This window comes from Diospyros lotus, chromosome 4 (assembly GCF_014633365.1).
Source record: "Diospyros lotus cultivar Yz01 chromosome 4, ASM1463336v1, whole genome shotgun sequence".
In the NCBI taxonomy this organism is placed as follows: Eukaryota; Viridiplantae; Streptophyta; class Magnoliopsida; order Ericales; family Ebenaceae; genus Diospyros; species Diospyros lotus.
The window spans coordinates 38,428,841-38,488,148 of NC_068341.1; the positions used below are offsets into that span (position 1 = coordinate 38,428,841).

At 34.2% G+C, this 59,308-nt stretch overlaps 3 protein-coding genes across 5 annotated transcripts; 1 reads left to right on the top strand and 2 right to left on the bottom strand.

The window, feature by feature from the left end:
- Positions 1 to 7,948: 7,948 nt before the first annotated feature.
- LOC127800173 (uncharacterized) lies at positions 7,949 to 30,139 on the top strand. 3 transcript variants are annotated; one of them, XM_052334630.1, is made up of 9 exons: positions 7,949 to 8,250; positions 11,543 to 11,875; positions 18,952 to 18,985; positions 19,078 to 19,302; positions 19,865 to 19,954; positions 28,016 to 28,081; positions 28,185 to 28,276; positions 28,358 to 28,405; positions 29,634 to 30,139. In XM_052334630.1, the coding sequence occupies exons 2-9, from the start codon at positions 11,544 to 11,546 to the stop codon at positions 29,749 to 29,751; spliced, it is 1,005 nt and encodes a 334-aa protein (XP_052190590.1). In that variant the 5' UTR covers positions 7,949 to 8,250; position 11,543; the 3' UTR covers positions 29,752 to 30,139. The 3 variants fall into 3 exon arrangements, with proteins under 3 accessions (XP_052190590.1, XP_052190589.1, XP_052190592.1); XM_052334629.1 differs by lacking the exon at positions 7,949 to 8,250 and adding an exon at positions 8,384 to 8,409; XM_052334632.1 differs by lacking the exon at positions 7,949 to 8,250 and adding an exon at positions 8,384 to 8,409 and having other exon boundaries at positions 11,543 to 11,776.
- Positions 30,140 to 30,960: 821 nt separating this feature from the next.
- Positions 30,961 to 33,396, bottom strand: LOC127800174 (glutaredoxin-like). The gene is made up of 4 exons (XM_052334633.1): positions 33,206 to 33,396; positions 33,031 to 33,119; positions 31,391 to 31,489; positions 30,961 to 31,293 (listed from the first exon to the last, which is right to left on the bottom strand). Exons 1-4 carry the CDS (start codon positions 33,259 to 33,261, stop codon positions 31,214 to 31,216), a joined length of 324 nt encoding a protein of 107 aa, XP_052190593.1. The 5' UTR covers positions 33,262 to 33,396; the 3' UTR covers positions 30,961 to 31,213.
- Positions 33,397 to 37,481: 4,085 nt separating this feature from the next.
- Positions 37,482 to 52,023, bottom strand: LOC127799261 (isocitrate dehydrogenase [NADP]). Its single transcript, XM_052333120.1, has 15 exons — positions 51,621 to 52,023; positions 51,482 to 51,525; positions 51,276 to 51,385; positions 49,340 to 49,377; positions 47,413 to 47,490; positions 43,330 to 43,383; positions 42,116 to 42,217; positions 41,903 to 41,991; positions 41,708 to 41,811; positions 41,500 to 41,568; positions 41,294 to 41,409; positions 40,122 to 40,156; positions 39,871 to 40,013; positions 38,706 to 38,828; positions 37,482 to 38,030 (listed from the first exon to the last, which is right to left on the bottom strand). The coding sequence occupies exons 1-15, from the start codon at positions 51,880 to 51,882 to the stop codon at positions 37,937 to 37,939; spliced, it is 1,461 nt and encodes a 486-aa protein (XP_052189080.1). The 5' UTR covers positions 51,883 to 52,023; the 3' UTR covers positions 37,482 to 37,936.
- Between the last annotated feature and the right edge of the window lie 7,285 nt (positions 52,024 to 59,308).

Genomic DNA, 59,308 nt, shown 5'->3' on the forward strand with positions numbered 1-59,308 from the left:
AAGAGTGTATGTGTTCGGATGATCTCTCTCTCTCTCTCTCTCTCACTGATTTCTTTCCTTCTCACCAGTACACAGTTACAGTTTGAATCTCTTTGCATTTGAATAATATCTTTTATGAGCTGCTAGCTTTTCTGGAAAAGTTAGCAAAGGAGTTTTGGTTTCTTCAGTTTCTTCATTTCTTGATCTTGACATCCCTTTCCCAATATGATTATTACTTAATTCTTAGTACGCAGTAGCAGACTACTACTGAAATTGTTATGAAATGGGTCTTCCTTTCCATGTAAACTATTTTAATTAGTCTCTTCGATCGATCTGGGAATTATTAATTCAAGCTCTTGGGGGTTGTAGTTTCTGGGTATTTTTGGTCTACATCTAGCACTTCTCCAGGTTCAAAGGAGTTTTTATTTTTGGTAAGTTATTTGACTGTTGTCTCATGTAAGCAGTAAAATCTCCATCTTCTATCAAAAGGTTTAGTTCTATCTCTTGAGTGTCATCGCAGGCCTTTCCAAGGGGTATGTTTTGGGCACTTTATCGTGCAAACAAAAAAAATATTTTTTCTTGTTTTTTTAGAGAGAGAGAGAGAGCGAGAGCAAATAGAGAGAACTGGGGGGAGTATCTCTGTCACCTTTTACATCTATTCTTCTGCCCCAATTTCACTCCACCATTCCAATTTGAACGGTCAGTGTAATTTGAATTTCTTTCCATTTTTGAGAATTGTCAAAAGAGTGAAATTGTGAGTTAAAAGTTAAAAAGTAAATCACTTTCATTATTCACTCACAAGTTATAAGTCGCGCAAGGGTTAGGCAAAAAAATTGAGAAATCGTGAATATCATACGTACCGAAGCATAATAATTCGTCATGGTTTGAGAAATTCTCAGATCATGTAGTTTATGGTTTACGAATTTTTTTATTCGATTCAAACCAAATCAGCCAAGTAATATATTAATAAAAAAATTAAAAAATAAATTAAAATATATAAAAGCCTAACATGTGGTTATGTGGTAGATTTTGAACTTTTAACTTTGTATTTTGGATTGTATTATAATTTATTTTACTTTAGAACTCCAAAATATTGTAAGAATCTAAAAATTGTGATTTTATGCATTGATTTTATTATGTTACTTAAAAATTTATAAGATAGTAGAGGAAGTACCAAATCACTAAAATCGCATCAGATCATACTATAAAATGCAGTGCGATTTCTACGCACCAAATCAGATCGCGTAGTCTGATTTAACACCAAATCGCATGTGCGATTTGACAAATTAAAGCCCCCTAAAGAGCCCAAATCGCATCTTGTCCATCCCTAGTCACACCTCATATACATTTATTGTGACAAAGGCTAAAAATTTTTTGAGGCCCCTTCTTTTTGACGACCCTAGGCGTAAGCTTTATTAACTTATACTTTAAGTTGACCCTGTGTGTAAAATCTCTCAAGAACGCATAATATAATGCCTTGTTCTGCTAATAGCCTCATCAAATTATTTATTTCTCTAAATCACTTCAAGGCCTTAACTTTTATCTTATCAGTTCAACTTGAAATATGTGAAATAATCAATTAAACTCTTCATTGCTCTTATTTAATTATCCTTGCCTCATCCTCATGCAAACATAACAAGGGTTAACTAACCCAACCAAGGTTGTCTGAACCACACTAAATGGCTAAACTAACCCACGTTAACCCCTTACTTAGGTTAGCACTCGAGGATATAGTTTTATTCGCCCTGGGCCAAATTTGATTCTATCCATTCACAAACAATTTAATTTGTGATTAAACTCGCTGAGCCCAAGCCCATTTGGAAACCCCAGCTAGCAGCCCAAGCGAAGTCCAAATTTTTCTACAATTTAATTATTCAAAACCCGTAATATAAGTTCACAATTTCTAATTCTAGCCCACAAATTTATAAAAGCTTAGAGCTCTATTTCAACCCTGTCTTTATCCACTTTCCTACCAAAAAAAAAAGCTCAAAAATCCAACACAATTTAATCAACACTATATTAAATTTGTATATATATATATATATATGTAGGCTTGATATGTTGCTCATATCAAACAACAGTATGTTGCCCAACGCGAACTTGCAGTAAGGATAGGTGTATGGGTCCCACTCCTCTATGGGTCCAAATCTCCCTTTTCAATTTGCTCATATCAAACAAATTTTATATTGTGCGATAAAACAATAGAAAATTTTTGTATATATATATATATTGTGAATCAATTTGCCCTAAAATTTCAAAAAATAGTGTCAATTTTACCCTAACATTTTTACCATTTTTTAGTAAGAACCTTTTAATTTGTAGTCAAAATTGAGCCAAAATCCACCAATCAAAAGACATGGTTGGCCTAGGGCCATGGTTATCCCATGTGCCAAGCCTTCCTAGGGTGTCACGATGGTTGGATGTGGTAATTTTGCAAAGGAGTCCTTACTCTACAATATCTTTATATCTAGACCTGTATAACTTTTATTTATTATATTTTGATCATCTCCAATTAATAAAATTACAATTTAACCCCCTCAAAAGTGAAAATTTATCTCCTTATATCCTCTATGAGCAACATGAAAGACATGCTAAGTAAGCTTCAAGTCAAAATGACAACTCTAAAACCAAAGGCACATTGAACACACGTCATTTGAACTAATGTAGCTCCATGAAAACCACAATCATGTGACGAAACATGGAATAAACCATAGGTAGAGTCACCAAACCGACAATGTGTACAAGTGACAAACTAGGACCAGAGAGATCAACCAAAAAGCGTCACCAACCCTAGAACACAAACTGGAACAACCACTTAGGGCCACGACCGTCAATTTGAGACCCATTCAGGAGTTACTTTTTTACTATGTAGACACACAGGGGTTCTGCCAACTCCAAGTTACTAAGTAAGCTAACATACCATTTAACTATGGAGACGTACAGGGGGTCTACCCACTCCAAGTTACTAAGTAGGCGACAACCTGAGCAAACAAGATCAAGAGACAACAAAGCCACTCGACAAAAATATTTTACTTGAATAACAAATGTTGTACTCGACTAACATATTATCTTAATCGAGTAAGACTTGAATCTATTGACAATGTACTTGTTTTACTTGAATATATGATAGAATAACATTATTCAAGTAATGAAAGAGTTAATTGACTAAATTGATATATTAGTCGAGTAATAAATTGGGTCAAAATGACAAGTCTCTATACTTGTATTATTAGTTAACAAAGAAAAAATATTAATCGAGTAATGACAAAATTTAGTCGAGTAACCATACCCATTAATCGAGTAAGAAATATAGCTAAAATTAGGGGTAAGCAAGAGTTTGGGTAAACCGAACCGACCAAACTTTCGGTTTGATTTTTCATCGGTAGCGGTTTGATTCAGTTATTAGCTTTGGTTCAATTTGATTTTTTTTTCAAGAATTTTGGTTATTCGGTTCGATTTTTTTTTGGTATTATTAACCGAAAAATCGAACCCAACCGATAACCCAACCCTCTTTTATTAGGTTTGATTCTATTTTTTTGGTAAGAATTTCAATTCAGTTTTCGATTCGGTTATAATGACTCAAAATTCGGTTATTTCGATTAGTTTAGATGACTCGGTCAATTCTGTTTGGTTAGTGATTTTCGGTCGATTTGATTTGGTTATAATCAATTGCACACTCCCAGCTAAAATAACAAGTCTTCATACTTGTATCATTAATCAACTAAAAGGAAATATTAATTGAGTAACACATTCTATTAACTGAGAAACCAAATATCTTACTCAAGTAATAATTTAGGAGAAAACTATCAAGTCTTTGTACTTGAAACAGTATTCAACTAAGAGGTTATGTTTATTTGAATAACTTCTATAATTGAGTAATAAATTGTTTTAGTTGAGTAATATTTACTTGACAAAGTGTGAGTTTCTGCAATCCAATTAATAATTGACTAAGTAGTTTTGGTACTCGAGTATTGTCATACTTCAATTGAGTAACAAAGTGTCTTAGTCAAGTAAGGATTATTAGATAGAGAATGAATTTTTGTATTTAAATTATTAATCGATAAAGTAAAAAATATAATCAAGTAATATCTAAGATTAATCGACTATCCTTTAAGCTTACTCTAGTAATACTAGTTTTCACTCAACTAATGATTTGAAAATCTAGTCGTTATAATGCATTAAATGTGCACAAAATTAATCTTTTTAGACATTTCAGGTCCATTTAATGTAATGCTTCTCTCATTCAAATGGAAGAAATTAAATTTCAAATCTTAATACTAAATATTACTTCGCATAATAGAAAATGTTTTATGCAATTGACAGGTTTATTAAGCTTTTATCCAATGGACAAAATCCAACAACATTAAAGAGAAAAAAGCTATAAAAAGGTAGAGAAGACTCAAGACAATAAAACCAAGCTGATTTGAATATCTTAAAAGTCATTCTCAAACCAAAGAGCTCTTAAAGCATACATCCTTTGTTCACAAATAATCAAAGAGATTGATCTTTGCGTTTTACATCCTTTTAATCTCTGTTTATTAGTGAGAAGCCACTTTCTGCTTGAGTGCTACATTGCATAAGCTTCTCTAAATGTTTCAACAGTCTTCTCCTAGCTTGTTTAAGCCGTTAAGGTTTGTGCTTGAGCCACTTATAAAGGTTCCAATTACTTCTTGTAAGAACTATGTAAAAAGGTTATAGTTTAGCCTTCTAAAAGTTAAATAGTAAGTTGTTTGAAAAATCTTTAATGAGGAGTTAATATAGTAGATATAAGTAGTGGGTTGAACCATTATACATACTATTAAGATTTTAAATCAATAGCAAATTACAATCAAACTGTCAAACACACAAATAAACAAAAAAAATTAACGTAAAAATTTCAAATCAGAAAAAATCACTGATAAAAAGAACAAAATATCACTATAATTATATTAGTACAATAATTTAAGAGTATTGAGCACCTATTTATATACCTAATGCTCATCCATAGATATACATAAGAAATTATATTCTAATCAAAAGATGAGCAAAGAAAATAAGTTTTCAATTTAAGGTAAATCCAACCAAAGTGAAATTTGGCATTCTAATCATAGTCAAATTTAAAATTTTAATTACAATCAAATTAGGAGTTTCAATCTCAGATTAATTTAAATTTTGAGTCACAATTATCACAATCTCTATCTTGACACAAAATTCAAATATAGAATTATCTATAATTATTTTTTCTAACAAAATCATAGAGAATTAATCTCCCTGATGAATACCAACTAAATTCATATTACTGGGAATACCAACCAAATCCACACAATGGGGAATACCAATCAAATCCACACAATGCTCACTGCAGTGGATATCTTCAACCACACTCAAAGTATAAATAACAAGATTAAGCTCAACATACTTTTGAGAGGGTTTGATATTTATTCTGGATCTGTCTTTGGTAATATAATACTGTGATGAATCAGTATTTTCTTTTGGTCTTGACTTGGGGTTTGACTTAATTTGAGACGTAGACTCAAATGTCTGGCTATTATCAATTTCAAGTTCCACCAGAATTTCAGAATTCTGTTGACCTGTAGGGTTAGATTATTTTGCATACAAACCATGAAATATAGCAATTTCATAAAAAATAACATTTCTGCTAATTAAAAGTTTAGATACTTCTAGATCCCATAACTTATAGCCCTTAACATCAGATTTATAACTAAGGAAGGCACACCGTTTAGACTTTGATTCTAATTTTTTATTATCAACGTGAGTAAAAATAGAACATCTAAAATTTTTTAAATTAGAATAATTTGTAGGAGTGACAAACCACACATTTTTTGGAGTTTTCTTATCAATGGCAAAAGAAAGAGACCGATTAACCATGAAACATATCATGTTTGCAGCCTCATCCCAAAATATTTTAGATAAACCAAAATTAGATAGCATACAACGTACATTTTTCATAAATATTTTGTTTATCTTCTCGGTTACACCATTTTGCTGTGGTATACTTGAAACTATTAAATGCCTTAAAAATTAAATTCATTTGAACAAAATTATAAACTATTATCAATGCATCTGTATTTCAATTTGTTTATCAATCATAGTCTTCCACTATTTAAATGTAGCAAAAATATTTTTTTTTTTTTGTGAATACCTTTATTAAATCTAACTCATTTTTTTCTTACCAAAGACATTGCTCATAAAACTCCAATTTTCTAGTATGCTACTCTTCTATAAGTCATCTTTTGCTTAATTTAGGTATACCTATTTCACTCATATGTTCAAGACGCATATGCCACAATTAAGTGATATTGGTATTTGACAAAGAAGAAGTAGAAACAACAGCATCATCTATAGTAGAACTCTGCAGAACATATACTCTACCATATTATATTTTTGTCTTTCGTCACAACAAAAGCACATTTATTAACCTTAATGACTCTACATTCACCAATGAACTTATACACATTTAAATCAAGAGTATTCAGTGAAATAATATTTCTCTTAAGATTGGGAACATGTCTAACATCAGTTAAACTTCTAACAATACTATCAAATATTTTAATTTTAATTATTTCAATGCTAACAATTTTACAAAAATAATTATTTTCCATCAACACATCATTAGCAGTCAAAGTTTTATATGTTGAAAACCAATCCTTATTAAGAGATATATGAAGCATGCATGTTGTGTCAAGAATCCAATCTTTATAAAATTTGGTAATTTAATTAGTTACCATCGTAAGTTTCTCATCACTACTATTATTTTCAACAATATTGATTTGACTTGAAGTCTTTGCTTGTTTTCCTTTTTGGTCAAATTCTTATCTTTTACATTTGTTCTATAATTTAAAACACTCTTTTTTTATGTGTAATTTCTTTTTACAATAATTACAAGTTTTGTCTTTATTTCTAGACTTGAATCTACTTTTTCCTTCACGACCAAAATTTTTATCATGTGTTCTTCCTCTAATTAGCAGGCCCTCTCCCTAATTTTCAGGATTTTCCAATAACACTACTTATCAATTTTATTTTTTGATAATAAAGCATCATAGACTTCATCTAAGGTAATAGTGTCATGACTATAAAATATTGTGTCTCTAAAAGTTGAATATGAGACTAGTAGAGAACATAACAAAATTAAACCTAAATCTTCATCATCATATTTAACCTCCATACTTTATAAATCAAAAATAATTTTTCTAAAAGTTGTTAAATGGTTTTCAATAAACGTATCTTCTGCAATTCGATAAGAATATAACTTCTACTTTAGATGTAACTCATTGGTCAAGTTTTTAGTCATATACAATTGTTATAGTTTTAACCATCTACATACTTGTTATATTTTCTAAAATTATACTAAATTTTAAAAATATTCTATATAAAAACACAATTTTCTAATTTAATCAGCATTTCTAATATTGTCAACAACAATTTTTTCTTGTTTGCTTCTCTTTTGTTTTTCTTTTTCCTAGTGTTAATTCACTCCCACTCACCACATCTTCCTCTCATTTTCCTTGCTCCCATTTACCATTGCAACAACAAACCCAACCAACTTTTTCTTTTGTCATTCTTTTCCTTACCATAGAGAGCACCATCAACTCTATTTTTCTCAGTGTTCTCTTCCTCTTCTCTTGTCATCCTTATCCCTCAACTAATATTACTGTGCGTCCCCCGATCACAGTAATGGTGACAATTTTTATTTTCATCAAGGTACCTTGACCATTCACTTCTCAACTTACAATTGATTTTTATATCTCTTTTTCTATGCAATTTTAAACATATTCTCTCATTTTTTTGAAGTCTAAAACTTATTTCATATTTAATAAAAATAAATATTTTTCCATTTTATCTGATTTTTTAAAGAAATGAAAACGGAAAAATAAAAAAAAAAATAAAGATAAAAAACCAAAAGCATTCTCCACAATATAAATAAGCCTTAAAATTTTAAATTGATGATGCCTGACATCGTACCATTAAATTATCATTGCCTACGAAAATTCACTCAAATCACCCAAAATTTTGAGCCAGCATCTCGGGCTTTTTATCATCGTTCAGAAAAAATACACATTTGGCTGTCGGATTCAGCGAACTCGCGCGTGGCGAGGCATTGCGTTGATTGTTCCTCTAATGTCTCACGCGATTGGATTCTCTCGTTAACATTGAAGCGCTTCTCAGTTTGACTTCTCTGAAGTAGGGAATTCGTGTTTGTCTCTGACTTGTACGTTTGACTTCCAATCCTGCCAAATGAGAGTAGTCTCTTGATTGGTTTCCAGGTTTCCAGTAAGTTTTTATTTTTCTTGCTCAATTCTTGGTTCGTTTCTTTCGATATTGTGGCCGTTGATTTGGTTTCGGGCTTTAGTGATTTTGTTATTATTTAAAATTCCATTTTTTATGCAGAGAAATTGGCTACAATTTTTCGTTCATTTGTATGCAGAGCAGGTGTTTGTAAAATGTTCTGATTTCGTTATGTGTATGCTTCAGCATACAACATATACACGGCGTAGTTGAATTTGGGCTGTTGGACATGAATACCATTTGCTATGTGAGAAGGGAAGATCATTGTCATCTCCATGAGCGTTGGTTAGGAGTGCCTAGTGCACGCTGCTTCTGGTTTCTGAGAGTCAGAGAAGTGTGGTTTTTGTCAGTCTTACTTTGCTTCGCAAAGAAGCTATTCCCAAAACTCCAAAACTCGAACAAGTGACATTCCAGTCATAAAGAATTAACCTTGCTGTTGCGCTAAAAAGTTTAAACAGAAAGATATGTCTAAGCTTAGCTCTATTTGAAGATTTAGGTGAGATTTGGAAATACAACACTGGACGTTCAATGAACTATACGAGATGATTTTCAGCCCAATATAAGCATTTCATTTGCATAATCATGGTAAGGGGCTTCTAGACATGTTAGTTCAATTCTGCCAGGCTCTTTAAGCCTATGTAAAATTTAGGTCTGTGAATAGGTGTTTGCATTCGCTAAACACTTTGTCGAGAAATGTTGGGCTCAGCCTGGCCCTATATGAAGGGGTGCTCTGGGACATTCCGCTTGCTACAGTAACAAGTTCGGTCAGACCATGGGGTGCTGAGCCTGTTTGACATCTCTAACTAGAACCCTGATCACCATTAGGTTAAATGTGCTGTGTGCATCACAATTATTTAAGGTTTAAAGTAAGCATCTAACATTTATGCTTAAAAGAAGTATTCAACTCAACTACTTATTTTGAATTGTTCATGAAACAGAGGAACATGTGTTTATAGTATCTGTGTTGTATGTCAGATCAGATAAACCTGTTGTGTATGCTTGACATCTTAATCAGTTTGCTGGGCATGTATCTCATACCCAGTGTTTTTAAAGGCTCTAGAGAGCACTCAAGCACAAAGGCCTTCTAGTGCTTAAGTGCAAAGCACAAGCGTGCCCTCAATCGAAACAAAGTGCAAATGTTAGAAAAAAAACAGAGATAATTTAAGTAGATAATACTATCAAGACAAAAATTCATGCCAAAAGAGAACCAAAATGTGGTCTTTTAATTAATTTTCAATGATTTAGTCAAGACTAAGAAAGTCATCTTCATCATTAGAGTTATAGTTGTCATCATCTTCCTCAGCAGTGCCATCTAATTGACTTCTTCAACTAAAAATGGCTGTGAACTAGAAGTTGAAGTGGGTGTTCTGGTTGTTGCATTGCCTCCTCAATTTTCTTCTAATATTAAATCTAGACTCTTCAACTCTAGCCGTATTAGCAACAACACCCCATGTCAAAAAATATGACCAAATGATGAATCGTTCTCTCCTACACACATTCCAAGACATTTATATAGTAGATGAGTGTGTTTTGGAGAATTAGACTACACAATAACAACTCTTTTTTTTACTGTAAAATAAAAATAAAAAAATAAATAAGCATGCTTAAGTGCAATTTGTGCTTAACAAAAAAGCATGCGCTTTTAGCTCTTAAGCTGCGCTTTATCATTTGTGCTTTGCTTTGACAAGAAGAAGCACTAGAACTATGCTTTGTGCTTAAGTTTGCTTATGTGCACTAAAGCTCAAAGGCCTTCTAGAGCTTAAAGGTGAAGCATGAAGTGCAAGTGCACACTCAATTCAAACAAAGCACAAATATTTGAAAAAATAAAGATAATATAATAACCGAAAGTAAATTATTAGATAATACTATCAAGACAAAAATTCATGCTAATAGGGTCATTTGATTCATTTTCAATTATTTAGTCTAGATTAAGTAAGTTGCGTCCTTTGTTTCAATATTAAATCTAGATCTCAGCTCAAGCTATATCAACAACAACACCCCATGTTAAAAAATCATCACCGGATCTTGACTCTTCAACCCTAAGATACTTATAGAATAGATGGGTATGCTCTGGTGTATTAGAGTACATCTAATAACTCTTCTTTTACTGTAAAACTATAAAAAATGAAATAAATAAACAACTAAGTGTGCCTTGGCAAAAAAGCATATGCTTTTACCACTTAAGCAGAGCTTTCTAATCTGCCCCTCACTTTGACATAAAAAAGCACTAGAACTGCACTTTATGCTTTAATGGTGCTTACGCATGCTTTTAACAACACTGTTCATGCCTATATTTCATTGCAGGCACAATAATACTTCATACATTCCTGTGTTATTTATGCTGATTCAAGTTGTTCTATCTAAGACTAGTTTATTCGTGTTACGCTAACTAGTTGTTAGTAGAGATAATAGTATAATTGTACTATTAGAATGTAAATAAATCTTTGTGCTTAGCTGGGGAAACTGTCCCAGCATGCATAATCGCGTGAAAGCGTAACCAGCGCGCGCGGAAGCCACTTGTAAGTGCACATGGCCACTTGTGCGTTCACATGGGCGAGCCCAACGGCTTTTGGCTCCCAATTGAGCTTGATCAGTATATAAACTGATCAAGGCGCCTTATTGAGTATGTTGAATGAAATCAGGAAATCAGTTTCCTCCTCAATTCATTTCCCTCCTAAGTTTCTCCCTTATTTTCCCTCCAATCTCTCTCAAGTCTTCTCTCTCTTTTTTCTCGCTATTCTCGGATTAGCTGGTCAGATCCGGAATCTGACAATTCGAGATGGTGGATGGAATGCCAAAAATAGAAAAGGAATCTAAGCAAACTCCTTTGACCAATTTATTTAATATTGACACCTTATTTGTTACAAAACAGCATAATGATATTTCAGGTTCTGTTTTACTTGGTGGCTAATCGAACTCAAGCTTAAGAAATTCAGCCTTCTCCATGGATGAACACTTAGAAAACAAAGTACAATGACCATTTGGAAGAACTCTAGAATGGAAGCCTAACAGGATGACTAGATTTTTGTGTTGCTATCATAAGAATATTGTGTTTTTCTATTGTGGTTCTTTTTTAGTTTTGTGATACCTTACAAATTACCCTGGCATGGTTACTAATAATGCAGTGATCCATCAGTATAAACTGTTCGAAAAATATGAAGTATTTTCTTATACAAGCTTTTGCAGATGGTGTATGCTTGTTACTATTTCTAGATTGAAATATTTAATAAAGGTCAATCATCATACTGAAGCAAAACTTTTTTTTTTTCTTTCACAGGATGAAGATATTGGTAATTAGTGATACTACCACTCTAAGTTATTGGTTAAGCTGGAACTTCTTAATATGTGCAATATGGGTCTTGATGCCCATGTCTGTAGCATCCTATATAATTTGGAAATATGAGGGTTCAGATTATTCAAAATCTGAGAGAAGAAATCAGCAAGAGAAAATTCAGTTTTTGCATGATGATAAAGCTTGGAGGCCCTGCCTGAAAGAAATTCACCCCTTCTGGTTGTTGTCATTCCGACTTTTTGCTTTCTTTGTGCTTTTAGGAGTACTTGTTGCTGATATTATTGTGCAAGGAGCTGTCATGTTATTGTATTATACTCAGTAAGTAATCTTTTTTATCTGGGCTCGTCTTATGTTGTTACCTATATGAGGATTATAGCGGATAAGCTGATATCTGGTTTAAGATACTCTCAACAGCTTTTACTGGTCCTTTGTAGTGGAAAAGAAAACTATAACTAGAGAGTTGAGAGGCGACCTTTTTTTAAACCAATAAATTATGAATCATATAGTGTTTTAAATAACTTCTAAAAGAAATAATGGCATTTGGACATCAAGTAGGCGACAATTTTGTTAGATAAAAGAATTTGATATAATTGTCACAATCTCGGGGGTAGGAAGGGAATATTAATAAATTACAGTTGTAATAATTATATTTATTAGTCAATTATATTTGTAACAGTTAATTAGATAGTAGTTGTTGTAATATTCAATTATATGTTGTTGTAATAATTAGTTATTGTAACAGTTAGACAGTTAAAGAGAGAGCTATATATGTAACCTAAGGTGATAGGAGAAGGGGAATTGAATAATAGAATTATTCAGGAATTGAATAACAAAATTATTCTTTTATCTCTCTCTCTCTCTCTATTCTATTATGTCCAGGATTCCATAATTGTCCAAACCCAACTCTAGGGACTTGACATTGTGGTATCAGAGCTAGGTGAACTGGCTGTAGTGAAGGCTATGCGATGATCTAGGAAGTGCAGTGACAACAATGGTGAATTGTGATAAGGATGGCAGAAGGTACTAGGATGAAGCAATTGGAAGTGAGAATGGAAGCCATGGAGTTTGGGATGTCCTAGACCCAAGAGGTGATGGTACAAACTCAGGAAGATGTGGCAGTTATGAAGGAAGCAATGCAGGGGGATTCATAAAAGAACCGAGAGATCTTGGAGCAATATAAGGAATCCATGGAGCAGTACGGGCAAAGATTGTGTTAGAGTTTTGCATAGAGTCGATTGTATCTAGAAGAGAGGATGCATGCAGTCCCGTGAAGGAGGAGTTCGCTTGAGAGACTAAGTAGTGTAGGATGTTTTTCCTATGTACATTATAAGGGGCATTTTAGACTTTTGTATAGGTTTAAAATAAGCCCTCATAGCCAACACCCCAAACCTCTATAAATAGAGGGGAAATGCACCAGTCTCAAGCATCCAAACATTTTGCTCATTGGGAATTCCTTGAGCGCTTGAGTGTAGTGTAAAGAGAGAAAGATTGTGAGAATTGTTCTTGGAGCGATCTTTTGTAATCTCTTGGGAAGTTTGTACTTGGGAGTGTTGGAAAGAGGAATTTGTGGGACTGTGTACTACATCTGATCGACCGGTTTCTAGAGGATTGTTGTGTGCCTTGGGCGACTGGATGTAGGGCCAAATATTGGCCTGAACTAGTATAATTCTTAGTCTTCTTGTGCGGTGTCTTTGTTCTTTTACGGCTTTATATTTTTCTATTCTTCTGTTTGTTTTATTTCTAATTATATTTCTGTCCAATTTCATTGCAATCGGGTGTGTTGAGGGTATGAGAATTGGCAAGAACTGATCCTATTATGTTCCTAATCTCTAACAGATTGAATAGCATACTTAGCATGCTGTCCTCATTACCCCAGTTTCGGCTATTGTCGGATTTCCCTCCAAGGCAGAATCCCAATCCAATTTTTCCACCACAGGACAATATACCAAGAACTCAGGGAGATTTTGAGGTAGAGGAGTTCCCAAGGAAAAATTTTGAACCAATTCTACCACCACAAGGCAGTATATATACCAAGAACTCGGGGAGATATTCAGGCGGAGGAGTTTCTGATGGAATAAGAAGTGCCAGTTAGAAATTCCCAACCCTCCCCTAATAACCACCCTCCGATGCCAAGGTTGGAAATTCTCATGTTTGATGGGATGAAGCCAAGGTGGTGGATTAAAAGGTGCGAACGATTTTTCTAGTTCTATAGGGTGTCGTAGGAACATAAAGTTAACTTGGCTACGGTCTACTTAAATGATACGACCAATTCTTGGTTTCAAGGGGGGATCCAAACCGTTTGGAGAAAGGACCATGACAGATATGATTGAGGAATTCAACAAACTTAAACAAGAAGGGACAATGGTGGAATACCAGGTGAAATTTGAGGAATTGAGGTCAATTGTATGTATTGTGCTGCCAGGTTTAACAGAGCAATATTTGGTGTCTACTTTTATAAGTGGTTTGAGGGAGGAGTTGCGTTCAATGGTGAAGATGATGATGTCCACATCTGTGAGGCAGGTGGTTGAAAAAGCACGGTTACAAGAATTGATGATGGAGGCCATTTTCAAGAGACATAAGGTCCCATATAGGTTGGGTGTGATGGTTGGGCAGTTAACAGGAGGGAATCATCAGCCCATGCTTACGGGGTCTAATCAGGTGGCAACCAAGGTACCATACAGTAACAATGGTACTAATAACCCTCTTATGGAACAAAGAAGACAATTAGGGCTTTGCTACAAGTGTGGGGACGAGTACAACCTCAGGCACCAATGTAAGAGACAATTGATGAATATGGAAGGGTCAAATGAGGAGAAGGAAGAAGAAGTGGTGGTAGAAGAAGATGTCATCCAAGAGGAGTTGCAAGGGGAGGAAAGAGGGGAAATATCCTTCCATGCTTTAAAAGGGAGTCCTATGGGGCAGATCATTAAGGTGAAGGGTCATGTGGGGAAAAAGAGGTTAATGGTGTTGATTGATAGTGGGAGCACCCATAGCTTCCTTAGTGAAGCTACTGCTACCAGCCTTAAGTGTTCGTTAACAACAACCACTCCCCTATCAGTGACAATAGCAAATGGGAGCAGAATGTATAGTCATTACAAATGTATGGGATTCAAATGGGTGATATAGGAGCAGGAATTCATGGCAAAACTCAGAGTTCTTGAATTGGGGGGATGTGACATTGTCCTCAAGGTAGATTGGATGAGGACTCTTAGCCCTTTGACTTTTGATTTTAACAAGCTGGAGGTAATGGTGGAAATTAAGGGTAGAAGGCTAACCTTGCTGGGTAGCTTGGAACAAGGAGAGTGCAAGAGGATTGGGGGAAAGACACTACAGAAAATGATGCTGGAAAAGGGTGGCCAAATAGCACAATTGTATCCCGTACAAGCTATGGGAATAGAAGAGGATGACTGTTTGAAGGAGCAGCACCAACCTACAGCTACATCTATTGAGTCCCAGCTCTCAAATAAGGTACAATTTTCAGAAGACTTGCACTTACTTTAGATAGAATTTAAGGACTTGTTTGATGAGCCAAACTCTTTGTCACCCCAACGACCCCTAGACCATTCCATTCATCTTAAGCCAAATTCAGCCCATGTTAACATTAGAGCCTATAGATATTCTCCTATTCAGAAATCAAAGATTGAAAAGCAAGTTAAATCCATGCTAAGCACCTCCATAATTCAACCTAGCCAAAGCCCCTATGCATCTCTAGTCCTTCTTGTCAAAAAGAAAGATAGAACATGGAGGTTTTGCATAGATTACAGGCAACTCAATTTTAACACTATCAAAAACAAATTTCCAATACCCTTAATAGAGGATCTACTTGATGAACTGTTTGGTGCCAAAATTTTCTCTAAGTTGGATCTAGGTCCGGTTACCACCAGATTCGTATGAAGCCATATGAGTTTGCGACCTTTAGAACCCACTAAGGGCTATATGAGTTTACTGTTATACTTTTTGGATTAACCAATGCTTTGGCTACTTTCCAAGCATTGATGAACCATTTTCCAGCCCTACTTGAGAAAGTTCATCCTTGTTTTTTTTTTTATGGCATTCTCATTTATAGCCCTAATTTTGAACAACACCTATCTCACCTTTGTACCACTTTTGAAGTCCTTAAATCTCATCAAATGTATGCTAAGATTTCTAAATGTACTTTTGCTGAGAAAGAAGTTGAGTATTTGGGACACATAATTTCAAGGAATGGGGTGAGGACTGATCCGAAGAAGGTGGCAGCAATGGTAGAATGGCCAAGACCCATGGCGGTGAAAGAGCTTAAGTGGATTTTTGGGGCTAACCAGGTATTATTGGAAATTCATTCAACATTATGGACTGATTAGTAGGACTCTAACTGAATTGCTAAAGAAGGATGCTTTTTAGTGGAACCTTAGGGCTGAGGCAGCCTTCTTGGCATTGAAGAAATCTATAACTCAAGCTTCGGTGTTAGCTCTACCTGACTTAACCAAGCTTTTTGTAATAGAGACTGATGCATGTGATAGTGGGATAGGGGTTGTCCTTATGCAGGAGGGAAAGCCATTGGCATTTATCAGCCAAGCTTTTATCCCAAAGACACTTGGGATTAAGCATGTATGACAAATAATTATTAGTCGTTTTGGGAGCAGTGGATAGGTGGCGCCATTACTTGAAGGGAGGTACGTTTGTAATCAAAATGGACCATGAAAGTCTCCAATTTTTGTCACAGCAAAGACTGCACACGCAGTTGCAAAGAAAGGGCATATCTAAACTAATGGGGTTAGATTACACAATCCATTATCGAAGGAGAAAGGAAAATGTGGTTGTTGATGCCTTATCAAGAAGGGAAGAAAGGGGAAATTGCCAAGCCATTTCAGCTGTAGTTCCAGAATGGATCAAGAAGTTAGCGGCAAGTTATGAGCACACAGCTTGGATAAAGGAGAAGGTGACACAATTGTCGGTCCAACCTGGGAATCCTTTGGGTTATACACTTGCTCATGGTTTGGTTCGATATAAAGGAAGATTGGTGGTAAGGGATGACCAGTCCTTGAAAGAAAGGATCTTCAAAGCACTCCACTACTCACCTTTGGGAGGTCATTCTGGAGTACGAGTGACTTATCAGAAGGTGAAACAACTGTTTTTTTAGTCTGGGCAAAAGAAGGATGTGGTGCAATTTGTGCTGTCGTGTGCCATATGTCAACAGTGCAAACAGGAGCAAGTGTCTTACCCTAGGTTGTTGCAGCCTTGGGCCATTCTTGAGCAGGCATGGGATGGTATTTCTATGGATTTCGTGGAGGGATTATCAAGATCAGAAGGTAAGGATATTATCTTGGTGATAATGGACTGTTTGACCAAATTTGGCCATTTTTTCAGCTTGACGCACCCATTTACAGCTCAGGAGGTGGCACAAGTATTTTTAGATTATGTGGCTAAAATCCATGGAATACCTAAGTATATTGTGTCAAACCGAGATAAAATTTTTACAAGTGTTTTTTGGCAAGAATTATTCAAGAAGTTGGGGGTGGGCTTGCATATGTCTACTGCATATCTCCCACAAACAAACGATCAAATGAAGAGGGTTAATCAATGTGTGGAGGCATACTTGCATTGCATGTGTTTCACTAAACCTACAAGCTGGAATAAGTGGTTGGCCCTAGCACAATAGTGGTATAATTCCAGTTACCACAGTGCTATTAAGAGGAGGGTTTGGTTACAAACCCTCCCTTTTGCCTGCTATCTCGGGTCCAAATCCTACTATGGCTACAGTAGGACAATACTTGCAGCAGAGGCAATAAATGTTGACCATTCTCAAGAAGAAATTAGCCACTGCCCAAAATCGTATGAAGCAAGTAGCTGACAGGAAAAGAAGTGATAGGTCGTTCAATATGGGGGACAAAGTTTATCTCAAGGTTAGACGATTTTTACAGCAACCTTATACATCTATTCTTGCTTCTGAGCTGAGTCCTAAGTATTTTGGGCCTTACTCTATAGTGGCCAAGGTGGGCAAAGTTGCTTACAAGTTGCAACTTCTAGAGGGAGTGAATTCTCATTCTATGTTTCATTGCTCAAGCAAGCTAAGGAACCCCTGGTTAAAGCAAGCCAGAATCTGCCACCTATAGCAGAAGAAATGGAAGAAGTGATTGAACCTCGGGCTATTGTAGAGAAGAGGGTCATCTACTAAGGTTCACTACCCATAACTCAGGTCTTGGTACAATGGTCCCACCTCCATCCAGAGCACACCACTTAGGAAAACCTACCAGACTTGTTGAAGCAATTCCTTAGGGTTGTGGGTCTCCTCTAAATTCTTAGGGACAATAATTGTTTGAAGAGGGGGGAGAAATTGTCACAATCTCAAGGGAAGGGAATATTAATAAATTGCAGTTGTAATAATTATATTTATTAGTCAGTTATATTTGTAACAGTTAATTAGATAGTAGTTGTTGTAATATTTAGTTATATGTTGTTGTAATAGTCAATTATTGTATTATTTAGACAGTTAAGGAGAGAGCTATATATGTAACCTAAGGTGATAGGAGAACGGGAATTGAATAATAGAATTATTCTTTTATCTCTCTCTCTCTCTCTCTCTCTCTATTCTAATTGTCCAGACCCATCTCTAGGGACTTGACAATAACATGAGAGGGTATGGCATATGGACATTAGGTCGTTGACCACTTTGTAAGATAAAAAAGGTTTCAGATTAATCTTGACTAGAGAAAAAGGGTTTGGATCAATACTACAAAAGAACACTAATTCCCTATTGAATTGCAATTGGTACACATGTTCCTAAACATGGCCTACTTTTTTTCTAAAACAGTGAAAAAAGCTAATATAATAAACTAAAAAAATATATAATAGGGTTTTCCCTTGACAAAGTGTAAAAGAGTTTGTTATGTTTACCAAAATGTGCTTTCAATTATCTTCAAAAAATAATAGACTAGACTGCATGATTGAGTATGTATCTTTTAAAAAGACAATACTTATAAAAGTATCTTAGACTAAAATAATAAAATATACAAGTTTACACATATAATCCTATATTTTAGAACACATGGTGTGCAACATTCCAGTTCTTGTTCCATGTACCAGAATGACTTCTATTCTAGATAACATAGATCTGGATTACTTCAAGGAAAATCTATCTGTTTCCTCTGTTTAGATAGCCCTGGATGGTCTCTGCAATTACTTTGATGATTGAGTGCTTCAGAAGACTCTAAATGGAGTTATAGTTTTCCAAATGGCTATTTACTACTTAAAGCTATGAAGCATAACAAAGTTTTATCCAATGTTTTTTTCTGATGGAAAAATACTTCCACTATATCTGGTACCATGTATTTTCTACACCTTTAACAGTTTTTTGATCAAGTCAAAACTTGTGATTTTGTTTTCTCTATCCAATGTTTTTTTTTTTCTTGGAACAGGTGGACTTTTATTTTGGTTACCATCTATTTTGGGGTATGTTCTCCAACTCCTTTCTATATATCCAGTCTTGACTCCCAAAGCTTCTATTGATCTACATATAATCTTAAGATCTCAAGTTTTTGTAGTTTGGAACAGTGCTTTCCATTTATGGGTGTCACCAATATTACAAAGCACATACAGCATTCAAAGCTCAGTATGTGGGAATAGAATCAGAGCAAGGACTATATGTGCCTCTTGCATATGGAGAAACTACATATGGAGTTGGAGCAGAGAAAAACTTAATTCATGAGAAGAATGATGATTTCCCCATTGTAGGCATCTTAGCCCACACCTTTCAAGTTATTTTCCAGGTATGTTCTCTTTCTAGAATCAGTCATTGCTACTAATGGGAAAACAGGAATTTGATCCTTGTAGCATTTCTCTCCAGTGTTTGATGTGTCAACCATTAATATTTTGGTTGTGTTCTTGAATTTTACATTCCTAGCCCAATGTGTTCCTCTTCATTAAATTTAAGGTTTCTATTCCTTAAATTTACTGTGAAACCCCCCCACCCCCATCCAAAAGACTGTCCTCACTGTATGCTCAGGGACATTGTAAGCATACTTATCTCTTAAGGCTCATTGTGCTTCATTTGATGAAGACATTCATTAATTGAGGACGGAAGATAAACCTTAAATGGTACTTAACCTTCTTGGTCCAGGATCACATATATGTTTTCAGTCATGCTAAACATCCTTGTGGCATGAGCTATGAAGTCACTAGAGTTGTTTAAAAATTTTGACATTTTTCTGTTAAACTCTTTTTGTTACTTAACTAAGTGGCACATCACCATGATATTATATCTTTTGTGTAGTTCTCTTTATTAATTCCCATCCAAGTTGTTCATGTTTTACTTCCTCTAATCATCAACAGATGAGTGCTGGGGCAGTGGTGCTGACCGATTGTATTTATTGGTTCATAATATTTCCATTTCTGACCATCAAAGATTACGACATGAATTATGTAAGACCTGCAAATTCTTGACTTTTCCACCTAAATCTTCTATGTTTGGCTATTTGCAATCATGCTTGATGGGAGATATATTTATTTACTTCTATTTGATAAATTCTTGCATGTGATGATTAATTGTTAGATTGTTGCCCAAATCTATTTCTTATATTTTATTGATGTGGTTATATAGGAGTATAGACTCCGCAAACTCTCAATAATTCCACCCTAATCTTTTTTGCTTAGGTATTCGTGCTTGAATTCATTGGATATATTTAGGCAAAGGTGTTTTGGTGTATGCTACTTGTAGATGACATTGTCTTAGTAGATGACACAAAAGAAAACGTGAATATTAAACTTGAGGTATGGAAGAACACTTTAGAATCTAAATATTCTAAGTTAAAGCATATTGAAAACTGAAAATATAAAATATAAATTTAGTAAAAATACAACTATGAATTGGGATGGCAATGGACCAAATGTACATTCCCTTGTGCCTGTACCTATACCCATTGGATAATATATTATGTTCTCCATTCCCATATGGTCGAGTAATAGATATTCATCGGATACCTGTACATGTTCAATTTAAATTAAAAAAATATATATTACATTATTTTCTCTCAAATTCTCAATAAAAATTTGGCATATAACAAGGAAATAAAATACATATAAAACACCAAATACTTATAATAATGCTCATAGCAACAAAATGATACTTATTACAATTACCTACGGTCACTAAGTTAATCTTATTTGTATGTAAATATATGTATATATATCTAATACCAAGTACATATCAGATTGTATAAATTGTTTGTAATTTATATATATATTATATAAGTATAATAATAACAAATATAATAAGGTAAAACTAAATATTTATTAATATACATATATATGCAGGTCAGGTATAGGTCAGAGGCATTGTGCCCTACACTCGCACAAATTTTCCTCCTCAATCCATACTTACACTTTCGGATAAGGTTTCAAGTCCATATTCACCCGAAAACGGATAGAATTTGTTGGATACCCAGTGGATTGCATAAAAATTGCCATCCTGGGTAGAATGATACAAATAATATATCAATCCTAAATTCTATTATGCTAGGTCAGCTAAAGAAATTTTAACTCGCTAGTAAGTTATACCCATAGCCTTATCTTTTATAAGACCCTTATAACTTATATTACACCTAAATGTCTTCCACCAAGTTTTTCTTGGTATTGCTCTACCTCTTTTGCTAAAATACTTATTCCATTCCTCCACTCTTCTCACATGAGCCTCTATTAATTGTCTTCTCATATGGTTAAATTATCTTAATTATGTCTCACACATTTTATCTACAATAAGAGTAGCTCAAACCTTAACAAATAACCTCATTTTTATTTTTACTTTTCTTGTGTGCACGCCCACTTTAACATCTTCATCTCTGCTACACATTTAAGGATGTAAATAGGGCCCCAAGTAACCCCATTTACATACTTGTTTTAATAAATTTTCAAATGAGCCTTATACCTATATTCCATTTTCATACTTGTTCTGATTTTAAATGGGGTCATTCAAGGCCCATTTACATCCCTAGTTACACTCATATTTTGCACATGGTGCTTTATTGCTAAACATTTTATGCCATGCAACAAAGCTAGTCTTATAGCTATTTTATAAAATTTTCCTTTTAGCTTTGGCATAATCTTACTATCACATAAAACAGTCGTCTCAAGAAAAGATAACTTCAAATATCTTGGATTGAGCATCTTAAAAGGTGGGGAGATTATCGAGGGTGTTACCTGTAGAATTATGGTTGGTTGCTTAAATGTAAAAGTGTGACTAGCGTTTTTATGTGATAGTAAGATTCTATTTTTATACAATTGCTATAAACTAGCTTTGTTGTATGGCAAAAAATGTTGTGCAGTAAAGCACCAACTGCAAAATATGAATGCAATAGAGATGGGATGTTATAATAGATGTGTGGTCATACAACAACAACAACATATCCAGCATTTATCCCACTATGTGGGGTCGACTACATGAATTCTAGACTTCCATGTATTTCTATCTTTTGTCATATTTTCATTGAGATCCATACACTTCATATCAAATTTTAATGTCTCCCTCAAAGTCTTCTTAGGTCTGCCTCTACCTCTTTTTTTGATTAATTGTTCCATTTCATCAACTCTTCTCACAGGAGCGTCTCTTGGTCTCCTTCTCACATGACCAAAGCCATCTTAGTCTAGTCTCTCTCATCTTCTCCTCTATTGGCACTACTCCTATTTTATTACGAATAACTTCATTTCTAATTTTATCTTTTCTTGTATGGCCGCACATCCATCTTAACATCCTCATCTCTGCTACACTCGTCTTTTGCTCATGTTGGTATTTGACTGCCCAACATTCTGAGCCGTACAACAAAACTAGTCTTATAGCTGTCCTATAGAATTTTCCTTTCAATTTTAATGGATTTTACCATCACATAACACCTCCGATACATTTCTCCATTTTAGCCAACCTGCCTTAATTCTATGTGTGACATCCTCGTGAATTTCTCCATCTTTTTGAATCACTGATCCCAAATATCGAAAATGGTCTTTTCTTTGTAAGATTTGATCTTCCAATTTTATTATAACATTCTCCACTCTTGCATTCTTACTAAATTTACATTCCATATATTCTGTTTTCTTTCTACTTAATTTAAATCCCTTAGATTTTAAATTGTTTCTCCATAACTCAAGCTTAGTGTTCACTCCTTCTTTTGTTTCATCCACCAACACTATGTCGTCTGCAAATAGCATACACCATGGCACCTCTGTCTGAATATCTTTAGTGAGTTCATCCATTACTAAAGCAAATAAGTATGGACTTAATGTAGAACCTTGATGCAATCCTATTGTAATTTTAAACGGTTCAATATCCCCTCCGCATGTTTTGACTCTTGTCTCTGCACCATAATACATGTTGGAGTGGCCCTTATTAAAGAGTAAAATGTGACATGTGGTTAATAAGGTTGGGTCATGTGAGAAAAGACCAATAAGGGCTCTTATAATGAAAGCGGATGAAATGACAAGTTTTTAGCAGAAGAGGTAGAGAAAGGCCAAGAAAAACTTGATAAGAGACTTGTAGGTATTGTAATAAATATAAGGGTTTTATAGAACATAAGGCCAGATAAAAATGATTAACGAGTTAGAATTCATGTAGTTGACCCCATAGTGGGATTAAAGCTTGATATATTGTTGTAGTTATGCTTGAATTATTTATTTATTCATTTATTATTATTTGATGAATACTTAAATGTGAAGATTATTCTAAGAATGCTGCCAAAATCTATTTTATGCATTGCATTGATGTGGTTGTATACATGTGGAAATTTATATTGCAATATAGGGCCAAAAGGTAGGCAAAAAGGAATATGCAGTAGTAGAAGGGAAAAAAGGTAATATTTCCAATACTCTCCCTCAAGTTGGAGCATGAAATTCACAAATGCCCAACTTGCTTCCTAATAATTGAAATTTATCATAACTCAGCCTTTGCAAAAATGTCAATGGTAATTGCACTGGAGAGTAGAGATAATTGCAAATAAAATAACGAACAATCTCAATGTGCTTGGTTCATTAGGAAAAGAAAGGATTGGAGGTAATGCAAAGAGCAGCTTGATTATTGCAATAAGTATAGAGTGCTAATGAGGCACAATTAAATTAGCTAATAAAAGTGTGAAGCCAAGATAATTTACTTGTGGTAGAAACCATAGATTGATATTGTGTCTCAGCTAAGAGCAAGATACTGTGGCTTGCTTTTTTCCAAGAAATAGGAGCAGGACCAAGCATAATAAACTATCCAGTGTGAATTGTCAGTTAATGGACAACTAACCCAATTGGAGTTTCAATAGGCTTGAAGTTGAAGAGTGTTGGAGGAGAAAAAAGCAAAGAGACCTTGACCGGGAGAAAATTTCAAGTATCACAATACCTTTATAGCTGAACCATGATGACTGTTGCACATATTGAATTAACACATGTACAACGTAAGTAATTTCTGACAGTGTGAAGGTGAGATATATCAGTTTCCAATAGGGAAACCATATTGGTCTGAATTGTCAAGTAGAAGGCTGGAATCAGAAAACAAATGGTACTGCTTTTCTGTGGGTAAGACTGGGGGTTTAGAACCTAGATGGCAAGCAGGGGATTCTAAATGAACCAGTACTTAGAGGACCAAGATCTTTAATGTGAAAACAAGTTTGAATAAATGGCCCAAGGGCATCATATTTGGAGGAATCGTTGTTTGCAATGATTAAGTTATAGACGTATAAAAGAACAGTGGTAAGGAATTTGTGTTGGGTATGTGTCAGTCTAGAGAGATGAGCATCAGCCAAGCAAAAGGCATTCACCAGATTGTGTTGGTCAAACTCTATCTTTGGCCAAGGGAGAACAGATTGGTTGAGCTAGAGGGAAAGACATTCACCAGCCCCTCTGTTACTGAGAGCAGGCGGAGCCCTGTTACTGGCCAAGAAGAACAACCTTTGCTGAGCGAGATGAAGCTTTTGCTGATTAGTTAGGGGTTAAGAGAGGGCGGATCTAAAAGAAGTATTGGATGAGAAGGAGAAAAGGGGAGAGATCTGTAAATGGCAAAGAGTAGGCAATGTTGGGTGAGCTGAAAGGAGCAGGGAAGGTGAGACCACTGGAAAAGAAGAAAGGAGACTTAGGAGAGAACCAAGGGAGAGGGTGGGAACCTGGGAGGACAGAAACCTACTCTGATACCATGGATGAACGGTGCCAAATCTATTTGTTGTATTGCATTGATGTGGTTGGAAAAACAATTTATTCCTATCCAATATCTAGGAACAAGAAGATTTTATCAGGAATATCGACACATTCTTGTGGAGCCCAAAGAAATGAAATAAAAAAGGGGTCAACTGGTCCAATTTCATCTCTATAGATTTTAATATCAGAATAGCAAAAATAGTCACTATTCAATGGTCAGGTCCACTTACTTTACTTACTTTTTCTTTTGTTTGTTGATTTTGAATTTTCAATGGATTTGATTGGCATAGTGGAAAGTGGGGATATTTGGCAATTCAAGAGAAGATGTATCATTATTCATGATAATTATGATTTACTGAAAAAATATTCTACTTTATAGCCCTGAACAAATGTATCAGGGCACATGTAAAAATTTATACAACAGAAAGTGCGGGGCAAAAAAGCCTAGATATTAATAGAGGGGTTAATTTGTCATGATGGTTAATGTAGAAAGTAGGAATTTATTTGGAGTGTAATGTCATAAAGTATTTGCACACATTTACTGGGTGGCTATGTATTACAGATACCAATGTTATTTTCATGTCTTATTCATCTTAAGCTATGTGTCCATGATAAAATGTTGGATGACTGTTGACAAAAAAAAAGAGGAATGCTAGTCACACTCTCTTAAACACTGTTAACTACTCTCTCCCTCTCTCACGCAGGCACCTCATTATTACTGGGGGTTATTTCTGTCCTTTAAAAGTTTTAATGATTTGACTTTTTATCAAAAAATAACCCTAGTGATGGTGAGGCAGTTGCATAAGAGGGGGAGTGGTAAGTGCTTAAGAAGGCGTGGTTCACCTTCCTGAAGAAAAAGAAAATGTTAGATGACTTTTTACTTTGGGATGGCATTGCTGTTACCCTCTGGCATTGGCTCAGTTGTCTCCTTTGCCAGATTTAGATGATAAATAGTATGGTTTTGTAACCCTAAGATGAAAAAGTGGTGAACTGTTGATGTTTGGTCCTTGATCACATTGGTTGGTAGGCTGCCTTAGTCACTAGGCAGTTTGTTGGTTCCAAGAGATGGCAAGCTAAGTGCCAATACGAACACGTGGCACAATTATGACATGGCATACAATTCTAACATCTAAAAAGTGAAGATATGACACAATACATTGAGGATGCAATACAAATAAATGTGTATGTATACTTGGAAATGCTAACAAATGTGTTTCACCATTTACAATTATAAATATGTTTAAATTGTCATTAGAGCATCCAGTGAGTATTATTGTGTCATAAGGTACCCAACATTGACACATCACCTCATAGAAGTGCCTATGCTTCACTTGGAAGTTGTTAAATTTTTTGTGGCAATTTCTACAGTCTGGCCTTTTGTTGATTAATGGCTATCACTATGAAAGTGTTGTTCTATTCTGGTGCTGCATCATATCTGTTAATCAACCCAATACCTAGTTGGAAATGCCATCTGTAATTCTGTGCAGCCATAGCATTAAATACCAGAAAAAAAAATTGTTCCCTACTAGTGTAGTCAACAATGGGTCAAAATTAAGCATGGTTTGTTCAATAAAATTCTCACTGTTAGTGACTGATATCTTCTTTTTGCAACTGTTGTGCCAAATAATTGGCCCAGATGTGATAAAATGGGTTTACAACCTAAGAGAATGGGCCAAGTTATGAAGATGGGCTGAAAAATTAATTTGAGCCAGAGTAGACCATCAAGGCCGAGACCAAGTGGGGCCAAGTGTTTCAGGGCTTTGTAGGAACCAAAATAGGCCAAAAAAGTGAAGAGTCGGAGGACTCTCAAGCATAACTGAGTGACCCCTCGGTTATAACCAATTGAGTGTGTAGGTCACTCGGTTAAACCCAAGTAACCTCCCCCCCCGGGGGAACTCTTGGTTAGTTGTTTCACCACACACCAAGCCATCTTGCTCTCCGGAGCCATACCCAGTCAAGTCACATGACTATACAACCCTATGCACAAGACTTAGAAGCCAATCAAGCGACCTGGGGGTTCACTGCCCCCCTCTCCCAATTTCTATTCAAGCCACACTCCAATTAGGCTGTGCAAACCTCGCGAGACTCAGTCAAAGCCATTCCTAAGATGCTCGCCGAGAGCTGCGGGTCTCCCATCGCCTGTTAGTCTCCTCCCTCTCTATAAATAAAAGACTCCTCCTAGCAAAGGTATGCTCACTATGCTATTTAAACTCTAATTCCTCTTTAGGCCAAGACTGACTTAAGCATCAGACTGACTTAAGCATCAGAGGGTTCGCGGGTGACCTCACCCACGCCCCTAACTTGCTTCTTTTTCTATAGGTCTCTCAATTATTTTGGGTATCTCAGTTATCAAGGCTCACGTCACCAAAGGAGACTCTCATCGCCTTTTAGGTCACTTGTCACTCTAGGACTCTCTTGTCACTTCTAGACTTCCACATGCCAGCCTGAGAGTCACAACCACATGCCATCCTGAAAGTCACAACTCACAAGCCATCCTGAGAGTCACAAGCTATCCTAAGACTTCCATTCAATGGGGTCACCACCCAACTCATTGGGGTCACTACCCAACTCATTGGGTCACTTGCATCTCACTCCCCCGTATTACAAATTTATTGTTGTAGTTGTGCAACAACAACAACCTTGACCATTTCATGAGTTAATGTAAACCTAAGTCATGTATATCAATGTTGGCAATTCAATACAAGGGTAACATGTCTAATTTATCGGTACTCCAAAGGGGCTGCTTATATATGACCAAGGATGTTTATATGTTTGTTCATGTAGTAAAATTAAACTATCTTAAATCATCTGCATTATGTAGAGCACACAAATATGTCATCCTATATGATGAATCATACATGTATACCTGTTCATTTAATACTGTAACATAAAGAGTCATTCCTAGGTACTCCCTTCTCTTATCAATTCCACTGACCTGCTAGATTGGAAGTCCTTTAGAAAATTATGCTGCCTGGATTTTATTTTGCTATACTTTTTATTTAACTAAGTCCCATATTTATTCTGAAGTTGCCAAATTTTAAAGACTGCCATCCACTATAAAAATCAGGTGAAGCTGCAAACTATTTTTGCTAATGCAACCACTCCCATTATCCAGTTTGTGCCCTGATAATGACGTTACCTCTGATTATGTTTCTGACATCAAAATGATCTTTTCTTCAACACCCCCCCCCCCCCCCCCCCCCAAAAAAAAAAAAATCTCTATATGCGTGCTTCCTTATGCTGGATGTCATTTTTGTTCTTGCTGTCAATAATCTCTCTCCTTTTAGTTTGAAGTGTTGGTTTAAGTGGTTTTTCATTGGATAACAGTTGACAGTGATTATGCATACACTCAATGGCGTTGTACTTCTCCTTGATACAGCCCTAAATTGCTTGGTAAAATTGCTAATACCTCTGACTTTTTTCTTAATTTCTATTTCCGTTTCTCTGGTTTTAAAAGCTTACAAGCATCATTGAAATATTTCTATCCGCCTTTCAGAAGTTCCCCTGGTTCCGGATTTCTTACTTAATTTTGTGGACTGGTGTATATGTCATCTTCCAGTGGATTCTTCATGCTTGTGTCTCACTTGGGTAACTCTTGCCTCAGTTTTTCACTTTCATGTTCATAAGTATACTGGACTTTTGTCATCTGGATGCTTTTGTTTGTTACAGGTGGCCATACCCTTTTCTTGAGTTATCGGCACAATATGCTCCACTTTGGTATGTTGTCCTAAACATCTAATTAACATTGATAAGTGAACTCATATTCTCTTTTGTCATGGCAATATTTCCCATGGTTTTTTCTCAGGACCTTTTATTCCCATTATTCTTTCTATAAATTTTAAGCTCAAATCTTTTTCTGTTTGATTCTTTTCCTTGGAAACTTTCCTATACATGCATAACTTGTCTTCTAAGAAAAACTGATATTGAAAAGGTTCAGTAACGTTCTTTTGGCTTCCGCAACAAATATCTTCATCGCTGCTTGAAGTGTGCAGACCCTTAAACAGAGAGGGAGAGAGGCTGTTAGGATTGTTCCTATTCCTCCGATCAGATTCATGTTTCTTCATAAATCTAAACCTTTTGACACTTATGGTTTCTTAATGATTTCCCATTATTAAAATGGAAAAATGCTTATAGCATTTTTTGTGATAATAAGATTTTGTTAAAGTTGAAAAAATTATAAAACAACTATAAAATTAGCAAAAACTCCAAAACACCACCATGTGCAAAATATGAGTGTAACAAATATGAAAATGTTAATATAGGTGTGGGCAGACAAGAAAAGATAAAAAGTTAAAAAATTAGGGGTTGTTCTCTTTGTATTTCAGTTTTCAATTTTGACTTTTGAATTCATTTTCAGTTTTGTATTTTGAGTGTCTGTTTAGAGATTGTTGAAAACGCGTTCTTTTTGTCTGTAGCATTTTGAAAATTTTTAACGTATTTGTGATGAAAACAGTCAAAATAACTTTTTGTTATTTTGAGTTTTCTTTATAAAATTTTTTCTTATATTCAAAAATGCGTTTTTGAAAATATAAAAATAAACACGTTTTCACTGTTTTAAAAAAGTAAAAACTGAAAACGATTTGAAAATAAAAAAAAAATGGGGCCTTATTTATTTGTTATAAAATAAAAATGATTGGTCATGTGAAGCAAACCAATCAAGACTTATGCAATGAGAGTGCTTGGAGCTAAACAAGTATCTAATAAAAAAAGTTAAGAGGAAGATCAAGTACCTCATTGGAGACATGGTAAGTATAATATGAGTTATAAAGATTTTATAAAAGATGAGTTTATAAATAAAAATGACTTGCAAGTTAGAATTTATATAGTCAAACCCATATAGCAGATGAAGGGTTGATATTATGTTGTTGTTGTAATTTGTTTCACCATCTTATCCAAAAGTTGAATCTATGCATCTTATCTCCAAGCTTATGATGTTGAATTGCAGGTATTTGTTGGTGGCATTGATGCATATTCCTTGCTATGGTCTTTTCTCATTGATTATGCTTCTAAAACACTACATGTTGTCTACATGGTTCCCTCAATCCTACCAGTGTTTAAGATGATCTTTAAAAATCCAAAACTTTCAGAAGTTTGTTCCACATTAGTTACAACCATGAGGTTCTGATAAACGCTTTCTGGCTCTGGCTGTCATTCTTGAGGATCTCAGCTAAGACGCCATTGTTTCAAGGGAAAGCTGCCCAGGGAAGCCATTTTTACAAAGCCAAGGCTGCATTCTCGGCCTCTTCCATGGAAATGGGTGGTTTGGTCTTTGACGTCTTTTGCCGCCTTCTTTGTTTTAATTTCCAATCAAATGCATTCATTAATTCGCATGTGTGTGGCCGAGACATGTTTTAATCTGGAAAGATCCTGTTGTCATGTTTATTATTGTAGTAGTTGTTTCGGTATTGTTGAGAAATCCTTTGAAGGGAGGTAGGTCTCATTTTGGATTTATTTTTGGAGATTTAATGTGTGACATTATAAAAGTATTTTGATCATTTTAAAAGATTTAACTAAAATAAAAAAGAAATTATAATATAATATTAAATGTCAAGAGTATTCATTTTATTTTTTCAAATGCTAAGAATAGTTGTTATAGGTATTTTAAATTTATTCTAATTTTTTTTTTAGATAATGTTTGTTAATTAAGATATAAATTAAAAAAAATGGAATATGAAAAGTATTTCAAATAAAAGTGATTTTTATTCTGATTGTTACATTTGGCTGGCAATCTTTGAAAAAAAAAGTTATGTAACTTTTTATCTGAATTTTTTTAGATAAATTTATCTCTCTTCTAAATAAATTTATCTAGTTCTTTACAGATAAGAAAAAAAAAATGATGCATATGTCTTTCAATGATATTGAAAATATTTTGATTTTATCTTAATATAATTCTATCTTATTCATTTTAATAAATATTATTTTAATTAAAATTCTTTATATAATAAAAATATCAACACCAACTAATTATATACAGTACCATTGGACAACCAACTAAAAGAGATTACAATTGTTATATATTTACTTGTGTCAACAAGATTTTGGCACTCTTGTATAACAATGAAAACCTCCTGTCTATCTTGGGGTCAAAATTTTCAACTCATCCACTTTTTTGAAAACACCACCACTCGCAAACACTGTCTCTAGTTTTTTTTTTTTTTTTCAAAAAATAAAAAGGAAAACAGAAAAATGAAAACTGTAATAAAATCAAACAGGGCCTAATATTGCTACTATCTGTTCAAAAGAAGCCTTAAAAACAGTCAACAAACACATACTAACAGCAGTACTAGCAATCTTTTAAGAACAAATTGAGCTTTAGACCTCATAACAAGAAATATAAAACGTTTACAGAATTAGGTTGAACCCATGCAAAGTTTATTCACAACCTCGTGCATACCAGCTAGCTCCCAAGTTTTAAACACACGGCTGACAAGATAGACAAGCAACATGTAATTGAACACCTTATTTATTATATTATTGTTCGTATATAACTCCTTAATCAAGAACATGCAGGATAGCAGACATCCTCTAGGTGGAAGCTTGGGCAACTGCTCCAGCTTCAGTCAGCAAAGGAACAAGCTTCCCTTCCTTGAACATGGCCGTCGTTGCTGAAAATATATGCATAGATTTATCATTAACTGGGTGAAAAAACAGAATTATTGTTTAAGGTGAAACAATTAGTGAGAAGGGATTTTATGATCCTACCATCGCAGCCACCAATGCGATTCCCGCTGATGAACACATTTGGCACAGATTTTTGCCCAGTCCACTCCGCTAATGCAGCTTGTAACTCGCTTCCATCACCTGGGAGGAACAACATGTGGAATTTTTATCCAACTATGTGGATGGAGTAAGCCATATAAATTCCGCATTGCTAGTCATTTCTTTCTATTCTATCATCCAGTAGGCGTGGGAAAAAAAAGTACATAATGCTTATTCAAGATTGATATGCCTTGATTTCTACTAGTAAAGGATGCTAAAGGAAAAATTATATTCCAAATATAACTAGAGTTGAAAAATGGGCAAGCTGCGCAATGGGATATAAGGGCCCGGCACAAGCCTATGGCCCTTAATAAAGGGGCCAAGTCGGGCCATTTCGGTGGGCCACTCCCATTTTTGTTGGGTCGGGCCAGGCTGCAGGCCACAAAGCATTAGCCTGGCCCGGCCCGGCCCAGCCTAACCCGTTTGCTACAATACCGGGCTGGACTGGGAGATGGGTGGGTCCATGGGCCGCCCAGCCCATTTGCTAACTCTAGATATAACCATGGTGTATCTTCTACATAAAAACATAACAAAATTAGGAAGTGTAAGTAGCTCCTTGCAGACTCTGCAAAAAGAGTCTCTGGTTAAAAGCACGAAACTTGCAAAGAGCATAATAAGGAAGATGGAATTTTTATACCTTAATAATATGTTTTTAAATGCAGATCAACTATTAGATTTCTTGAAAATAGTACAAGGTCATCGTCAATGACTCTTATTCAGTGTGTTACATAGAGCTTCCGAGTCAACAAGAGCTAAAGAGGTGAGGTGAAGCATTACCATGACAGGAAATTGAAGAAAGAAGAAGAAAATAGAAAAAAAAGGGATTGTTTTATCTTTGTATTATTGCTCCTTTATTCTCATGTTTGTTGATTTATAAAACCAAAAGAAACACAAATTGTAGAAGACACTAACAATTTTAAGTTACATATTTCTACATGAGAACCAATTTCTAAATCAAAAGAACTCGTTAATGTTCTCTTCTAAAATAAGGCGTGAAAGTTTCAAGAGAACTTTTTTAGAAACAAATTTGTGAACTAATTGATTAAACTTTTCCTACCAAATTTGTTTAATCTCAGAGCTTGAAAGAAAATTTTAGAACCATAACAAGACGACTGAAAATTCGCTTCCTTCTTGTGGTAGGACAAAGAAAATAAAATTACAAAATCGTGGTTTTCTTTTATCTTCTGGCCTGTCTCCAAACAGTTTTTTTCTTTTTCTTGATGCTTCGTAAAACTCACGGTTTCCAACACAAATTAGTGCATCATTTCTCTTTCTCTGTTCTCTGAAATCATGCAAGAAATGGTCACTTTGTCTTCATTTTTCAGTTAAATTCGACACAAGACCTAGATTGAAAAAATTCCCTCCTATGTTTCCCTTCTACAAGTTCCACACACACAGCTTCCATTTGACACATTTCAAGGGAAAATTCCATACACACAAACAGAGCAGCCAAACTAGCCCATGGATATCCTCCTCTCATGATCCATTCTCTCTAATATCATACAACTGGACACGAGATCCGATGACCTACGACAGTAACTAAATTTAGAGGCAGGAAAGCAAACGGAGAGAGGAGAACTGACTTTCAATATCCAATTCAACGACCTTGAAAGTCGCACCGATCTCTGTCAACAACTTCTTCGCCGCCTTGGAGTAAGGGCAGTACGATTTGCTGTCCATCCACACACATCAAAATAATATATAAACACACACACACTACATATATATATATATAGAGAGAGAGAGAGAGAGAGGAACCTGAAAACGACGACTGGATTGGATGAGACGATCTCCTTGACCTTGGGCAGAGCCATATTCTTTCTTTAGCTTCTAATCCTCTTGCGGTTACCTTCCTTTTGAAAAAATGGGCTTCTCTTCCAGTTTAGCTGCTTTGCGATATCTGCAGATAGTGTGTGGTGGTGTGTGTATGTGTGAATGGAGAGGAGACCTGAGAGGGTGTTTGGCTTATGATCACTTATAAGTTATTAAATTAATTACGTAATTTATTTTTTTTATATAAGTTCTTGACAATTTTTTGAGTTAATCAATCAAATTACTATTTTATCCTTAAATAAAACACATATTTTCAACATCGACCCTTTTTCATCTCTCTGTCTTCTCGTCGCCGCCGCTAGACCCATTTTCGACTTTCGCCTCCTCCATGTTCATCATCGTCGTCACTATCACCATCACTATCATCTATCTTCCAACATTGTCTTCTATATATATGGAATTAATATATTTAATATTTTTAATTAAGAAATTATATTTTTATAAATTTTATTTATATTATTCAACAACATATCTATTTTTATCTTTTAATCAATTTTGATAAGTTATCAGTTCTTTTAAACTAAACACATAATTATATAACTGATATCTTAAAATTACATTTATTCAAACACGTTATCAAGTTAAATATTATTCAACTTTTAAAGTTTTACACAACTTAACAAGCTAAATAGCCTATAATTATTTTTAAAAACAGTAAGCCAAATAATTACTTTTAAAAACGGTGAAGTATTGAATTTTGTATAAAAAATAATAAATATTTTTGTTACAAACTGTACTTATTTTGTAGTATTTGGATGTCCAAAAATGAGCAATGAGCAACCCTCACTGATAGAAAACGTCTCGGCTCAAGCGGTCGGTTCGCTTTCGGGCTTTGTTTGTTTGTCAGGAAATAAAGATATTATTGGTAGGGACACGACAGTGATGCCCCCCAATCATGCCAAACAAGGTAAAGATAAGTAGATAAGGATTCTTTTTCAATAATTAATTTTGTATTAAAGCATCTTTGGTCGTAAAAGGAAAAAAAAAATCCCATTATATTACTCAAAATTAATTTGATATTTTATTACCCATGACTTCATCACTTAACACTATTAAATTATAATTTAATAATGAATAATAATATTATTATTAATTGGCTGAAGATTTTGAATTCAACTTTCCTAAATCTTAATGTTTTTCATTTAATTATGTAATATAATGTTTTTTTATTTGGGATGACTGTCTTTGCGCGATTCTCAATGTTCGCACTCTCGATTACGTCAAGAGAAATAAATCACATATTAGATCTTTAACCCTTATATAGGACAAGAATTAAACTCATAATCCACTGAATTGATACAAACATATTGCTCATCCAATCACTTTACTTATATCTTAAACAGCGTTTGTTAACTAAGATATAGACCAAAAAATATAAGATATGAAAAATATTCCAGATATTTGGTCTTTTCAACCTGTTTGTTAAACTTATCTGGTGACAATTGAAAAAGAAGTCACGTGACTTTTTATCTTACTTGTTCAAGATATGATTATCTCTTTCCCCTCCAAATAAGCATAATTTAATCTTTATAGATAAAAAAAAATGATAATTATGTCCTCTAGTGCATTTTAAAAAATTTAACAAACATCTTGATAAAAATCTTAGAATATTTTCAATCTTATCTTGACTATTTCATATCTTGATCCGAAAAGCATTTTAACTTTATCTTGATGCTCTCTTATCTTGTTCATTTTAACAAATATTACCTAAAGACATAGTAGTTGCTTAAATATGGAGTCACTCAAATTTCATATAATACAATACTTAATTTAAAGATAAATTTTATAGATTTTTCTTGAGTTTTATCTAAATTATATTGACATTTCCTTTGTTTTTGAAAATGACACTAATATCCTTGATAGAAGATTGAAACTAATCATTTTATCTTTACATATAAAAAGCATCCCCTCCTCCTTATCTCTCCTTTACCCTTAGTTTTGTGCTTGCAGCTTCCATGTTTGCATGTCTCCGACAGCTTGTCGTCGATGGAGCCCACCAGCCACTAGCTCCCAACTCTCTCTTTCTCCCCTATTTGAAAACTTCACCACTATATTAAAGGAAAACACTATTTATACTGTTTGAACTAGTTAAAATAATAAAAATATCTTTTATTTAATATAATAAGATAATAAAGGTTAAAAAGTATTTAATTATTTATGTACATGTATATAACTCAAGATGTGATTCGTACAAATTACATGATCCCAAATTAAAATTTTAATTTAGAATTAAATCAATAGACTTAAATTTCATTAAAAACCTAATCCTTTTTTTTCTTTAGATTTAAATTTAAACAAAACCTAAATTCTTTAGTTTCGTTCCAACCCAAGAAGCAGGTGTAATTTTTGTTTTATTTTTTCTTATTTTTAGCTTTTCTATTATAATAATAAAGACGAGAGTATTTTGAAAATTTTAAAAAAATTAATAATTGTTTGTTAAAGGTAGAGATGGCAAATGGGCAGGCCGACCCGTCTCCAGCTTGACCCACTCATTTTGTGGGCCGAGCCGAATTTGGCCCGTGTGAGAAGTAGGCCGGGCCGAGGCAATGGAAACTAGGGCCCAGCACGGTCCTATGGGCCAAGGCGGGCCAAGCCGGGCTGGGGCTTGCTGGGTCAGCCCGGGGGCCATGCAATCTGGGCCGGCCCGTGAGTCATTTATATTTAATTTTTTATTTTTTTCTCAAATGCAACAAATATTTTTTAAAATATGTTTATAATTTATATGTTTGTATTACATAATTTTGTATTGTTTAGAGTAAACATTATGTCTGTAAACATTGTTTACAGTCATAATGTTATAATTTTATGTTTATTGTAAAATTTAATGTAAAATGTAAAAATAATTTTATAATTTAATGTAAAATGTAAATATTGTTTACTGTAAAATATAAACATAACTTTATAATTTAATGTTTATTGTAAACAGTGATGTTTACAGTAAACATAATTATAATTTTTATGTTTGTAAAATTACAGTAAATTTTACAAACATAATTTTTAATTATTATATTTAAAATATGTTTATAATTACTAATTACAAATATTTTTTTATTTTTTGATGGGCCGAATTGGACCATTTTAGTGGGCCAGTTGGTAGACCGGCTCACGGGCCATTTTGGTGAGCCGGGCCGAGGGCACATATTGCTGGCCTGACACGGCCCTCATTTTGCTAGGCGGGCTAGCCCAGCCCATTTGCTACAGTAACGGGCCGGGCTATGAGGCAGGCCCGCTGGCCCAGCCCATTTTCTATCTCTAGTTAAAGGGAAAAGGATAAGTGATCCACGTGTAATAAAATAAAGAGATGGATGCTATTTCTAAAAATAAAAAAAATAATTAATGTATTTTAAATAAATTTTAAAAATAATATATAAAATTTACCTCTCAACTTAAAATTAAAGGCAGTAATTCTGAATTCACTTAATTTTTTGGACGGTTGTACTTTACTACTACTTTTAGCGGACTGCATCCACTTATGCTTTCTATTATTGTGGCTGTTGACTGACATCATACTCCTCCCCCTATATATTGTTATTTCTAATTCTAGGAGAAAAAAATATATATTATTGATAATTTATGAGTTATATTATGGATTATATAATATAGTTAAAATATCTAAAATATTTCTCACCTAAGGTGGTAAAATAAAATGAGGCGGTGAGGCAACGTGAAATGGTAAGACACATGATTAAAATACTCACAATAAAGTGACATGAAACAATAAAACACAAGAGATATTTTTATCATTTATGATTATTATGTAACTTATGGTATAACCCACAAAATATCTATAACATGATCCGAAAAAAAGTACAAGGTTTCTAAAGTTAATTAATAAGATTTGCTTGTCAAGATAAAAAATGTCTATTTTACCTTTGCATCAATCAATGCTATGCCCATCCCAACACTATTAATTGGTATACTCCCAACTCCACAATTATAATATTTTCTTTCTTAAATGTTACAATTACATTAAATATAGTAGTTTAGGATACTACTATTTATACACAATGTCTTGTTATTGTCAACTAATATGAACACTTTGGATACATAGCAAAAATGTTTTCAATTTTTAAATAACTTGCAATTAACTAAAAGTAGTTGATAATTTTATGAAGAACGTTAATAATAATGAAAAATGCTAACCCCACAGGCTTTTACCCACAATTTGACATCACTTTATAATAAAATTTAACAATAGATCTTCGCACTAATAATAATATATCGTGAACGATATGTTTATTAATTAATTTTATTATGAAGTCATGTCAGGTGGTGAGTGAAATTTGTGAGCTGAGTTTGTGGGCTTCGTATTTCCAATTAATAGAATAGAATCTCTTGAAGCAGGCAGTGAAAGACCTTTGCCACCGTCTTTTATTAAATGACCAAACACTTCACCCTTCAAAGTTAAAAAGACCTTGCGATCATGGGTACTTTACCAAGGGAGAACGCCCTTGCCCTTGCCCTTGCTAAAGCCCATTTCACAACGCTTTCTTTCAATGCTCAAATTTAGCTGGTCTGCAGAGGTTTTCAAGTTTGATGTGCATTATTATTCTCATTCTCAGTGAACCCAGTGTGCACACACCCCCTCCCAAAATACACCCATTTCAGGGCCTTACCTGAGTGACTGGCCCATGTCAACAACTACTGCATTACAGTTCAAACGACAGCAGGCATGCGTAGCTTTGAGTTCAAATCCTGGGCAACTGCATCGATGAACTCTTCCGTGTTCAAGTAGAACTCCCTGGTTACCCTGCATCAACCAAAAGCGTAAAAACTTCTTAGTACACAGCCAACACAACATGGATCCGGTCATCAAGGCGTCAATTATAGATGACACGGCTTCACAATTCTACTCAATCAGATTAACCATAACCAAATTGAATTTGACCGTGAAAGCTGGGAACAACTACTCTTCTCTTCTTGGTTCAACTACCATGTCAAGGTTCCAACCATATCACCTAAAGAATCAGACAACTAGATTCAGTCACTCTCCTAGCCTCAGTTAACCAGTTGGATTGACTTCAGAACCAGTAACTCTGTTAGTTCAACTCCTGGTCCGCACCATATTCCGCAGGAAAAAAGATAAAGTGGCTCATTCAAACTGTTCTAACTTCACTCGACAAAAAAGGGCGGGGGGAATTGTTCTAATATCATAACTTCCTCAACCTAGGTACTGTACTTCTAGCAAAATGTTAAGTCTCTTTCCACATTTTAATCTTCATCACATCCCCCAACATAGGAAAGATGAGGAAAATATAATTTCAGTAGGGTAGATAATAACCACAGCATCACCATAGCGTCAATACTCTTACCATAATATCAAATTAAGAATGAAAGGGATAAGCACAGATAGGATGACTATGTATTCTTTTAGTAAAATGCATAATACTTTCGGTAGAACTGATATAAGGCAGGACACACTTACTTAGGCCCATGCACCAAAAGAGCAAGATCCTTTGTCATTTTCCCCGACTCAACAGTCTCAATGCATGCAGCCTCTAGCTTGTGAACAAAATCCAACAACCTTTTGTTGTTGTCAAGTTTAGCCCTGATAAAAAATTGAGTGAATTATACATACATCAAGACAAGCTACTCACATAAAGCATTTACTTCAGCAATTTATTCAGCTATCATAAAAACAAAAGAAATGTGGAATTGTCTTGCAATCCTATTCAAAGAAAATTTAAAAGCTATAACATAAAAAGAAACTAGAAACTAAAGATTGAGCCAAGATTATAATACTAATGGCAGATCCAATGCATGCAGTATGTGTTCTCATATAAGATTTCGTAACATTAATATTAAAAAGACCAATACAACTTTCAGTAGATAATTTGAACCATGATCCCAAACTTGAAAACGAGCATTCAACATAACCATCCAAGTGTTCTAATTATCACATGTGATACCATAAAATGGATGTGTGATAAGGCACAAGTTAACACAAAAACTTATGCAATCCTAGGATAGGCCAGCCTTAAATCAACCAACCAAAAGAGAACTTCTTTCACTACCGTCTAAAATTGCATACTCCACTCCACTTGGATACTACAATGCATGCCATCTCTATGGATGGAGTCATTTGTCTCAACAAGTTGACAATATGTGTGTATGAGTGTGTGTGTGTGAGTGTGTGTTATAGAACAATTTAGATATAAAATGCAATCCAATCATATGTAAGAGGTAAATCAGCAGCAAAGTATGCCCCAATCCATGAAACCAGGAGAGATAGAGAGCGAGACCCTCAACCCTGGGTAAATCAAGAGCTAAATATACGGATAAGCCAGCTGAAAAAGATTTTTTAGCAAGTTATAGCAAAACCTGCATGGATTAGTGTTAAAAGGGTTTTGCTATATGTCAAATAGCATTTTGGTTTGCTCTGGATTGTACCAAAACAATATTAGCCCTTGAAGCACATCATAAGAACCAGGCTTACCACTAAACTCCTCTCTCCCCTTGCCCCCAGACAAGGCCTGATAACTTCTTGTTATTTTAACATTAAAGTTGCAGCATTAACTATGTTCTACCAAAATAACACATTGTCAAGAGTGATCAGCTGTGTAAGGCATTCAAGGTAAAGTGAAAATTACCTATGTTCTAATCCACGTGACCAGGCAAATACAGAAGCAATACTGTTTGTGCTTGTTTCTTGTCCCCTCTGATGTAGCCGGTAATGGCGAGTTATAGTGCCATGAGCTGCCTCAGATTCAAGTGTCTTCCCATCGGAGGATAACTGCACCAATGTGATAGTGTGATTGTTTAAAATTCTTTTGGAAGAGCAAGACAAGAACAAAGATGTTAGCATGAAAATGAATGAACACATAAATGAGGCAGAACTGACCAATACAGAACTCATCAGGCCCAATGAACCAAATCCTGGACAAAACAAAGAGACCACTCAGAAGTAAAATATAGCAACATAATGTCAACAAAATCCAGATTTGCCAAATATCTATCTCCTACAGTACTTCTATTGATATAGGTCACTTATCCAAGAAACTCATGCCAAAAAAATTGTGATGCAAAATCACTCCATATTTTAAACTAGTCACTTTTAAGCTTCATCCTGTGGGCCAACTAAATAAATATACAGAATCATAATCTCAAATAATCACGTACCTTAGTGCATTTGCTCTCTGATTTATGGAAATTTATTTAAACTCTTTTCTATTGTGTGTGTGCCAGGGTGGGAGTGAGGGAGCAGAATATAGAAACCAAGGAGAATATTCATTTGAACTTCATCACGCAAGTAGCTGGTCAGCTTTGACAGCAACCAAGTTTTACCCATTCTTGGGATGCAATTTTATTTCATGGATATTCAATGTGAATAAGAAGTTCTGGATAGTAATAAGAGATGCATATCACATTGTATGCAGTCAATAAGTCTCAAGCTGGAAAAAAAAATTATAGCAAACAAGTTTTCTTCTCCTTTCCTTTCTCTGTTCTTTTTAATTTTTTACATGTAACTACATGTCCTAACCAAGTTAGGGCTGGTGGCATAGCATTCATCAAGTCAAATGACTTCTAAAAGTCACATTGACAACACAAATCCATGTAAAAAAACAATGTGGCAAAATTTTGCGCCAAATGTCCTTCCTCGCGCAACCCTCTAAGAGCGAATGACAAGATAAAGTTCCAATACCATCTTCATATGGAGCAGTATTGATAAGGATTGTGGTGTCAAAAAAATGTGGCAGCAACTATAAATATAAAAATTGAAACTTTATTAATTATCTTGGGCCTCTCAAAGTTGAAAATCTTTTATGAAGTTGTTCCTTTTAAAGTTTGTCATATTATTAATGTGTGAACAGGGGTGCACATGGGCACAGTAGGGTCTCCATCCCACACCTTTCTCATAATTCTACAGAAATCCAAATAATGCATGGTGAAGTTTTCACTCTCCTTGACTAGTAAAGATCCTCCAAGCCTCTCGAAAGAATATGTCAAAGAAGAATCCAAACAGAAAAAAGAGATCGCTTAAATTTTGCACTCAAAATTAGGCAGCCCCATCACCTTGAGCAAGTAAGTCACTCTGCACATCTCCATCATAGTTTTTGCAAGCCCAAACATATCCACCTTCACTTTTTATTACATATGCCACCATGTCATCAATTAATCGATGTTCATACCTGAATTTTAACCATAGAATTCCAGTAAACATTTTAATAAACTTCAAGAAAAGAAATATAAGCCATAATTTGCTACATGCACCAGCTAACCATATTGAATGCTCCTCAAACTTCTGCTTCCACTTCTCCTCATATGCCTCCTGAAATATGTCCTTAAACCTGTAACAGGCAGTAATGTAAGATTGTGGACATTAAATTTTGTTTTCCTGAACTAAAAATATGAACATGAACTAAAATTCAAACTAACAGAGCAAGAATGTTATAACAGAAACCATCCCATAATACAGCCTTTAGTTACCTGCCATCATATTTCTTGAGAATTGTATTTTTTGTGCTCAAGTAAAGGGGCCATTTCTTTGCAAAAGCCAGTGACATTGATGATTCGGCAAAAGCTCTAATAGACTAGTAAATTAAAAAAGAGTGTCAAACTTGTGAAATGTGATGTGGCAATTATTGAAGGTAGAATGACAAGTAACAGCTAAACAAGGCAAACCTCATCAACATTGTACATAGCAAGTCCAATACCAGGTCCCTTAAAATCATAAACATCAAGTTCCACGGGGGTTTCACCACTTTCTGGAACTGAGCAACAGAAAAACAAGCAACTTTGTAAGCGCAAATGCTGTTCTGTGTGTGTGTGTGTGTGCACGTGTGTGTGAGAGAAGAGAGACCTGTTTAACACAGAACAGAATACAAATCAGCTCACCAAAAACCATTTTGAGCTTTCCAGGCCCTCTAATGACGGTATCAGTGGCACGATATTGATCTCCGAAGGCATGCCTCCCAATACAGATGGGTTTCTTCCAACCTGAAAACTTAAAAAAAAAAAAACGTAAGTGTTAAAACTGGGAGCACTATTGGTACACAGTAATCACAATATCTCACTCAAATCACTCACCAACTCAACCACAAAAACATACACAATCAGAAAGTAAATAAAAGACAGAATTAAAATACAGAAAAAGAAAGATCAAACCACAATCTTGCATTCTGATTTTTACCCTGATTCATGTCACAGAAATGGCACTACATCCAGCAACTCCACCGAGAGAACAATCCACTAAGAATGAAAGAATTAGTACAACGGAGTCATTCACCCTCTCATACAACCCGAGTACAATTCTCACGAAAGAATCCAAGAACTATTCCTCTCACAACTCTCTCTCTCTTTCACTGCACTCATACACATGAGAATAGAATGATTGTTTGATTGATGATCACAACCGATCCCCTGCCCTCATATTTATAGACTATGGGGCGGACCAACCTAGGGATATAACCGACTCTACAAAAATCTAAACTACCCCTAGTACATCCAGTTAATTACAGAAATGCCCTGCACACTAACTGTCACTCAATCATTATCCTTGACTCCTCTGATTTCTTCTAAGCTTCCAACACACTTAACTCAGGCAAAACGTCAACAATATGTCTAAGAAGATCCATAATACCTCATGCTATGTCACAATGACTCTTAAATTTGAACTGCCTTTATAAAATAGTTGACACATAAGATGGAAAACTAGATGTCTCCCATTGTCTAGTTGGATATACACTCAGCAAACATGTCCAAAGTAGACAAGTTGACTATGATTTGAGATGGGATAAGGATGTTCCTGACATGTATAGACAGAGACGCACTCAACAGATATGTTTTAAGTAGAAGACTTGACTATGAAATTATGTATAACTCCTCTGAATGAATTAAAAGCTCTACTAGTTTGTAAACATCACTTTACCCCCACCAATATATATAATTCAGAATATGATGTTTAACTGTTTCAGGTGCCCTTGGACATTAAAAAATTGGGCAAATGCAACTCAAAGAGACACAGGTCACCCACCTCCTATACCTAAGTCCTTGTGCCATAGACCTCAGAAAGTAATGCACATCAATAATTATGACAAACAAAAGATTACCAGTAACTATTCTGGGAATGTTCTGGCATAAGATAGGTTCCCGGAAAACAGTACCTAGAAAAAGATGAAACTAGTATTAGAGAATAAGAAACATCATAAGGAAATAGGTATAGTAAAATAAATACTGGCATATATATAGCATGGCTCAGTCTGTCACAACCTTAAGTTTAATAATTGGGAAAACAAAATAATAATGAAATATACGGAAGAAAACATATTCACAATCTACATGATCTGCATGTACCCCCATCAAATTCCTTCCAGCCACGAAAATAAGACTGTTTTTATTGTTAAAATACCTCAGATTAATTTATTATGAGGCAATACATTAGAACTTAGACTATTTTGATTCCTAAATCAACAATGAAATCAATGCAATACAAAGACACAAGGTCCTATGTTAAAAGACATAAAATACTATTCATTGAATAGAAAACAGACCTAATTTCAGATAAGCAAGAATTGGGAATTTTTGGTAAATATATACTTTTGTACCAAGTCTCAAACAATTAACATGTTAATTGGTCAAGAAAAGCATAGAACCACCCAAGCTATGGGATAGCCAAACACATGGCAATGGACTAAACTCCCTGTCCTAACTCCAGCTGCAAATTAAATTGACGTAGAAGCACATTCCTGCAAGCAACACCTCATCTAAGCCAAAACGTATTATGGGCAAGCATATCGTATATACAAAAGCACTCTGCTTGTGGATTCCTATCTATATTGTCCCAAGCCAAAAAAAGGAGGAGGGCTGCGGTATATGGCCCACAGTTAGCATAAAACTCATCAAATCAAACAACATGAATTCTAGACAAATGCAAATATTTAGGGCACAACCCTTCATAGCAACGCATTACTTTACTTAGAAGCAGCATCAGCGCCCAGATGTAATGTTAAATCTGCAAAGGTTCTCACATTTTCATGGAGTGATGTGAATAAATAAGTTAGGACAAGATCATAGATTAAGGATTGGATCATGAGATATAAAATTCTATGGAAGTGGTAGATAATATGATTTAGAGAAAAATTAATATTATGCGCCTCCAAGAGATGAGATGGGTCTTAGAGAAGGCTAAAATGTTGACAAAATCTGGATATAAACTTTGGTACTCGGGGAAGGATCGAGCAAAGAATGGAGTGGAGATTATTATGAATGAGACTTCAAAGGATAGGTAGTGGATGTGAAGAGAATATGAGATAAAAGCAAGTTATTCTAGAAGAAAGGACTATGAAATTGTTAGCACATATGTAGTGCAAGTTAGGTTCGGAGAAGAAATAAAGGTAAAATTTTGGGTAAATTCAGGGGGCAATACAAGAATATCCAAAGGAGAGAAGATCATTGTAGGAGGTAACCTAAATAGTCATATGGTAGAGCAGGGAATAGGTATAGAGATATATGTGGAGGTTATAGATTTGGAGAAACAAACAGGCCATTTTGGATTTTCCCATGGCATATGAGCTCATCATAGCCAACACTAGGTTTTGAAAAACAAGATGAACATTTAAATCATATATAAAAATAGCTTAGCAGCTGCTTGAATGTACTACTCTTTTATGAGACAAGAGGACTGGTTATGTTGTAAAGATTGTAAAATTGTGCAAGGAGAATGCCTAACCATTCAACATAGACTTATGTTCATTCCATACAGAAAAAATGGAGGAGAATAAATTATCTAAAAAGAAACCCAAGAATCAAATGGAGGGATTTAAAAGGTGAAAAACAAACCATTTTCAAGGAAAAAATGTGTGGCGGAAGAGATTGAATCATAGAAAAAAAGGCAAACAAAATGTGGATTGAAATGGCCACTACTAATTGAAATATGGAAAAAATGGTTTGAAAAGAGTCAAAAGAAAAAAGTCCAAAATCAAAAAAAAAAGTCTTGGTGGTGGAATGAAGAGGTACGGGAGAAAATCAAAACTAAGAGAGCTTGCTACAAAACTTTACATAAACATTGTAATAAAAAAAAAAGAAACCTAAAATGGTATAATTTGGCGCAAAAAAAAAAAAAGGAACCAAAAAGAAAAGGCAGTTAGGAGAGGTAGAAGGAATATTTCTCAAAGTTTTTCAATGAAGATGGAAAAACAAGTGATATGTTGGGGCATCTTAACAACTCTAAAGAAGATAAAAATTATATTTTTGTAAACTTAGATGTATATGTCCAACTAAAAAGAAGCAAGCATTAAAAAAGATTAAGTGCAGTAATGTAGTTGAACTAATGATATAACAATAGAATCATGAAAATACATGGAAGAACAGGATATTTTTTGGTTAACAAACATTATTTTGTGTGATCATTAAATCAAAAAAATATGTTAGATGGGAGGAGGAAAGAGCACTTTAGTGCCTTCTTATAAGAATAAATAAGATGTTCAAAGTTGTGGAAATTCTAGAGGAATCGAGCTAATGAGCCACACCATGAAACTTTGAGAGAAAGTGATTGAGCAAAGATTTAAGAAGAGAAACCAAGGTAGCTAAAAACCAATTTGGTTTTATGCCTGGTAGGTCATGAATAGAAGCTATATTATTGCTAAGACACCTAATGGGAAGGAAAAGAGATAAACCAAAGAATTTACATGTGGTGCTATAGATTTAGAAAAAGCTTATTGACAAAGTTCCTAAAGAAGTCTTACAGAAGCTTGTAGAGAAGAAATGAGTCTAAATTGCTTACATAAAAATTACTAAAGATACGTATCATGGAACAAAACAAGTGTCAAAACATGTTGAGAAGTTACTAAGACTTTTCCAATTACAATTGTGTTACATCAAGGATCTACATTAAGCTCTTACTTATTTTTCCCTAGTAATAGATGAACTCACTCAATATATCGAGTCAAATATGCCTTGGTGTATGCTATTTGCATACAATATCATGTTTGTGGATGAGATAAAAGACCAAGTGAATACTAAGCTCAAAACATGGAAAAACACCTTAGAATCTAGAGATTTTTAAGTTAAGCATATTGAAAACCTAATATATGAAATGTAAGTTTAGTAAAAATGTAAGTGCGAATTTATGGTAAAACTAGAAGATCAAACCATACTATGAAAAGATTATTTTAGATATCTTAGATCAATCATTCAAAAATATGGGGAGATTAATAAGAATATTACCTATAGAAATAAAGTAAGACGGTTAAAATGGAAAAGTGCATCTAGTGTTTTATGTGAGAGTAAGATTTCATTAAAGCTAAACAAAAACTTTGATAAAACAGCTATAAAAACTAACTTTGTCATATGAACAGAATGTTGGACAAAAGCCACCAAATTCTACAAAATATAAGCTTAATGGAGATAAGAATGTTAAGATGGTGTGCAACTATACAAGAAAAGATAAAATTAGAAATGAAGTTAATCATAACAAGGTCAAAATGGCTTCTATTAAAGATAAGATAGTTTGGTTATGCGAGAAGAAAATTAATAGAGGCTCCTATGAGGAGCATGGATTGAATGAAATAAGCATATAACAAAAGAGATAGAGAAGAACAAGAAAAACTTGGAAGAAGACACTTAGGTATGATTCGATTTATAAAGGCCTTATAAAAGATCTAAACATAGATAAAAAAAGACTAACAAGCTAGAATTCATGTGACCAACCCACAAAGTGGGCTAAAGGCTTGATATGTTGAGGTTGAGCCTTTGTAGCGCAATGGTAAGGTTGCTCATTTGTAATTGGAAGGTCACAAGTACAAGTTTTAGAAACAACCTCTTTGAAAAGCAAGGGAAAAGGAAAAATGATGCATAAAAAAAAAAAAAAAAAGCTTCCCAACCGTTGCTAAGCAAGAAGCATCATGTACTAGGGATAGCCTTTATTTCGTGTATACAAAAGAAAAGTTGGGTTGACAATGCAATACATTTTTCTAATTCACAATTGCCATACAATGGAGAAGTTTACTACGCATGCTACCTACAAATAATCTGTGCCAACACATGTTCCCCAATCCAAGAAGATCAATATGTTACCCTTCGACAGAGATAACATGAAAGGAAAGATGGAAAAATCATGTAAATGCACACCGCAAGATTAACAGCATAATAGTTTAATTGCTTCAAATATTGATCACAACATATTAATGATAAACCATTTAATATATTTCTGATTGTGCCATTAGGACTCCTCCACATAGACTTTAATCCAAACTCCTTGACTCTGGTCTCATCTGCAGAAAAGCAATGTCATCGAAACCAAATTAGACAATTTACAATATATTTCTCAGGAAAATAAAAAAAATAATGAAACATATTTCAACAATAAACAAATGTCAAAGTCTCAAAAGTTTGCTCTTGGACATGACCTTTATCAAGGTATAATAAGAACTAAATCTTGTTGAAATTTCTTCAAACATCAGAAATTCTTGTTATAAAAAAGACATAATTTCCAAAATCCTCCAATATGAAAGCAAATAGGTTGGAATCAAACTTCCTTAGTTACGAAACTAACCTAGTGGCTAAGTAGAGATTAAGGTGCATAGGCATGGGAATTTACCAAGGGCAATGAAGTGCAAAAGAGCATTCAACAAGTGAAGTAAGTTTTTTGCTTCTCCCAATATTGGAAACAATCAACAACATGAACATTTATGACAAAGACAAGGACTAAAAGATTGCCAACTTCAACAAATTGGCGATCATCTAAAGCCCTCTCCTCCCCCCCCCCCCCCCAAAAAAAAAAAAAAACTTCAAGGAGTAAACTATGGCTAGTGAAATAAATACCTACCTAAAAGAGAACAACTGTAATATCCCAAGAGCCCAAAGAAGGGTAGTATATATCGAGGATAAGTAAGGAAGGAAATAATACTAGCTGGATACCTTTTGGGATGAATATAGGTAAAGAATTCTCGGGTTAAGCATGCTTGAACTAGGAAAGCTCAAGAATGGGTGACCCCTGGGAAGTTCGCGTAGCCCCACAGGGTAAGTTGTTTTGCTCCTTCCTATCGCTCAATGTGGGATATTACAAGTGGTATCAGAGCCGACCCTTGGCGAAGGCGATTTGATGAGAGCGGGGAGTGGCAGCGGGACTCAAGGGCCTGTACAAGGAGTGGCTTCTAGCAGACTTCTAGGATGGCAGCCCCCCAAAGGGGAGAAGATCTGAGACCAGTTGTAAGGTCGTATGATGAGGGCGTTATGTGCTCAAGGGGGGAGAATGTAATACCCCAAGAGCACAGAGAAGGGTAGTATATATCGAGAATAAGTAATGAAGAAAACAACACCAGCTAGATACATTTTGGGCTGAATGTAGGCAAAGAACTCCCGGGTTAAGCGTGTTTGAGCTAGGAAAGCTCAAAAATGGGTGATCCCTAGGAAGTTCACATAGGCCCATCAGGATAAGTTATTTCGATTCTTCCTATCGCTCGATGCGGGATATTACAACAACAGAATAATCTGAAACAATATCTTTCTTCTAACAACCTTTTGTTTAAGTGGCTGCCACTTCTTCACTATCAAGTATCAACGGTAACTAAAAAATAAGGAAACAAATTATACAACAACCTAAGGTAAAAGCAATATCAGGGATACAAAAAAAAAAAGTATATTAAATTTGACCATGGCAGGTCACAGATTTGGATGCCAACTAACTTCTAATCACCATATATTTTAAATTTTAAATAACATGTCCGATTACAGTTGTATGTGGATAGCATCAAAAGTAAGTAAATGATTCTTCATGAACACACATCATATATTGTAAGTGGGCATGTCTCACTATATATATTTACACATATCTAATAATCTATCCAATCTACAACAAGTGACTACTGGTTTCAAGATGCATGTCATAATTATCTTAGTTTCTCTTAAAACCTTAAATGTCTACCTTCTGTTGGCATTTAGAGATTTATAGAAGTAGACAACCGGTAACTAGTCATGACAATCAACCTATGTGCCTCCTGCTACAACTTAATTAGCACACATACTCATGATTCAATAAAACCACCATATTGCATATTACCATTTTGGGGTGGTTATAATACAATGAACTAGTCAAGTATCTAAGTGGTGGAGATAACTAACCAGGAGTGATTGTAGCACATTTCACGGCAACATTGTACCTGCAGGACATTGAGGGTTAGTACTTGTTACAAATTAAATTGTATTTCTTGAAAATTTTGACTTTCACAAAAACAAGAAATATTCACATTCCAATCTGTCACCTAGTGGGATTAAGGCTTATGGTTGTGGGCTGTTGTATTCACATTACAATCTGTCTTTTTTTTTCTTTTCTTGTAATTCTATATTACCTACCAGATGTTACTTAATAGATAATCTATTAAGTTATGGTCATTGGCTTTATTTTTCTTTTTGGAGAACAAGTCCCAGCATGCTTCCAATATCATTTAACCAAGGACATGCGCATTTCATAGTCCTTCCAAAAGCTCCTTAGGTGATAAATTTCTGCCCACCCTCAATAGAAGTAAATCCGAATCCACTCCCCTGTAAAAGCCCTCCCATATTCATTCAAAATATCTATCTTAACTGAAAGAGTCACAAACAGTTGCATAATCAAAGAAGGGTGATGCATTAGGTAGCCGGCAACCAGATGTCTTGTTGACGCTCTTGTTGATCCAGAAGAAGAACCAGATGTTATTTAAAAGAGAAGCTCGAGTAGGAGGAGGAGGATCCCAGATAGATATTAAATTAACAGACCTGAGGCAGAAAGGCTAGCTGGTGAGGAGTTCATGAAGATCAAGAGACCAGAAAAGAGGTAGGCAGAAAGGGGGATTGAACCAGGCCAGGGATGCAAAGCACAAGTAACTATCTGATTGTAGTTTGACCATTAGCAAGGTAGCTAAGTTAGAAGTTGCTAATATTAGGACCCCATTGTCTGCTAGACCAATCATCCAGCTGTTAGTAGCCTTGAAAAAATCATGTGATAAGAGGGCTATCAAGGAAAAAACCAATTTTTTATTGACATGAGGCATATGAATGACATTCAGTTCATTTTTTTTAATTTCCATGTTCTCCCTCCCTAAATCTCTCCTCTCAAAATGCTTCTCTTCTATTCTTCTTCTTCAAGTAGTTGGTCACTGACTCCTAACAGTGAGATTTGAATTCTACCATTGGTGCTCACGGTAAGAGTAATAGTAGCCACCTGCAAACAAACAATTGAAGGAGAAATTGAGCAATACACATTCCAAATGGCAGAAGGTACTGGATTGAAGGCCACGGAACCATCAAGACAGATGGAAATTATGTTGGAGAAGATGAAAAACCAATATGTCAAGTTCCAGCTAGATACTTGGACTAAAGCAAGTTGATCAAAGAGAAGGGAGCGCAGCTATGTTCAAGTCAAGGCTGTAAGCAACTCAAGCGATTGGCTGTAATCAGTGGATTTATTAGGGAGTCAGTTGAAATAGTGAAGAATATTAGGCCCACATGGGTAGTAAAAGGTGTTGCTTAACTGCATAGTTGTTGAGCAGTTAAGAATTCAAGCAATAGATAAAATGGAGAATTCTTTTGCATTGATGAATTAATGTATGAAAATATTTATTTTCTTCTTTCTTAATTAATATCATTGGTGTCTCTCTTACATTTGATCCTCTCCCAAAATCCCTCACCTTCTCAGCTTACTTCTGAGCTATCAAACAAACTTCTAAAAAGAAACTTGTACTGCAAGACCAGAGCTCAACTTAAAAAGTAAGACAGTCCTAAACTCATTATAGCTAGGTGACATATGCCGATTCATAATTGTTGGTTCAGCCTACTGCAACATTCCATGAGGATTGGAACGGAAAGAGATGATAAACCTAATTTGCAGCACCAGTTGCTCAAAATGACTTCTCAAACTCAAAGCATATGCTCTCGGGCTAATTATATCAGCAAAGTCCAAATGAATAATTCAGTAAAGCAAATGACAATGTTAAACCAAAAAAGATCACAATCATGATTACAAACTCTTTTTTGCTGCTAAAACTTAAGCAAGAGACGGTAAGTGTTCCAAAGAACCTACTTGAGAGTGGCTTCAGCACTTTCTACTGTGACTTTATCATCAGTTGCATCGCGATTCAATATCCCTAGATCGAAATACTTTATATCTAAATCCAAGTATGGAAAAATAAGCTGCACTCACATAGGTCCAGTAAAAAAGGTTACATAAGAATCATTCAAATTGCTATCAAAGTGTCAAAAAAAGATTCTTAAAACCGATATACATACTTTCTCTTTGATCGTTGTCCATATAATTCTAGCCATCTCATCGCCTATGATCAGAAACAAAACAAACGAAAATCAAACTCCAAACAGGAAGAATCAAAAATGATCAGGAAACAGTAACAAATAAGCGTTTTGCTTTTACCGTCCATTTCGACGACGGGATTCAGAACCTGGACTTTGTCGAAGGCGGTTGAAGATGCGAAGCAACGGAGGGAGGCTTTGGCGAACTGATTATCGGGGAAGCAGATGCGGTTATTGACGAAAACGCCATTGGAAAGGTTGGGCTTGGCAGAGGAGGGCACGGAGCGGTTTTTGGCGAGTAGGAAGGACGACGAGGAGGATGATGTTGAAGATAACATGGCGGCCGTTGCGCCGGACATGGTGCGGAGGCGGAGGCCGAGCATTTCAGTTCCTCGGAGCTCCGACGACTACTTGTAGAGACGCTAGCGTAGTCGCCCAGTCTCCTTATGTTTTGTATATTTGTCTTTTCGGCTGATTTTGGAATTTGGATCCTGTGTGTTACCGAATTAGGAACTTTGAGGACGAGGGGTAACAGAGCTACAGCCCTGATGTATAGCCCAGCCCACATCAGATGTTCGATAATAAATTTAAGATATATGAGATTCAATTATGAGGTGAGACCCAATTAGATTCTACACTTATTGATTTATTGCTACGTTAGCCGCATAATTATTGAGCCCCATAATTATGCTCAACGTGGACAATAGATCAGGATTCAGGGTTCAACGAACATGTAAACAACTTATTTTTTGAAAAATAAATAAAATAAAAAGAATAAAAAACAACTTTTACATGAAATTAATTCATTTGTTGAAAATTATTTTTAGGATCTATTTGATTGGCATTCTTTTTTATGGAAAATAGTCATTTTTCATCCAAATTCTAGCTTTTAAGGTATTTGATTGGCCAAATTTTTCATAAAAAATATTTTTCAAGTTATGCTATGTGATGCTTTTTTTTCACTTTTGTTATAATTAATTTTCTCATGAGGGAGAGGGGGTGGATTTCATTTTCCAAGGAAATGGAAAAACTCATTCACCAAGAGTTGTCTTTCCCCTTCCACCATTGTCCATCAACGGAGACTTGCAGCGGCGGCCATCGACGATGGTGAAAACAAGAGCGATGACTGGAGAATGACAATGACGATAACTTACAGCGACAGCCATCAACGACAGTGAAGTCGTGGGAGAATGGTGGCGGCTGCAATGGCAATGGTTGTGGCTAAATGGCAATGGTGACTGTGGTTAGGCAGTGATTTGTAATGGTTGGGTGTATATATATTTAATTTATTTTTTAAATATTTTGTATATATATTTGATTTCTTTTTTGAATATGTGATTATTTTATGTAGTTAATTATTGATTTGTGTATTTGATTATTGATTATTTACATGCGTGTATGTGATTATTTTCATGAAAAATAACGACAATCAAATATCAAAAGTTGAAAAAGTACAACAATTTATAGGTAAAAAATTAAGTCAATTAAACACCTTCAATTTACATTTTTCCTAAAATTTAATTCTAGACAATTCAATTGTCTATAAAATATTTTTTTCTATGCAAATTTTATGCTTGCAAGCACCCTTATTTTTAACACAAATATTTGTGCATGATTTACAGCTCAACACTTATATTAATATTAATTAAATAATATAAATATAATTTTAAAAAAGTAAAAAATAACATTGTATTTTTGAAGTATCGATACCAATAATAATCAAAATATCAATAAATAGTAAAAATTGTCTAGTAATTATTTAGTATTTTTTTATTATAATTAATGTTATGAAGTTGATATCATAAGGATGTGCTCGTTAAAGTTTATAATAATTGTAGATGATATCCCTAACTTTTGAGAAAATACAAAGAGTATTTATATACTTTAATATCATATCGTACTTTCTCTCGTATCATAAAATTACTAAAATACTCTTATATATTAAAAACTCATACTTTTTTTCTTTTTTTTTCTCTTTTCCTTTCGCTATCTATTTTCTCCACTTCTATCATTTTCGATAAAGGCCAACAACAACCTTTTCCTTCTCTTTCATTTTAGACAAAATAAAGGTAGCAAGCTTTCTCTCTCAATTTCAATTGAGCACTAGCAATGAACTTTATTTTCTACATCTTTTTTTTTTTTTTTCTTCTCCTTATTTCGAGAATAATGCATTGGTTGACTTTTTTCCTAGGTTTAGACTATCACAAATCTCAATAAACGTGAATAAGGATCAATCAATGCCAATGTGATCCCTTTTACCACCATTAATCTCTATTCACTGCTAATTACCACCATCTAGGTAAGTTTGCGTATGCGTACACGTGTGCGTGTGTTTTAGGTTTATTGAACCTAAATCTAGGTTTTGTCGAATACAAATGCAATTGGTTTCAACAATCTCTCTCTTTTTATCTCTGTATTTTTGTGTGTTATAGTGGGTTTGAAAAATGTAGATATATTTCGATTTCATGATTTTCCCTCATTTTTCGCATCTCTCTTTATCTTAGACTAGTCAAACTTAAATATCTAATTTCCATCAAATCCAACAACATTTCGGGTTTGACAATCTCTCTCTCTCTATATATATATATATATTATTATGAGTTTTATAATACTTCACTGATCTTCCTATAACTATTTCTTCTATTCCCCCATCTTTCTGTAACTACTTCTTATGTAAACTCTAGTAACTGTTAGGGTTCAATCGCATAATCCCTACAATTATACGAGATTTTACAATGAAACCCCAACAATTATTGAGGTTGTTAAAAATGGGCACCACTAGTGTTATTTTTATTTTTACAATAATTTTAAAATTAAGGGCATTTCTATCCTTCAATTTATCTTTTTAAGTTTGACTAAATAAAGGAGTACTCACTACTATTTCTAAAATCTCAAAGATGTCTTTGTAATTAAAGTAAATCTCAAGATGGTTTTTGTAAATTACTCTAAATATTATGTTGATAATATTAAACCATAATATTAATAATTATTATGTTATTAAGTCTCAAATCACAAACAATTAGTTTATGTCAATTTGCATCAATTATAAGATATACTTAATACCTCTAAATTTGCATACTCACTATAAATAATATCTATTCTAAGAAAAACAAATAAAATAATAACTATATAAATTACTTTCGCAATTAATTAGTCGTCAACCTTTTTCCTAGTCACCAACTTCATCTCAATTTTTTAAAATATCAAATACCACTCTTCTAAAGAAAAATACATAAATATATATGTGAGAAAAGAGTAATGCAGGATACTGTAGTAATGCAAATACCAATATGGATCAAGTCAACTCAATTTAGTGCTCTACGATATAAGTCGAGTGGTCGGATGAATAATATGTTAGTGTCAATCTGATAGGTTACAAATTCGATTCTCACCTTGCGCAAAAATTAAATGTTCAACCTGCGATTTACTTTTCTTGACATAATTGAGAGCACAAACACCGGAGGCTGCACAAGGGTGGTAATCCCAAATCAACCCAATCCAATTATCTAGAAAGGACCATGCTATAGGTATTCTATGGACTACACAATGCATCATAAATAACAAAAATACCCCTCGTGTCTTACTGCCTCGCCTCACCGCTTCACGTTGCCTCACCACCTCACTGTAGATGTTGGATCAATTTTGTTTCTAAATATATTATTTTCTGCTATTAAGAGAACCCAACAAACAACTCTAATTAATTTTCAAATCTAGTAAGATTCAACCTTGGGTTTCTCATTTGTAAATCTTTACTTCTATTGTTTTTTGTTTTTCTCTTACTAACCCCTACTAATACTCATCTACCATTTCTAATTGAAAGATACTGTTTGGTTTTCTTGAGTCAGAACTGCAACCAAAATACTCATCTACTTATATCTGATCTAGAAATAAATTGTCATTTTAGTTTAGTTTCTTCCTAAAACAATTGTGCTCATAGAAATCAACCTTTTTCTTTTATTGTTTGGAAGAAAATGAATAGGAGGTTTTGTTTCTTCAAAAATCTTGCAACCCTTGTTAGTTTAGTCTTAATGAACTAAAGTCCATTTGCACTTAAATCGTTAAATGAATTATTAAGTGTTTATGTACTTTATGGCTAACCCATGATTGCCTTCTTTTCCTCTAGCATAGTTCTTTCTAATGTTTAGTTAAACTAACTCACTGTTATGATTTTGGATTGAAAACAAACCAGTATCAAAGCAAATACGACAATGGCATCTCCTTGCCTTCCGTTGCTATCAATGATGGCTCTAGCATCCTCTGTTGTTGTTAATTTGTTACAAATTTGGATTGAAAACAAACTATTAACCACACAAACAAACACAAAGTTTTATGTGAAAAACTCAAATAAAAAAAAATCACAGACATAAAGAATAAAATATCACTAATCGGATATTGCTACAATAATAGTGATATAGTTGTGACTAATTTCAAGGTATTTGACACCTATTTATAGACTTAAATCCTCTATAGATATACATAAAAAATTATATTCTAATCAGAAGATGATTTAAGGGGATATTTCCCTAGATGAGATAAATTCCAATCAAAATCGAATTTAATAACATTTTAATCACAATCAAATTCAAAGTTCTAATCACGATCAAAATAGAAATCTCAATCACAGTCAAATTTAAATTATGGGTCACAATTATAATACTCAGCAAGTGTGATTTGTTAAATTAATATGTAGGTTATATGTTACCTTAAAAAACATTAAAATTTGATTTCTTAAATTCACTTTTGCATTTTGCTACAACTTCACCACATTTAAGTTATATTTGGATTTCATCTAAAATGAAAGAGTTTAATGATGATTGTGAGAATGTCAACTCAATAACTTATAGCTTCATGTTTAATATGTGGACAATTCAGATTTTAAAGCTTTGTATCCCTTTTTGATAGATTGTGATAGACCATTAAGAGCCATTTTTTTTTTTTTCCTCTTCCAATTTTCTGTGTACTTTGATATATGATGGTAGAATATTTTAACTCTCTTAAAATTTTTAAATCTAAAAGATTCAGCACAATATTTTCTTCAATCTCTTTATCTCTATTCCCTATTGAGTTTCAAACATCTAAGTATGTATATAGCTTTTGACATCTTTTCATTTAATATAGCTGTTAAATGTCAAACTTGTAAATTTCAGACTCTAGAAAATTAGTTGTTATTCGTTAGTAAATTTCTTAATAGAAAATGGTTTCTTGATAGAAATGGTTGACAGTTTTAGAATGCAGTTGGATGTTTATTTTAAAATATTAAAAAACTAGTCAATAGTTTGGTGAAACTTTCGATCGTAAATATTACAGAAATAGTCAACAACAAACAATTGAGAATAGGTATATTGGACCGTTGATAGTTTTAATAATTGATCGACAATTCTCAAAAATCAATTGATAGTTTCAAAGAAGAGTAAAAATACAAAATGTATTCATTAATCCAAAATGTATTTATTAAATTGGTCGAGTTATTTTAAGAACCAATCGACAGTTTTAAAAAACTAGTCAACAATTTAAAGAAATAGGTCGACAATTTAGAAAAATATTTTTTACTAAATTCAATGCTTAATTGATTTTTTTTCATTTTCTAGCTACTTTATTTGTCTTTTAAAATTTAACAATACTTTAGGATTTACAAGATTTCATTAATTTAAAAGACAATTTCAAATATATTTTCAAGAATTATTTAAGATCAAAGGCTTAAAATTTAAGATACTTATTTTAATATGTCCACAATCTATAAGTCCAATATCATCAACACGTAAGTAAAATGTATTTAAATTATACATTATCAAAACAGCATTAAAATCAAGTAAACAATAGATTTAGTGGTTACTTGTCTTTTTAGAACTTGATCATATTTTTTGATCCATAGACTTAAAAGACAATTTTAGAACATTTTAAAGAATTATTAAAAGTAGTTAAAGTGTAAAACTTTAAAAACCAAAACACTTAAATTACACTTATATGAAGTTGTGTAATGGTAATCATCATCAAACACAACAAAAAAAATCGAGTTTAGAGACAAATTTTAAATTTCATCTCTAAAAGACTCGTTGTTCACCAATTAGCGATGGAATTTTTGTTTTGTTGCTAATTAGAGATGGAATTTTTTTTGTTTCTAATTTAGACACAAAATTTTTTCGTCTCTTATTTCTTCATGTAATTGGTGTCCAAATTGTTCAAGTTTTACCCTTAGAGATAGAATCTTTCCCATATCTATTTCAGATTAAGGACAGAAAAAATTTCATCTCTAAATCAATTATGGAGGAAAAAATTATTTTTATTTATGTCATTGGTCGCCGACCACCATTCATGGTAGATTCCAATGATTAGAACTAATCATCGAATTGCCTTGGTCTAGTGACTAACATACTTAAAAATCAAAACTATCAAACGATCAAATCTGAATAGATCTAAAAATTAATTTTTTGAAAAAGGCTGCATGTTTTTGGAAGGGCATCGCTAGCCACCGTCCATGGAAAATTTTGACTATCAAAATTGATCACTAGAATTCCCTTGGTCTATTAACTAACATACCCAAAAACCAAAATGATCTAAGGATCGAATATCAATAGATCTAAAAATTATTATTTTTTTAAATGTTACCCATTTCTATAAAGGCTTCACCAGCCACCGTCCATGGTAGGTTTCAACCATCAGAGTTGATCATCAAAATGGACTTGGAGTAGTGACCAACATATCCATAAACCAAAATAATCAACGGACAGATCTCAATACATCTAAAAATTAATTTTTTTAAAAAATGCTATTTGTTTCTAGAAGGCATCGCCAACCACTATCCATGGAAAATTTTGATGATTGAAACTAATCAATGGAATGAATTTGATCTAGTGACCAACATATTCAAAAACCAAAATGATCCAACGGTTGAATCTCACTAGATTTGAAAATTAAAAATCTAAGAACTTTAAATTCTTACATTAAATTAGGGAAATTCTCATCATTGGCGTCTAAAATGGCAGTTAGTGGCCAGAGCAAAGAGAAAGGACTATTGAACGAGAGGAAGAGAAGGTGAACCGAGAAGGAGGGGAAAATGAGACACAAGCGATAGAGAAGAAGGATAAACAAACGAAGACAGGCATACATACATACATATATATATAAAGAGAGAGATGAGATTCCATCTCTAATTTTAGTCTATATTCAAATTAGAGGCAGAATTTTTAGTCTCTTAACTCAGAGATAGAAAATTTCGTCTCTAACTTTTGCAAGAGACTAAAAAAAATTTCGTCTCTAAGAGTAGGCAAAATTCAGAGACGAAAAAAATATTCAAAGACTAAAAAATTCCATCTCTAATCTTGAAAGCAAGTAGGCAAAACTCAAAGATGGAAAAATTTCGTCTCTGATTCTAAAAACCTTTAGATATTAAATTTTTTTGTCTTTGATTTCGTCTTTGACAAAAAAAAAATTCCTCTCTAATATCAAAGATGGAATATTCTATCTCTAATTCCATCTCTGATTTCGAACACATTTAGAAACATAGTTTTTTCGTTACTAATTATGTCTCTAATTTAGCCATCTCTAAAACATTTGTCTCAAAATCCTTCTTTCTTAGAGACATAATTTATTTGTCTCTAAATTTGTTTTCGTTAGAGATGAAAATAAATTGTCTTTAAAAATTATTTTTTTTGTGTAAAGAAAACCATGTCAAAATCAAACCAGCATATGCCTCTTTCTCTTATTGGGCTTGGATCATGTCTTTAGTAGGCTTGATCTCTTACGTACCAATTTTAATAGAACTTTGTGAATACCAAAAATAATGTTTGTTTATATATATATATATATATA

Excerpts from the sequence above, each read along its gene's own strand:
- LOC127800173 (XM_052334629.1), top strand. Across the intron at positions 19,303-19,864 it reads CCTTTCAAGTTATTTTCCAG|ATGAGTGCTGGGGCAGTGGT; the intron begins GTATGTTCTCTT and ends AATCATCAACAG. Across the intron at positions 28,406-29,633 it reads GCACAATATGCTCCACTTTG|GTATTTGTTGGTGGCATTGA; the intron begins GTATGTTGTCCT and ends GTTGAATTGCAG.
- LOC127800174 (XM_052334633.1), bottom strand. The coding sequence starts at position 33,261 with ATGGCTCTGCCCAAGGTCAAGGAGATCGTCTCATCCAATCCAGTCGTC. Across the intron at positions 33,120-33,205 it reads AATCCAGTCGTCGTTTTCAG|CAAATCGTACTGCCCTTACT; the intron begins GTTCCTCTCTCT and ends GTGGATGGACAG. Across the intron at positions 31,294-31,390 it reads TCGCATTGGTGGCTGCGATG|CAACGACGGCCATGTTCAAG; the intron begins GTAGGATCATAA and ends ATATATTTTCAG.
- LOC127799261 (XM_052333120.1), bottom strand. The coding sequence starts at position 51,882 with ATGCTCGGCCTCCGCCTCCGCACCATGTCCGGCGCAACGGCCGCCATG. Across the intron at positions 40,157-41,293 it reads GAGTGACTTACTTGCTCAAG|GATTTGGTTCATTGGGCCTG; the intron begins GTGATGGGGCTG and ends TGTTTTGTCCAG. Across the intron at positions 38,031-38,705 it reads CTTTTGGTGCATGGGCCTAA|GGTAACCAGGGAGTTCTACT; the intron begins GTAAGTGTGTCC and ends TGGTTGATGCAG.